At 35.1% G+C, this 72089-nt stretch overlaps 4 protein-coding genes and 1 pseudogene across 9 annotated transcripts; 3 read left to right on the plus strand and 2 right to left on the minus strand.

Annotated features, from left to right (window-relative positions):
* The first annotated feature begins 1725 nt into the window (after positions 1 to 1725).
* LOC122308423 (calmodulin-binding receptor-like cytoplasmic kinase 3) lies at positions 1726 to 7640 on the plus strand. Of its 6 annotated transcripts, none has more exons than XM_043121743.1 (9): positions 1726 to 2037; positions 2212 to 2304; positions 2434 to 3063; positions 3208 to 3441; positions 3729 to 3985; positions 5019 to 5166; positions 5254 to 5343; positions 6012 to 6310; positions 7190 to 7640. In XM_043121743.1, exons 3-9 carry the CDS (start codon positions 2808 to 2810, stop codon positions 7400 to 7402), a joined length of 1497 nt encoding a protein of 498 aa, XP_042977677.1. In that variant the 5' UTR covers positions 1726 to 2037; positions 2212 to 2304; positions 2434 to 2807; the 3' UTR covers positions 7403 to 7640. The 6 variants fall into 6 exon arrangements, with proteins under 6 accessions (XP_042977677.1, XP_042977681.1, XP_042977678.1 ...); XM_043121747.1 differs by having other exon boundaries at positions 2908 to 3063; XM_043121744.1 differs by having other exon boundaries at positions 1726 to 2004; positions 2392 to 3063.
* A 1695-nt stretch (positions 7641 to 9335) lies between these two features.
* Positions 9336 to 14474, minus strand: LOC122308422 (putative chloride channel-like protein CLC-g). The gene is made up of 7 exons (XM_043121741.1): positions 14211 to 14474; positions 13903 to 14103; positions 13540 to 13717; positions 12723 to 12985; positions 11718 to 11987; positions 10473 to 11613; positions 9336 to 9795 (listed from the first exon to the last, which is right to left on the minus strand). The coding sequence occupies exons 1-7, from the start codon at positions 14357 to 14359 to the stop codon at positions 9634 to 9636; spliced, it is 2364 nt and encodes a 787-aa protein (XP_042977675.1). The 5' UTR covers positions 14360 to 14474; the 3' UTR covers positions 9336 to 9633.
* An 18404-nt stretch (positions 14475 to 32878) lies between these two features.
* Positions 32879 to 41935, plus strand: LOC122308424 (synaptotagmin-5-like). Its single transcript, XM_043121748.1, has 12 exons — positions 32879 to 33313; positions 33415 to 33465; positions 33550 to 33670; positions 34030 to 34151; positions 35319 to 35420; positions 36248 to 36322; positions 37927 to 38006; positions 38431 to 38581; positions 38656 to 38886; positions 40440 to 40736; positions 40918 to 41031; positions 41467 to 41935. The coding sequence occupies exons 1-12, from the start codon at positions 33104 to 33106 to the stop codon at positions 41611 to 41613; spliced, it is 1701 nt and encodes a 566-aa protein (XP_042977682.1). The 5' UTR covers positions 32879 to 33103; the 3' UTR covers positions 41614 to 41935.
* A 106-nt stretch (positions 41936 to 42041) lies between these two features.
* LOC122308426 lies at positions 42042 to 45118 on the plus strand. Its single transcript, XM_043121749.1, has 4 exons — positions 42042 to 42260; positions 43876 to 43950; positions 44062 to 44202; positions 44292 to 45118. Exons 1-4 carry the CDS (start codon positions 42203 to 42205, stop codon positions 44342 to 44344), a joined length of 327 nt encoding a protein of 108 aa, XP_042977683.1. The 5' UTR covers positions 42042 to 42202; the 3' UTR covers positions 44345 to 45118.
* An 8208-nt stretch (positions 45119 to 53326) lies between these two features.
* Positions 53327 to 58255, minus strand: LOC122307078 (annotated as a pseudogene).
* Between the last annotated feature and the right edge of the window lie 13834 nt (positions 58256 to 72089).

The following is a 72089-nucleotide window of genomic DNA, read 5'->3' on the forward strand; positions in this document are numbered from 1 at the left end:
AAATTTAATTAATTTAAGAAAAATAAAACTAAAAAAAAAATTAAAATTAAAAATAAATATAATATGTAGTTTATGGAAACAATGAGTAGTAAATATCGAAATTTATTTTAAGTAAATTATGTAAATCTAAATTCAAATAAAAAATATCTCAATAATTAAGTAAGATCGAAGAAAATGTAGAATGAAAAGGACCAATTGGCGGTTGTGGAGCTGTATGCATTTTCACCGCCAGATATTCTTTTCATTGATATCTGTACCCACACGTTGTTAGGGGCCGTACCCCACCACCATCCTTTGAATACGCAGCCTTTTAAGTTTTATGCATCACAAAATGACGAAATCCTTATGCTGTAAATAAATAAATAAATGCCTTTCCCCCCACTTGGCTTAAATCAGTAATGTTAAAAGATAGATTAAAGGAAATGTCAGCTTCAACTTCTCCACTTGGTCTACAAAATTCAATCTCACGCCAGCCTTACAACTAAACATGGAAGGGTCTCATGTTTGAACAGACACATGGATTGTAATGATTTTATACGAAAGTTAAATAAAATGTCATTTTTTAATATTTTTATTATTTTAAAATTTAAAAAATTAAAATTATTTATTATATTTTATGTAAAAGTTTAAAAAATTATGATAATTAGATAATATGAAACATTTTTACTATCTAAATGGGGCTATATCTTCTTTAATACTAATTAATTTTAGATAACTCAACAGTTCGATAATAACTTATTTAATTAACTAAAAAAGTTTAAAATTAAAAATTTTATTACAAATCAAATCTTATCATACCAACAATAATTATATATTATTCGTTCGGGTTTGTAAATATAATTTTTCTTTCATTATATATAACAAGATAGTGACATAATTTTTGACATTGTCAAAGTTGGGACTTGTATAGACTTTTTTTCAATGTGAAAACCAAAACAACAATGGACATAGAGTAAACTAAACAATGGGTTTTTCAAATAACGTGGTTCATTCCCATGAAAATCATTTCAAGTATTCCAAATTTCAAGCACAACACGCCAGGACCATTCTTTCAAGCAACTGGAGGAAGTATATAATGTGTTTCCAACAAAAACTCCTCACTGTCCCATCCATTGTCACCATCCACGTGGCACCCATCAAAATATAACTAATGCTGCGTATAGTTACAAAGCATATTAGTGTCGTACAGTCGTCTTGAAAAAGAGTAAAGTTTATTATTAAAAATTTATTTATTTTTTATATAAATCTTGTATCTATTTTTTTTAAGTTATTACGTGACACACACTCACGATTATAAGTATTATTTCTTTTATAAAAAATTTTATGTATAGTCATTTTTAGGTATTTTTTTATACACTCAAATGATGTAATTGGTTATATATTTAAAAAAATTAATTCAATTAATTATATTAACAAAATATATAAAAAATATATAAAAATAATTACACGTAATATTACTCATCTTTTATATATATATATATATATATATATATATATATGTATGTATGTATACAATTCAAAGATTCCTTCGTCAGCATCCATGGACTTTTACGAGTGTTTCTTGGATTGCAGGAATTTAGCTGGCAGCTAATCCGCAAATAGTATAGAATATACGTGACCTTACCTTACAAAAAGTTTTACGCGTAGACGACCAACCGAATGACCAAAAAGCCCTTCTTCACCAATCCAATTACTTTCCTAACGGTCAACATGTGGTTACATAGTTCAACGGTGCGGTTGTGTTGTACAAAACGAGAGCGATCGAACGTAGCCGACTGCCATTTGTTTGCATCAGAGGCCATACTCTGCTTTCCTCGACGTGTTAGGCCGGTCTTACTTTACATCTATGGTGCCCGCTTTTTGATGCTTGAGAATAATCCAAACCCTGTTTTTCCCTGCTCCGTCCAACCTCGGCTGCCTCGTTCACTTCACGTTTGGTTCCCCAACTTGTAATACAGTTTCTTTTGGTGCAATTGTGGATTCATCTTTGGAAGCCGCTCACTGGTATCACCTGTTGAACCTTCTTCTTTCCAACTTGTATGTTATGGATTCTTGCGTTTTACGGGTTTATATATATATATATATATGGGGTTGTCTCGTTTCTGGCCTATTCATACAATTTCGAGAATTTTGACCTTTTCAGCTCTTGGGATTTGGTTTTGTTGTTTTGTGCCGGGTCGGTGTTGAATCTTTTTCAATTTTGTGAACTAGGTGGTGTATGCTTTTCTTGATTTCTCAGTAGACAGCAAAAGATTGAGCTTACATTTATGGAGCGTTCTGACACTAGTTGAACCTACATGTATGGTAAGCACTTTCAAGACTTGAAACTCCTTTTTATTCTCATTATTTTTTCTGGGTTTTAACTGCAATATGATAAATTTGATCTTGAAGTTTCGTATTGATTGTATGAGATTGAACCTGCCTTTGTTGAAGCTATTTGAAGCCTTGAGCTGAAGTTATCAGTGGCTGTTGAACTATCAGCTCGTATCGCAGTTTTTCTCCATTGTCAATTTGGTGAACTGGGTATCGTGATGATTGTGGAAAGATTTGAGCACTTGAACCTATGAACTAAAAAGAATTTGGGTGCAGGCTGCATTTCTGGCTCTCGTCCTATCCGGATTATCAATGTTTTGGCTTTGGTGTAATTGATATGGACTTCTGGATGACTCTTTAAGTTCTGGGGGATAAGGGTTTCTATTTATTCATCTCCCTTTCAGTCTTTGCATGGTGATGACTAACAGAAACAGATATGCTTTGATTATTATTTAGCTCTCAAACTTGGAAATTGAGTGCATTGTTCATTGAAAATGGAAATGACTGTGTTAAGTCTATTGTTGTTGGTGCAATTACCAAGAATATATTCCTCTGAGTTTCTCGAGTCAAAGGTTTGTGGCGCTGATCATGTAGGCTATTCATATTCGAATGGTGGTGAACTGTTTTACATAAATGGAAATGCAGTCAACAAAGTTTTGTTCTGTGAGGCCCTCCAAAATTATCGTGCAACTGGTTGCATATTTGAGGGATACCTCGGAAGTTATCAATGTGAATTGAAGCTTTCACCAGGTATGCACCAATATGAGTTGTTGGTTCCAATTCTGGTTTAAAAATGTAATTTGATCGATTTTAGTAAAATTCTACCGTTATAAAGCATTTCAGAATTTACAATTAAAATATACAAACCTTTGTTAAGTCTTACTATTGTTGCAGCTGATTTGGCCTTAAAGATAGGAAGAAAACTTTTGCAAAAGGAGGGAAGGGTAAGATTAGCAATCGACACTCAGAGAAGTCATCTCAAAAGTTCCGAATGGCTGTCAACCCCAAAAATTTCTGGAATGGCAGCAACTGGAGTTTTGGTTTTTTGTTGTGTTTTCCTCTGTGCCTTCTTTCATAAGAAAAAGAAAGCAGCCTCCCACGCTGTTCTTGCTAAGGACACACATTCAAGTGAGTACAGCTTTTTAATATGAATCTTGCCATCTGTGATAATAAAAATATTCTCCAACCATGAATTTATATGGCTAAGCTTCCTAATGATGCCATATTTTAAATTTGGATCCCTAGAAGCAAGAGTCAATAAAAAGTTCTCAAGCCTGTACATTTCCAATATTTACAGTGTTTTGCAATTATGCTATTCTTCTCCTGGTTGTCCTACTTTGCTAGCTTGCTCTGATGAAAAGTTCTTGACTCATTTCAAAGCTATGGTTGAGTAATAAGTAGTTTTGTTCTTGCAGTACATTCAGCTTCTTCTTCCGATGTGAATTGTGCTCCCGAAAAGATTCCTACCACAACAGTACCACCTAGTCCTTCCAGATTCTCACTGTCACCAAAACTCACAAGACTTGGATCATTACACCTCAATTTTAATCAGGTTGTCAAAGCAACCGGCAATTTCTCACCATCAGCACGAATAGGTGAAGGAAGCTTTGGAACTGTCTACAGAGCCCGACTAGAAGATGGCCAGGTGGTTGCCATAAAACGGGCAAAGAAGGTAGCATTGGTTTCTTTAAGTGCTGTTGAATATACTTTTTGTGCAACATCATTTGCACTATGTTAGGAGTTTCACCTATAAAAGAAGGATGCTAGGAATTTCAAAAGTTTATAATTAGTGGTAGAATTTACCTTCTGAGTAGTCAAGAAGAAATTGTTTGGAGCCTTTGAACTAATTAGTGTAGTAGAACATTATGATCAAGAAAAGTACAGCCGCATTTTGATCAGAACTTTATAGCTGTCTCCAAAATATGGAGGAACTTGATATGAGCATAAATTAAGGAGTAGGAATTATTTACCCAGAATTAAGTGAAGGATAAAGAAGGAAACATCATTAGTGGAATATTCTGTGCATTTAGCATCTCCTTGAAACTTGACTGATGAATGGATAGATCTTATTAAAATGAGATGCAACTTGCTCTCTCAAGCAAAATTGTGACTTGTAGGAGCTAGTCAGTTTTTGCAAATGATGTCCTTGGACCTATCAAGAAACCATCCATCTTCCCTGTTTTCATTTTATTAAAGAACAGAATAGGCACAAAACTTTGGTGCTCTTTGGTTGGCTGGAACAGAATAGGGTGGTTCCAACCAGAACATTGTGGAAGATTTAAGTATAAACTGTAGTGCCTAATGGCCAATGAAAAAGATTGATATGTTGTGCACATTGTGCCTAATCGTAATAGACATCCTAAACTTGTGCAAGCCTTAAATTTCTCCATGCTAAAAGAGTCTGCTTAGGTAGTGTAAAAACAGGATTTTCTATACAGTAGAATGCTTTTGTAACTTTATTTTTCGCCAAGGAATCTCAAGGTAAAATCCTTAGCCTGGTATCTTTCATCAAGTTTGATCAAAATTTTCTTGGGACTTGCTGTAGAGGCTTTGGTATGCTCATGTCACTTTAAGCTCAAGTTTGGGTTGAAATGCTTAAAGGAATTTCAGTCATAATACCTCATGTCATTTGCTTGCTCTATCTAATGATTCAATTAGTTATTCTGAAGTAGTTTTTTTCATGTTAACATTTAACAATTATGCAGGAACTCTTTGACAGTAATGAAGTTGAACTTCTGGCCAAAATTGATCATCGAAATCTAGTCAAGTTGCTAGGTTATATCGACCAAGGAAATGAACGCCTTATCATCACAGAACATGTACTAAACGGTACTCTTAGAGAACATTTGGATGGTAAGATTACTTCAATCATAAGTTGGAAAATATCTTAATCCAGATGACAACATTGATTTTTAACTGTTTTGTTGCTATTACTTGCAGGTCAGCATGGGAAAATCCTGGATTTCAATCAGCGACTCGAAATTGCCATTGATATTGCTCATGGCCTAACTTATCTCCATCAATATGCAGGTGTCTTGCTTTCCATTTGATTGACTTGTATCTTGGAACGTATGATGAAGGCTAAAAGTTTCAACTTGTATCCTCTTTTGTTGTCTTTTCTTTTGGTTTTTTATTTTTTGTTTTTTATTTTTTTGGTTTTGTTTTTTTTTTTTTGGGGGGGGGGGGGGGGGGGGAGATTGAATTTGGAATCTTACAACCTAGTTTGGACTTTATGAAGCATTCTGTATTTTTCCTGCTCTTTCTCCAACTTATCAACGAAGACATTGAATGTAATTGCCATAGAATATAAGACTTCACAATTAGCCCTTGTTTCGGTGTGGGGTGAAATATTCTAGGAGGGCTGTATTCCAGGTATTAGATTGATGACCCATGATTTCCACACAGCTAATGGTTTCTATTTGTACTTTAGACAACCAATGAGGTTAATCGAAGTCTCGTATTTTGGAATCTTGATTGCTTGAAACCTCATGCGACTTGAGCACGTTCCTCTCTTCCTGGCCTGCCTTTTGGATGCATGTCTCATTATAGACTAACGAACACATTTCTATTCTGAATAAGCCCCTCTTTATGATTTAGACATTTTCATGTGTTAATGTAACATTGATATCCTATAGCCTATGTTCTTTCTTTGCATTTGTAATTCTAATTCAGCCAATCTTTTTCTCATTTTCCTATAGAGAAGCAAATTATCCATCGGGATGTGAAATCGACCAACATCCTTCTTACAGAAAGCATGAGAGCCAAAGTGGCTGATTTTGGATTTGCAAGGCTTGGTCCAATGGAGTCTGATCAAACGCACATTTCTACCAAAGTGAAAGGGACAGTTGGCTACCTAGATCCTGAGTACATGAAGACCTATCAACTCACCCCCAAGAGTGATGTCTACTCATTTGGGATTTTACTCATAGAGATTCTGTCAGGCCACCGTCCTGTGGATATGAAAAGGCCTGCTGAAGAGCGGGTGACACTTAGATGGGTAAGCTTGCTTTCCAATCCATTTGCAGATTCTTGGAAAAGAATTATTTTGGGGCAGTTGTGGCTATTTATCTAGTATGATGGAACCTCATATTATACTCAGAAATGGGATAACATTCAAAACAGTGCAATAAGTACCACGATTTGATGGTTTATATTTCATGCAAATATCCTTTGCTGACTCTATTCTTAGCACAGGTATAGCATAGGCTGAAATATTCTCAGTGGAAATCAATATGTTATTGAGCAGGTTATGTGCTTTGGTGGTGACTGAACTCTGTAAAAGTTCAGCTGCACCTGTACTTGACAACTGCAAGTTCTTTCTCCTCCCATTCTTGCCCTGTTAAATCTATTCATGTTGGCTGGAGCAAGACCTAACCATTGGGATAAGTATATGGTGTATTTATATTAGGGATCTTAATTTGGTCCAACGATTATGATATGTTCAATGTTCGCTAGATTCTCTGATAAGGATGAGAACATTCCTATGGACAAAACAATTATCACAGGCTTGTTTAGGGACAACATTTGGGCCTTAAGGTTAGGGCAGAAATAATCCCAACATTGTTCAAACTTCAAAAGAATAATTTCAATCCTGGGTGAGGAAAAGTTATAACTTTTGTTTACACAGTGTTCATAGACTATAGATAGTGACTGTCTAGATGGTGCCCTAGTTCATAAAAGATAGAGGTACACATGACTGCATGATTACCCAATCTTTTGTCCATTGATTTGGACCGATTCCATACAACCATCAATGCAGATTACCAAAGTGACTTTTTGGTTACTTTTGCTCAGTTATCTTTTACATGCAGATTAAGGTTACTGCTAAAATTCAACTATTTAAGCTCTCAGATCATTTGGATTCTATTTTGTGCAGGCCATTAAGAAGTATAATGAAGGAAGCGTGGTAGAATTGGCGGATCCTTTGATGGAGGAAGTCGTCGATTCTGAGATACTTACGAAAATATTTTCTTTGGCATTCCACTGTGCAGCACGTATTCGAGCTGATCGCCCGGACATGAAATCAGTGGGAGAGCAGTTGTGGGCAATAAGGGCAGAGTACCCTAAGAGTGCAAGAAGAGGGCATTGACTGAAATCCGAGAGTTGGCATTTTTAAATCAGTTGTGTTGTCTTCAGCTTACACCATGAAGCAGATTTTTCCTATGAAATAAACCTTACTTCGGAGCTTTTCTTAATTCCTTGCTTTACTCTGCATTCATGAACACATATGAAGACTTGTATTGTTTTGCAACTTATCATTGCAAGGAGTAGCTTATTTTGACAAGCATGAAGGGGAAATGGGAAAAAAGATATTTGCTACATGATAATCGATTTGTTGTGTTGTATACTTGACAATCAACAATCATTATGCACTTGTTAAATTATCTAAATTTAATATACTTGTAAAAGAATATGTAGTTGATGAAAAGAAATTTCCTCAATAATAATAATAATCATTTCATCACTCATATTATAAGAAAGGATGTGATGGCAGAGTTTACCAGAAATACAGGTTTTGCTAGAAAACTTACCAACCTTTTATTGAACAGAAAAAAGGAAAAACTTTTAGAGAAATTAAAACAATTTTGGTATAAAACTTGCTATATTCGACTTTGGTGGTGATGCTATTGTAATTTTGTTAGTTGGGACACGTGGTGCTTTTCTATTGGCGATGTTGTGGCTTGCAACTTTTGGAAGACTGACGACATGTTAAAAATACTTCATCTGATTACAAGCCACATGGAGGGGGAGGGAGCGGTTCCATTAGTAGATCTAACATAATATGTAATGAAATGATCACAAAATTGATTAAAGTTGAAGGTAAATGGATGAAAACGTCCAAGATGAAAAATCTAATGATCAAATCATGTGGACTATTTTAGTATTTAATTCAAGCTTAGGTTATTTTTTATCCTGAATTTTATTTATTATCCTCAGTCATTTTGACTATTGTGTTACATTTTAAGTAACTTGATCTTTAATTGATTCACCTATTAGAATGCACCACATAATAGAAATGATAAGGAAAATAATTTATACAATTTTAGAGTGTATAAGCATTGACTATTTTCATTAAAAAAATTAAAGAAATCTGTAATTCACATGAATTTTTTATTTTTTTTAATTAACTCAATTTCTTTTCTTTTTTTTTTAAATATGTAAAATTTGTATAGCTTAAGACTGTATCTATCAGTGGGTGAAAAAATTAAGTCCTCGCTAGGCATTGTAAATTACTGACAATTTATGCATTCAAATACTACATCGATCTCTCTGATGGGCATGTAGAAATTGTCATTAAATGTTTGGAGTTCACGTGAAGTTAAACAGGCAAAATTAATATAAACAGCATCTGTATGAGTTGTCCATAGATATCTATCCAATGAACTGAAGCTAAAACTAAACATTTGCATTCGTTGTCTGTCTAGCATGTGCCCCAGAAAAATAAATAAATAAAAATATAATAGCAGACAGGACTCCAGTATGCCGTTACCAATAATTGAACCCAATTTGCTTAAACTATTAATCAAAGGAACTAATGGGGAGGAGGGCTGCAATAATGTCAAAAATGTAAATTAGCAATCCCAACCAACTAGGGGAGGAGGTCAACTGCCATTATAATAATGCCCTACAAATGTAATATCCTGCACCAGGCCATACATATCATTCTTTATTGAGAAATGCTTTAGTCACAAGCAGATACTAAAAAAATAAATTTATAAACTGACGTGATTTAATGTAGTATGTTAAATCTACTTTACAATAAAAGTAATTTTACAATCTAATGTACTACATCAAGATACATCAGTTTGTAGATTTACTTTTGTGAAATCTCTTCGTGACTGTAACATTTTAGTTATTTATTTAGCACTTGATCCTGTACTTCCCCTGTATGGCAATATTTTAACTCTGCAGGGATCATTTTGTAAGCAATATTAGCAGCATAATTTATCATAGAAAAAGAATACTATACCTGAACAATGCCCATTAACTCAACTGCTCAAAAGCTCTAGAAGACAACCAAGTTTCTAGCAAAATTTCCCAAAGTGAGGGCATACATAATTTATTTTACTGCAACATACAGGTACTTCAACGATGCAAGAGTTGTCACAGCTAATGCTTCATCAAATAATAACCCTGCCCATTACATCATGTGACGTATCAGATATAGATAGAAAGATAGTAAAACATGATTTGTCCTTGTCTGGTGATTCTCTTCTACTCTTGATTTCATAAAAATGTTGGAAAAGAATAAAACAAAGCCACTCCTCAAATGATTCTATCATCTGAGCAGATCCAAGAAGACTATTTACAAAAATATTGTTAAGCTTTGATACTTGCCGAGGTGCCCCAAAAGAGTTTTCTCAGAGATGGGAACCGGAATCTTAATCTTTTCCACCTGCTCCTTACTAGTAGAGGGTGCAAACTTAATATGTTTTCTGCCATGAAATCATGCCTTGTCAATATACCCACCACAGGAGATCTCTGCAATTGAAAAGCACCACATTTAGATGCAGATAGTAAGTGGGAAGAGTGTTTAATAGATAATGAAGAAGTGTTGTTCCTCAGGACCACATAAGCAATAGCAGCTACGAATTGTTCCAGTCATTACCACACGCCACATCAGCCATGGCAGGGTTTGGTAAGGCCCCCTAAATTGAATGAATAAAGCGAGATGGAGAAATAGGAAACTACTGTGACAACCAGAAAAGAACAGATTTTCTTAAAAAAAATACATAGCAAAGATATTTAAATTGGCAGAGGAAGACACGCAAACTTGAAAAATACATTAGCAAAGATGTTTAATTTGGCAGAGGAAGACACACAATCAAAGGCATAATGATTTCATGAAGACACAAACTTTCTGCACCTTTCAGGGTAAGGGAAAATAATTGTCAAACTATTGAAACGTGACATAAATCCAGTAGCATACGCTTGGTGAAAAAATAGTTCATACCTCAGGACGAAAGCATCAAGAGGAACTATGGTAGTAATACAAGGCCAAGGCGACCTAGTATGCTTACAATCATCAAATTATGCTAAAGCCATGTACTTGAAAATATTGATTCCACTATAATTTATAATCTACAGGTGTCTCAGATCACCCTATCTCCCATGCAAGGTGTGAAATTGGGCAAACAAGACTAGGCAGAATTACTTACGCCAGAGAGCTTGGGTATCACCAGCAGGTGCCTTAAACCAACTTCTCGGAAAAGCATGAGAGCCTTTGCTAGTGACATTGTCTCCACAACAGTATAAGGTGAAGCGTTTGTAAAAGGATGTAAATCTATGAACATTTCCATCTCTTCCTCAGTCAATACTATATCTTCTATTTTGTCACCATTGCCTGAACCCCTCTTGGCAAAATCCCCCGCTGAAAACTGAATAGAGGCATCAATGCCTCCTGTGTCTCCTGTCAAGGATGGAGTGAATAAAAAAGCTCTCTTCTTCAACAATGTAACAAGGTGAGCTCTTAGGATTATACCAAACAAGATGGGGGATTCAGAAAGTGGAGGCTCATCAATTACAGGGAAGCCATTGTGCCTTGTGGTCCGGAGAACATGTACTATATTACCAACCTTCTCAATACCATGAAAGAGCTGAAGTGGGCCCCTGACTACATCACCTACTGACAGCTGCCTCATATATGGCTCAGCATGAGTCTCAAGATAAGGGAAACCCTTGGCTTTCATTATAAGGTCATAGATACTGCCATTGAAACCATCGGCTACAGTCTTGGAAACAAGAAGTACCACCATTATTAATGGCAGCAACAGTAGATTATTAGTCAATTCAAGGATAATTACACACAGAGAAACTGTCATCCTCATAGACCCACCAAGCAAGGAGGCAGCACCCAGCACAGCGTAAAGGCCATGGTTAAGATTTGATTTTGAACCAACTAACATTCCAACAAAACGCCCATAAGATGCACCAGTAACAATAACAGGTACAAAGAGACCAGCAGGAGCAACAATCCCATAGCTAAGGATGCTTAAGAAAAAGCAGGTAACAAAAAATATGAGAACTGAGGAATATTGGAACTCATCATTGGTGCCTTTACTAAAAAGATTTCTGATAGCATCGTCGTTTGTGTTAAAAATGAGGCTGGCAAGATCATTAAACTGATCAGCAGGACATTGGAACTTCTTATAGTTACCAGAGCGGCCTATTGTAGGGCAGGCTTCAGATGTGTCAGCTGGACAAGGTTGGCACTTTGCAAGCCATGGTAATCCAAAAAGAAGACAGGATGTGAAAATGGAGATCAACCAGGCAAGGCAGATTTTGTAAGCAACGCTTTTCCTGAAAAAGTTGACACAGAAAAATTATTTTGGTGAATATGTTTCCTGACTGTTTTTATAACAAAAAAATTGTGCACACATCATAAAGCTAAACTGGGAGCTTACTCATTAATGAGATTGTATATTTTGAGAACCTTATCTAGAAGAAAATTATGTAAACTGCCCAATAAGCCCCCAATAACTCCAAGGGCAAGCACAGCAGGTACATCCATAAGGTCATATGAAATAGTTTCTGAGTAGACATCGTACATTATCAGCCCCCCTGTACCAAAGAGCCCACATTTGCCACTATAGCAGAGATCAATGAAAGCACGGAGTACAATTGCAACAACTGCAGTTGTAAAGAAAGATCTCCATAGAAGGGCACTTCTCCACCTGTTAAAACAGAACTGAATGCTTAGTATTTTATGGAATAAAGATGCTGCTCCTTTTCACCTGCATCAATAAATATAAGTCAAAGAAAAGATTGATATTTTGACATCATTTAGGACATTGACGATGAGTCATGGATGGCCAGCATGAGTGGAAAAAAACCTGAATAATGCACTTGCTGCCAGCTTTATCATGTTGTGAACACTGATTTATGCATGTGGACCAAAAAACAATACAGATAAAAATTGCACCAAAAGGGGCTGCCTGCTTGCTACTAAAGCCTCTAGGTCTTACTAGGGACCTTAGGGATGAAATCTGAGCTCCATCAAGATGGGAAAGGGCTAACTCTGTTGAGTAGCCCAGGTGAAGAGACCCCCCCCCCCCCCCCCCCCCCTTCCCCTTCTCTCTTCTCTCTCCCTCTCCAAAAAAAGCAAAGAGAAAAAGAAAAAATCAGATTCGCTCATGCCATGACATTTTAAGAAAGTCATGATATGATAAAATCATACCCCTGTTACATGTAATGCGGGAAAAGCTCCAGAGTATATATTTGAAATGTTCAAGTATAAACGCTTATTTCTATACATAAACAAACAAAAAAGAATTAAATTCCAAGCACTACCATAAAATTGTAAAATTCCAGGTTTTGAACTGGATCCAATCACCACATGCAAAATTGAGATATATTACATTACAACGATGGATAGAACACGAGAAGTCAGCTAAATCTGTTCAACTTACCAAGATGCCATCTCTTCAAGAGCAAACAGTACACCACCAACAGGGGCATGGAAAGCAGCAGCAATTCCAGCTGCTGATCCACATGTTACAAGATCTCGTCGGTCTCGGTCGTTCTTGAAAAAGCGTAACCAGTTCCATGTTAAACCAAATTTCTTTGACCCACCCTGACCAAGCAATGATGCAATACACGCCCCAGTATGGACCATGGGCCCTGCCTTTCCCACGAGAAGAGATGATGACACCGCAGAAATGCTTCCAACTATCTGTTCGCAGACAAAAATTAGAGACTTACCATTTTCCAAAACAAGGACTGAATGCAGTTTTGTAAGATAAATATTGAGCAAGGCAGAGTCAATGTCTTAGAAGTCACTCAGCGAGTTCAACAGAAAATTGGGAATCAAACGGCACGCCTGCAGAGATTGTAGGAGACTAAATTCAACAAACACATGCACATTACAGCATCTTTTGCCCAAGGAATGCCTTCTATATGCAAGTTTAAAGGTCTAAACTCATATTTGAGGTATTTCATCGTGGTCAACACCTCAAGCACCGGGGGATAACATAAGTTGAACATTGGGCAGATGTTTCTCGTCTCTTTTGTAGATTTCGGAAGGAAAATTTCGTGTATTTTAATCTTAAGGAGTAGCTGGTTCAAGAAAACAGGCACAAATACCTCGACATGCGGTTAGTAAAAAAGAAAACTGGAGCTTTACGTTTTTCTTTTACAGTAAAAAATAAAGCTAAGCCTCCGGTCTTTTCGGAAAGGAAAACAAACCAGCCAAAGAATTACAATCCGAGAAACAGAAAAATTCCATACCTTAACAACCAATGTCCGTAAGGAAAATATGTCGGGCGCATCCACGCCATTCAGGTATGCTTTCACTTCCGGAATACCGGAACCGGCAGCCGCCGGCGCTATAAAAGCCGTAATCATAGATGCAAACAAAGCCAGAATCAAATTAGACACCGAAAATACAAGAAATGCCATCCCATACCTGCCACGACATTTCGCAACCCCGTCAATAGTTTCCCCCAAAACTCGATAAAACAATACAACACAAAAAGAGAGAAGAGACCCAGTATCATTCTATTTTTTTTTTTTTTCTCTCGGAATACTGAACAGTTTCAACCGAATCCAACAGCACCAAAGAGGATAATTCAGAGTGAAATTAAATAAAACCTGCTCTCCAACATCATGTTGGAGGTGACGACGAACTTAATGCCTGCGATGTTCTCGACGGCGAGGTTGTTGCAGAAGCCGACGAGGCTGACAATCAAACCGATGAGGAAGCACAAGAGCCACTTCATAAGCGTGTACTGGAATATCTGCATCTTTCCCCGGCTCCTCCAGTCCTGCTTGAATAGCTCGTTCTCGAATATCCTGTCATTTTTCATTTTCCCAAAAAATAAAGAAAAAAGAAAATCAGTATTTTTTCAAGCAATTCCGATTTGCCCATTTCGAAGAAGAAGAAAGTCGTTGGAACACACTCGTAATCGAGGCTCTCGATGGGGCAGACATTGGAGCCGACGATGGCGACTTGGGAGGTGGAGTTTGGAGGGGAGAGTAAGGGAACGAAAACGGAGTCTTCCTGGTCGGCATTGAGCTCGGATGCGCTGGTGACAATGATACTGGACATGCTTCCTACACTGATTCAATTGGACACCATCTAGTCAAGAAGACAGATGGAGAAAGAGTCAAAGCCGGTTCCACCTCTCCTCACGAGTTTTGCTAAGAAGATAAGATGTTTGAAGCAGAACATTAATGTCACGTTGCATTGTCAGATCATGCCACAGAATGACAGCTGACGAATATTTTTTAGGATTTTTATGTCAATTTTAAAGATTTTTACATTTGCTAAGGGCAGAGATAAATACAAATATGTTGTAAAATAACATTGTAAAATTGTATGACCACCTTGAGCTAGCCGTCAAATACACAGTGCATAGTGCCGGCAGAGTACTGCATAGTAACTGGCATAGTAAATGGCCGACATCGCACAGTGTGCATAGTGCCAGCATAGTACTGCATAGTAACTGGCATAGTAAATGGCCGACATCGCACAGTGCGCATAGTACTGCATAGTAACTGGCATAGTAAATGGCCGACATCGCACAGTGCATAGTGCCAGCATAGTACTGCATAGTAAATATGCACAGTGCCAGCATAGTACTGCATAGTAATTTGCATAGTTCCCTTTGTACGCCTATATATATCGTTGAATTCTTTAAGAAATTCATAAGTTTCATAACTTCTCTGAGTTCTATCTCTCTCTCTCTCTCTCTCTCTCTCTCTCTCTCTCTCTCTCTCTCTCTCTCTCTCTCTCTCTCTCTCTCTCTCTCTCCTTTCGATAGTTTTATAACACGTTATCAGCACGAGAGTTCTGACGGTCTTGAAGCTAATAGTCCTCTACTTCAAGTAAGTCTTTCAATATATTTTTTTATAGTTTTCAAAATGAATATGAAATATTAAACATACTTATGTTCTTGATTTATATATATAGAAAATGTCAAATCTTACAAAATTGGAATTCGTTGCTCTTGACATTTCTGGGAAAAATTATTTATCTTGGATCCTTGATGCTGAGATCCATCTGGATGCAATGAACCTGGGAGATACAATTAAAGAAGGAAATCAAGGATCCCTGCAGGACCGTGCTAAGGCAATGATTTTCCTTCGGCACCATCTTCATGAAGAATTAAAAACTGAGTATCTAACGGTGAAAAATCCACTTATTTTGTGGAATGATTTAAGGGAGAGATATGAACACCAGAAAACTGTAATCCTCCCAAAAGCTCGTCATGATTGGATGCACCTGAGGTTGCAAGACTTCAAGAGTGTTAGTGAGTATAACTCTGCACTCTTTAAAATTAGCTCGCTATTGAAATTATGTGGTGAAAAAGTCACTGATGATGACTTGTTAGAGAAGACATATACTACTTTTCATGCCTCGAATGTGCTCCTGCAGCAGCAGTATCGAGAGCGAAAGTTCAAGAAATATTCTGAACTTATATCTTGTCTTCTATTAGCTGAGCAAAATAATGAGCTTTTATTAAGAAATCACCAGTCACGTCCTACTGGTTCTATATCATTCCCTGAAGTGAATGGTACTAGATTTACATCATTCCCAGAAGCGAATGGTGCATCTTTTCAAAGAAAAAGAGGGCGTGGACGTGGTAAGAAAAACTATAGAAGTGGAGGTCCTAGAAGTGACCACACTAAAAGGGAAAATAATAGATATACACCGTACCACCAGAAGTGGTTCAACTCAGAAAAGGGCAAAGGTCCTCAAAATAAATTTGTAAAGAAATATAAAGATGAATGCCATAGATGTGGTATGACTGGACATTGGTCTCGTACCTGTCGTACAGCTAAACACTTGGTTGACTTATACCAATCTTCCTTAAAAGAAAAAACAAAGAAATTTGAAACAAATTTTGTTGAACCATCATATGCTTTAAATTCTATAGATGGAGAAGATATTACAAGTCTTGATGTTTCTGATTTCTTTGAGGATTCTAGTGGTAGAGTTGATCATGGAAGTGTTCCTTTTTAATTAATGTATTTCCTTTATATTATTGTAAAATATTTTTATTCTGTAATGTTTTTTTTAGTAATGAAAGTTTTATATATTTTGTAGAATCATGAGTCTTATTGATGAACTTTCTATCTCCGAGATGAATAATAAAGATGTATGTCTGGCTGACAGTGCTACAACTCACACAATTCTTAAGGATAAAAAATATTTTCAGAATCTAACATTGAGTAAAGCCTATGTTCATACCATCTCCGGTTCATCGAATCTAATTGAAGGCTCCGGAAGAGCTTATATTGTGTTGCCTAATGGCACCAAATTTTGCATTGATGATGCTCTATTTTCTTCACAATCCAGAAGAAATTTATTAAGTTTTAAAGATATACGTCGTAATGGTTGTCATATTGAAACCATTAACGAAGACGATAAAGAGCATCTTCTCATTACTAAAATAATTTCGAGCCAGAAGCTCGTATTAGAAAAACTGTCTACCCTCTCATCTGGATTGTATTATACAAAAATGAGAACAATTGAATCACATGTTGTAATGCACCAGAAGTGCATTGATCCCAAAATATTTATGACTTGGCATGATCGCCTTGGACATCCGGGATCAATAATGATGAGACGAATAATTGATAATTCGTATGGGCATCCCCTAAAGAATCAGAAGATTATCTTACCCAATGAATATCTATGCTCTGCATGTTCTCAAGGTAAATTGATTATCAAACCATCTATCTCAAAGGTTGGTTTTGAATCTCCATCTTTTTTACAAAGGATTCATGGAGATATATGTGGGCCTATTCAACCATCAAGTGGACCGTTCAGATATTTTATGGTTTTAATTGATGCATCAAGTCGATGGTCACATGTTTGTTTACTTTCCACTAGAAATGCTGCATTTGCTAAACTTCTTACACAAATAATTAAGCTACGAGCACAATTCCCTGACTATCCAATTAAAAATATTCGATTGGATAATGCAGGAGAATTTACATCTCAAGCTTTTGATAATTATTGCATGTCAATAGGAATAGATGTTGAACATCCAGTTGCCCACACACATACTCAAAATGGTTTAGCTGAATCATTGATTAAAAGGCTTCAGCTAATCGCTAGACCTTTACTCATGAAATCAAATCTTCCTATTTCTGCTTGGGGACATGCTATAATTCATGCAGCATCATTAATTCGAGTTAGACCATCAGCATATCACAAATATTCACCATTACAGCTTGCATTTGGTCAGCAACCAAATATTTCTCATCTTCGTACTTTTGGATGTACTGTATATGTTCCAATTGCACCTCCACAACGTACAAAGATGGGCCCTCAACGTAGACTTGGGATATATGTTGGGTTTGATTCTCCATCTATTATCAGATACCTTGAGCCTCTTACAGGGGATATGTTTAAGGCACGTTTTGAGGATTGTCATTTTGACGAATCCATTTTTCCAACAATGGGTAATGAGAAGTCGGTGCCTGAAGCACGACAAACATTGTGTAATGAGAAGTCGGTGCCTGAAGCACGACAAGAAATTACTTGGGAAAATAAAGCTCTTTTCCAATTTGATCCTCGTACAAAAGAATGTAATCTAGAGGTTCAAAAGATTATTCATTTGCAAAGTGTTGCAAACCAATTACCGGATGCATTTACTGACACTAAAGGTGTGGTAAAATCATATATTCCTGCTGTTAATGTTCCAGCAAGGATTGCAGTCCCTGAAGGACAAGTTGCCAAAATAGCAATAGGCGAGTCTAAGATACGCCTGAAGCGTGGACGGCCTATTGGTGCTAAGGACAAAATTCCTCGAAAGAGGAAAATACAAAATGAATTTGGTACTCCTGAAGAGTCCATACCAACACAGGCCATAAGAGTAATTAATGCTCATGAAGAGAGTAAATCTCCTGAGAAAGAACCTCCTGAAGAGGTATTTCATGAAATGTCTTCCCTTGAAGAGGGACAGGTACCTGAAAATAACGAGATCTCGATACATTTCATGAATACAGGAGAAATTTTGAATAGAAATAAAACTGTTGTCGACAACATATTCTCATATAAAATGGCTCTTGACATTACCAGAAGTAATGAAGAAATTGAGCCAAGAACTGTCGAAGAATGTCGACGTAGAGATGACTGGCCAAAATGGAAATCAGCTATTGAAGCTGAATTAAACTCGCTAGCAAAGCGAGAGGTCTTTGGACCAATTATACAAACACCAAAGGGTGTAATACCCGTTGGATATAAATGGGTATTTATACTTAAACGTAATGAAAGTAATGAAATTGTGCGATATAAAGCACGACTTGTTGCACAAGGTTTCCTGCAGAAACCGGGGATTGATTATGAGGAAACATACTCTCCTGTTATGGATGCAATCACATTCAGATATTTGATTAGTTTGGCAGTTATAAAAAGATTGGATATGCAGTTGATGGATGTGGTCACCGCATATTTATATGGATCATTAGATCATGACATATATATGAAAATCCCTGAAGGATATAAAATGCCTGAAACTTCTAATCTGAGTACATCCAGAAGTATGTATTCTATTAAGCTTCAAAGATCTTTATATGGGTTAAAACAATCCGGACGCATGTGGTATAAACGCCTTAGCGAATATCTATTGAAAGAAGGATTTGAGAATAATCCAATATGCCCATGTATTTTTATTAAGAAATCAGACTCCGGATTTGTTATTATTGCGGTTTATGTTGATGATCTAAATCTTGTTGGAACTCCTGAAGAGATCAGAAGAACTGCTACATATTTAAAGAATGAATTTGAAATGAAAGATCTTGGCAAAACGAAATTTTGTCTCGGCCTGCAGCTCGAACATTTGCCAAATAGAATTCTCATTCATCAATCAAATTATACAGAGAAAGTCTTGAAACACTTTTACATGGACAAAGCTCATCCCCTGAGTACTCCAATGGTTGTTCGATCACTTGATGTGCAGAAGGATCCATTTCGTCCTTGTGAAGACAATGAAGAAATTCTTGGTTCTGAAATACCTTATCTCAGTGCAATTGGAGCCCTGATGTATCTTGCAAATTGCACTCGGCCTGATATTGCATTTTCAGTTAATTTACTTGCAAGATATAGTTCCGCACCAACTCGAAGACATTGGAATGGCATTAAACATATCCTTCGATACCTTCGAGGTACGGTTGATATGGGATTATTTTATCAATATGGTTCAAGTCCACAATTAGTTGGATATGCAGATGCAGGTTATCTTTCAGATCCACACAGAGGTAGATCTCAGACTGGATATGTATTTACTTATGGAAATTCTGCTATATCATGGAGATCTATCAAACAAACACTATCTGCTACATCTTCAAATCACTCAGAGATCATTGCAATTCATGAAACAAGTCGAGAATGCATTTGGCTAAGATCAATGATCCAACATATTCAAGAAAAGTGTGGTCTTCCAGTGATTAATGATAGTCCAACAACTTTATACGAAGATAATGCTGCTTGTATTGCTCAAATTAGAGGAGGATATATCAAAGGTGATAGAACCAAACATATTTCACCTAAATTCTTTTATACTCATGAACTTCAAGAAAAAGGTGAAATTAAAGTCAAGCAGATACGATCAAGCGATAATCTGGCAGATTTATTCACAAAAGCATTACCAACTGCAACATTTAAGAAGATTGTGCAGAACATTGGAATGCGGAGACTTGAAGACCTTTTATCATGCACTTTTCAGGGGGAGTAACGTCTTGAAGACTTATGCTGATTGTACTCTTTTTCCTTCGCTAAGGTTTTATCCCACTGGGTTTTCCTTCGCAAGGTTTTAATGAGGCAATCTTAAAGCATTTTACGGTACACATGAATATTGTACTCTTTTTCCTTCGCCATTGGTTTTTTCCCACAGGGTTTTTCCTTGGCAAGGTTTTAACGAGGCATATTCATTATATGTGGTCATCCAAAGGGGGAGTGTTGTAAAATAACATTGTAAAATTGTATGACCACCTTGAGCTAGCCGTCAAATGCACAGTGCATAGTGCCGGCAGAGTACTGCATAGTAACTGGCATAGTAAATGGCCGACATCGCACAGTGTGCATAGTGCCAGCATAGTACTGCATAGTAACTGGCATAGTAAATGGCCGACATCGCACAGTGCGCATAGTGCCAGCATAGTACTGCATAGTAACTGGCATAGTAAATGGCCGACATCGCACAGTGCATAGTGCCAGCATAGTACTGCATAGTAAATATGCACAGTGCCAGCATAGTACTGCATAGTAATTTGCATAGTTCCCTTTGTACGCCTATATATATCGTTGAATTCTTTAAGAAATTCATAAGTTTCATAACTTCTCTGAGTTCTATCTCTCTCTCTCTCTCTCTCTCTCTCTCTCTCTCTCTCTCTCTCTCTCTCTCTCTCTCTCTCCTTTCGATAGTTTTATAACAAAATATATTTATTGTCTTTCTATAAATATTTTTTTATAATTATATTTACATGCTTTACTTAAAAATTATATATACAGGCCCTTTATTAAAATAGAAAAAATATTATTTAAAAAAAAATATTTTTATAATTTTAAAAAATTTTAAAAATAAAATTATCTATACCTGTATTGCAATTTTCAAATAGAGATTGTACGTAACATTGCTCTTATAAGAAATTGAAAAATATTATAGATCTTATATATAAAGAAATGTTGAGTTGAAAAATATTATGAATCTCACTTGTAGAGAGATTTTGAGTTGAGATGAGTTTAATAATTTAAAAGTTGGACGTTTAAATATTAGATTCAGTTTAAAATTAGACTGGATTGAATAGATATCAGTTGAATTTATTTAAATTATAACATAAATTATGTTGAATAAAATTTTAAAAATGCAAAATAATGTGATGTTTTGAATTTCTAGTTTTAAATAAATTATGGTCCTCTTATTTTATATATGTCACTTTTTATTCCAATGTCTTCTTATATTAATAGTTTAAATAAAAAGATTAGAAATCATTTTAGAATTTGGATTAACCCAATTAATATTTTAGAAAACAATTATAAATTATTATATTTGTCACAATTAATTTATTCCCATTTTCCTTACTATATTAATAAATCAACCACTTGCATTAATAATAATAATAAATTAGCTTTTTTACTCTTTTGAGTGTGTAGAATAATTAAATAACAAAAATAAGACAAAACGGGGAAGCCTTATGAGGGAGAGGGAGATTGGATCTAGATTTCTTGTACAGTTCGTCGAATCCAAGTCAAAGTTGATGAAGAAATATAGCTCGAATAATTTCTAATTTCCATATAGATCTTAAACTAAAAATTATTAGATAATTTTAATATATAAAAATAAATTTATAAATTGATGATTTAATATGATATATAAAATTATAAAGTTTTTTTAATTAAAAAATTAATTTAAGTTATCAATATTAATTTTTAAATTTATTTATATAAAAAAAATTTATAATTGTACCAATTATTTGACTTTAAGTGACAAACAATTTAAAATAAATGTTCTTTGAGAAACAAGTAGACTCGTTTAGATTGAGAAGTGATTTTAATTATTTTATATTATTTTTATAATTTTTTAAATTTTTATATAAAATATATTAAATAATTTCATTTTTTTAATTTTAAAATAATAATAATATTAAAATATAATATTTTATTTTTTATCTTAATTTATTTCATTTTCTCTCACTGTTCAAACGTTACGTAATGTACTCGAGATGGATAAGAACGGAAGGACGTCCCCGATACTCCAAATTGAGTGTGACTGGCGGTTGACTAATGTATGGCGCTGAGTTGCCGTTGACACTTATGTAGGTAAGGCGTACACCTGTACACTCGCATTACTCATAGTCATAGTTAGGGTTGCACTTCGCATTAACGTGTCGTGTTAAATTATTAACCTTTAAATATTTTCATAATTTATTTAAATAATAAGTCAGGTCATGTAATTTATTTTAATTTATTTAATACTAATTAAAAATAAATTAATACAATATAATTTATTTTAACTCATTTCAATTAAATAGGTTAAACTAATATGTATAATACATTTGACCTAATTAAGATTGATTTCATATAAAAGTAAATATCTATATTTATTAGTAAACACAATATCTAATAAATAAATAAAACTACCTACCAACATGAAATATAAAACTACCTACTAACATGAAATATCTATATTTTTCAAGTTTTAATAATAAAAACATAAACATATTGAGATATACTAATATTACAACTCAACAATAATAAAATTTTAATTTTAAAATAAAATTTAAATGAGTTATTTCAGGTTGATTTCGGGTTAAACGGATTAATCCGTTATTTATTTACATGTTTGTTAATCATAATGGATCAACTCGTTTTAACTCGGAACTTATTTATATCAAATCTAGTAATTTATATCAAATTTAAACCTGCTAATTTCGTGTCATACTCATATTTGGTTCACAAATCGTATCACATATTATCCCTAATCATCAAGATCCCCTGAACCAATTTTTTAAGGAGAAGACATGTATTCTACATTATTTAATGAGTAATGTTACGTGTACATAGAATTTTATACACAACATTATAAGTATTGAGCAAATACTCATTTTTTCAATTTTTCCTTTTGTAGCATATCAATAGTTGATACGTCAGCATTTATTATTATGAGTAAAAATTATAAGAATTATTTAATTACTATTTTTTCTGAAAATACTGAAAAAAAAAATTAAAATACATCACTTATAGTAATTGAAAAATGGTCGATCTTAGATTCTTCAATCTGATTATGGATTGAATTCGTAAAACAAATGATTTTGTGTTTTTAATGCTTTTTGTCTTTTAGAAATTATTGGAAATGTATTGTAATAATATTTTGTTTAAAATTCTAACTCAACAAAGAAGAGATAAATTTAATCATTTAATTTATATTCCAACAAATATCATGAAATCAATATCCAATCATATTAAGACTTCTAGATTGGAACTATTAATGTTGTGTTTCGCAACCCGAATAATACCACAATGACCCAACATCAAAGCTTGCAACAAAGAAGAAGGAAAGGCTCTGATGAGATCCAGAGTGCCTCCAATGTTAGAGTAGATGAATTCTTTTTGGAAAATAGGATAATGAAGAAGAAGAAAAGATCAAAGAGTTCCCCCTTTAGTGGGATTGGTGTATTTATACATGTTTTGGACTTGGTCACCTAGGGAGATCGTGGGATATCAGGTCGTATTCAGGTTAAATCTACCACTAGCATCCCTGTAAGGTGGCAATGTGTCAAGTCGATGTTGTTTCGTCTTATGGCACCTCAAGTAATATGTTGTAGTGTGTACAACTTCTCTAACATGCATTAAATGTGACGTGATATCTGACTGTGGCGTGCCCTTCTCCATATTTCATTTAATGCGGTGTGTCTCTGGTCAGGTGTGCCCGTTCCTAAACATATTTAGCTGCCTAGACTATGGGATAGGCGCCTGTCTCATCTTTTTTCGTAGGACTCTATTGGTCACTCGGGTTTAAGTTGTCTCATGTGGTTTTTGTTTGTGGCTGTAATAAAGCAGGGACGCTCTTAGTGGGCATGCCCCTGCCTCTTACCATTTAGGGATGCTGGCATTACTTTAGGCGTTATGCCTGGAGTCAAGGGCCGTAACATTTATGGCCAGCCAACGGTTACCATATGAAGGGGCGCGGACGACTGATAAATGCCTCCTTCCATTCCTTGACAGATGCAACTCTCTTTTGGAAAAATCTCTCTCTGTCTGTGAGTGAAAATACTTAGGCTGTGGGCATTTTGAATGTGTCTCTAGATTCATCTACGTAGCACATTCACGCACTGAGTGGAGAAATCTATTTGAACACTGGATTCACTCGTGGAACAACTACACAGACTATTCTTGAGGTATTTCTTCCGCTGTGTACGTTTATATAATTACTTACATTGGTATCAGAGCATTACGTTAGTTGTTCCCAGTGAAATATGTCTCTGTTTCTTGTTCATGTAATGCATATATATTTTTTTTCTTACATTCTATGAATATGATCATGTTTATATATATTGAGTTTAGTCTCTGTTTATTAAAACATGTATGAGACTGTTAGAAATGCCATGATCTATTATCATAAGTTTTTATATATGATCTCTGTTTACATGAACATCACGCTATATTGCTAGATGTGTTTTAACAGTTTTCTTTTTATGCATTGAGAATATGTATTATATTGTTTTTTTTAATACAATATATATATATATATATATATATGTTGAGCACTGTGTGATACTGCGCATGGCAGTGTATTTGCCATGCGCAGAGGCACGAAGCGCGCCATGGTGGTGGCTGGGCAACCACATGGTTGCTGCTAGCACCACACGGGTGGTCCTCGCACTACATGGTGCCGAGGACACCTCCATGGGTGGCAAGCACCCACTGGTGCACCGAGCACCATTTTTTGGTGCTGAGCGCACACGGTGCTGCAGCCCACACCGTGGTGCCTATCGCACCATGGTGTTGTGGGCTCGCACCACGTGGAGATGCTGGCACCGAGTGGTGCTGCCCAACCGAGATGGGCAGCATACACCATGGCTACCGCATGCCAAGGAGTGGTGCTGCACAATGGGAGCAGCCCACTCCGGCTGCTGCAGCCCGTGGTGTTCAGAGCACTCCGGTGAGTGCTCTGCCACCGAGCCCACCGGCGGAGGCTGCCTAAAATGGTGGCTTTAAGCCACTGTTTTTTTTTCTGATACTGTTCACATGAACAGTACCAATTCCGGAGGTTGAAGAAGGTTTAAAAAAAAAAAAAAAAACTTACGGGCTGAGGATTTAAAACTAATGGGCTGTTCAAAGCTTGAACTTGGCCCAATTGTTTTATTTTTTTTTATCTCCAGCCCAATTGTTTTCTGGCCCAACCCGTGAGGTTTTTTCACTAAAATGGCAAAAATTGTTTTTCTTGTGTTTAGAACCCATGACCAAGTGGGAGTCAAGATGAAAACGCACCATTGGGCTGCTGCTTCTCCTGGTGATAGGTGGGGGTTCTATTTTTTTATGATCTAATTGTGCTGGAAAAAAAAAAAAAAAAAAAAAAAAAACCTTTCAGTTTTTTTTTTTTTGGCATGATTATTTCTTTAAATACATGATTAGTTATTATATTATCACTAAATTAGTAAGTTTTTTTTGTGATAATTAGTGGATGTATGGTTGAAATTTTTTTTTGAAATTTCCCATGCAATTTAAAATTGCGTGAAAATTGAGTTAATAAGTTAATAATTGGCATTGTGGCGCAAGAGATGATTAGGAAGCTTAGCGAATTTTCGATCTTGTGACATGTCTAGATTATTTTCTCTTTAACTTAGATAAACGCGGCATTTTTTTTAGGTGTGTGTATATATCTAATTTGTGCATTTTTGTAGTGAAATGGTATCGAAAAGTATTGTTGCTGATTTGAACAAAGGAGAAAAACTGGATGGGGAAAATTACGACATTTGGCATCGTAAGATCCAGTATGTCCTGAATAAGCAAGAGGTCTTGGAGACCTTAACTCACTCCCTAACTGAGCCTAAAAAAGGGAACTCTGAACAACACTGAAAGGATCATGAGGTTTTTGAGAATTGGCTCAAAAAGGATCGGTGCGTGCGCTTTACTATGTTAAGCAGCATGCACAATGACCTTATCGGTAAGTTCGAGGAGTATAACACTGCTCAAAGTATGTGGGAAGCACTGAAAGTGAAGTTCGGGGGAACTTCTGCCACGAGATTGCGCGGACTGACTATAAAGTTTGACTCTTATAAGATGCGCTTTGAACACACGATAAAGCAGCATTTTAGAACGATGTCATCAATGATCCGTGAACTCAAAGTGGCTGGAAACAATCTGATGGATGAGCAGCATGTCCAAGCGGTTATACGCTCACTACCCATTTCATGGGAAGCCATGTGCCAAAATTTGACGCACAATGAGAACATCAAAACTTTTGATGATGTGTCGCGTCATTTGGAGCTTGAGGCAGAGCGCCTAGAGGCTATTAAGCCTAAACATTCATCCTATGTGGCTGAATCTGGCTCGCGTAAGGCAATTAGGCCTAAACGCAAGAATAATAAGCTTGGGGTATCCACTGGACGTGTGCAAAAAGAGTCAGGAACTTTCAAATGCACCAAGAGAGGGAAGCGTGGAAAGAACAAGTCCAATATGGATTGTCTTAACTGTGGAAAGAAAGGCCACTTCGCTCGTGACTGTACTGAGCCGAAGAAGGTACAATCTGACTATTCTCTTTCTGTTTATGTAACAAGTCATGTGATGGTTGCTCACTCATATCCTATGTGGACTGTTGATTCAGGAGCGACCGACCACATAGCAAGAGACAGAGTCAGATTTGTCGAGTATCGTCGAATTCCAGTTGGGAGTCGTGATATCAAGGTGGGGAATGGAGCTAGTGTCGAGGTGCTTGGAGTTGGTACCTACAAGCTAGTATTGCGAGGCGGTCGCATTCTATTACTCCATCATGTGTTATACGCTCCCGGAATACGACGAAATTTACTTTCCGTAGTTACTTTAATCAGACTTGGTTTCCACATTTTATTTGAAAACAATGGTGTTTCCCTATTTTTGGATAATGTTTTTTATGGTTCTGCTTTTCTTTCAGACGGTTTTATGATAATGGATTTGGATTATTCAAATGTGAATGAATCTACTATTTTTATCACTGAATCTGATAATTTAGATTCGAATACATGGCATGCTAGACTTGGCCATGTTGGGCAAGAGAGGATGACACGGTTGGCTAGAGAAGGTCTAATAGGCAATCTCGCTAAAGTCACGTTGCCCACTTGTGAACATTGTTTGATGGGAAAATCAAAAAGAAAACCGTTTGGAAAAGCAGCAAGAGCATCTTCTCTGTTGCAATTAATCCACTCAAATATTTGTGGCCCAATAAGTGTGAGGGCGAGACACGGGGCTTTATATTTCATCACATTCATAGATGATTATTCACGATATGGTCATGTTTATTTGATCTCCCATAAGTCTGAAGCATTGGATTGCTTTAGACGATACATGAGTTTGGTTGAGAATCAATTAGACAGGAGTATAAAAGCTCTAAGAACAGACCGTGGACGTGAATATTTATCTGAGCAATTTAAAAGGCTCTGTGATGAAAAGGGAATTAAAAGGCAGTTGACAATGCCATATACGCCACAACAAAATGGCGTGGCAGAAAGAAGAAATCGGACACTGCTTGAGATGGTTAGATCGATGATGGCGCAAGCAAACCTACCAATATCATATTGGGGGGATGCATTTTTGACTGCAGCCTATATCCTTAACCGAATGCCCTCCAAATCGGTGCCGTCCACCCCGTATGAACTTTGGACCGATGAGAAACCCAACTTGAATAACTTGCGGCCATGGAGTTCAACGGGTTTCGTTCATGATTCTTTCCATAAATATGGAAAGTTTGGTCCTAGAGGAAAGAAGTGTATCTTTATAAGGTACCCTGATCACTCTAAGGGATATGTATTAATCGGTGAACAACCTGATGGGACGGTATCTGAAATTGAGTCACGAGATGTGAATTTCATCGAGGATGAATTTCCAATTAGAGGCGAGGTTGATAGGAGTTTGGAACTCCAAGAACTTGTGGATCAAGAGGAAATCACTCCAAATGTCGTAGTTGAGAATGATGAAATTTCTCAAGCTCTTAGAAACAGTGTGAGTGATTTAGCTCTGAGCAATGAAACACCACTTGTTGATTATTCACAACAGTTTCAACCACGTAGAAGCTCACGCGGAAATATTCCCCGTCGTCGATTTGAGATTGAAGGGGAGATTTTCATGGTGGGACTGCAAGATGATGATGAGCCTAGAACCATCCAAGAGGCTTTCTCATCTTCTACTAAAGATGAGTGGATAAAAGTACTAAACGATGAGATGGAGTCTATGAGGACTAATCAGGTTTGGGATCTGGTAGACCTACCGCCAGGACGAAAGGCCATTGGGAACAAATGGGTTCTAAAGGTCAAACGTAAAGCGGATGGGTCAATAGAAAGGCATAAAGCTCGCCTAGTAGCGAAAGGATATACCCAACAAGAGGGTATAGACTATGAGGAAACCTTTTCTCCAGTAGTAAGGTTTGCCTCAATTCGCTTGATTCTAGCCATTGTAGCACAATTGGACTTAGAACTCTATCAAATGGACGTTAAGACAGCTTTTCTCAATGGAGAACTAGATGAAGAGATCTATATGGATCAACCCACGGGCTTTGTGGTCAAAGGTCAAGAGCGCAAAGTGTGCAAGCTCAAACGATCTATATATGGCCTAAAGCAATCATCTAGACAGTGGTACCTCCGATTCCATCAAGCCATTCTTTTGAATGAGTTTACGATGATCGCAGAAGACCACTGTGTTTATATAAAACGGTCCAAAATGAGTTTTGTGTTATTATCATTATATGTTGATGATATATTAATGACTGGAAATGATAAGGGGATAATTGTCGCCACTAAAGAGTGGTTGTCCCTCAATTTTGAGATGAAGGACATGGGTGAGGCTGAATATATTTTGGGGGTTAAGATCTATAGAGATCGTTCAAAGAAGCTTCTGTGTTTGTCTCAATAGACTTACATAAAGAAGGTCCTTGAACGCTTCCAAATGAGTAATTGTAAACCTATTGACAATCCCATTGCTAAAGGCGAGACCTTATGTCAAGAAATGTGTCCTAAAACTCCAAAAGAGAAAGAGAAAATGACTCGTGTTCCCTATGCTAGCGCTATTGGTAGTCTGATGTACGCAATGATGTGTACTCGACCGGATATATGCTATGCAGTTGGCTTGGTTAGTAGATTTCAATCTAATCCTGGACTGGCTCATTGGAAAGCAGTCAAGAGGATTTTCAGATATCTCAAGGGAACTGCAGACTATACATTGTGCTATCAGGGTTCAAATTTGCAGCTAAATGGTTACAGTGATGCTGATTGGGGCAGTGACCTAGATGAGCGCAAATCGACAACTGGATATGTTTTCTTGCTGAATAATGGCGCCATCACATGGAGTAGCAAGAAACAACCCTGTATAGCTTTATCCACTATGGAGGCAGATTACATAGCATGTTCAGCAGCAGTTCAGGAGGCTGTTTGGTTGAGGAGGTTCCTTCAGCACTTAGATATCGGCGCGGATTATTCTGATCCAGTGATTATTTTTTGCGACAGCATGGCTGCTCTCGCGTATGCTAAGGACCCAAAATATCATGAAAGAACCAAACACATTGGTATCCGATATCACTACATAAGAGATATGGTGGCACAAAAGGAAGTGGTCCTGAAACATTTATCTACGAATCGCATGGTTTCTGATCCCTTGACAAAGCCCATAGCGAAAGTCACTTTTATGACTCATGTTAAGAGTTTAGGACTGCGTAGATTGTGATTCAGTTGACACAGTTATGTAAACTTTCTTTGGAGAAATTAATGCAGTGTGTTTCTTTTCTTTTGATCATATTGCATGAATTGTACACACACACAATGTATGTTAACAGACTTAGATCGACTCACTCACACGAGTGATCACCTTTGGCGCTGTAAAGAGATAGTGAGCAAAGATGAGACATTATGTCACTTGTTACTTGTCCTGAGAGAGATAAGTATGACATAAGAGATATGTTGCCTTAGTAAGAACTAAGATGAGGTTCATTGAATTTAAAAGAACCGTGCATGAACACTCCACAATGTATGTAGCCTGTAGTAAGCCAGATGTGAGATTCTCTTTGGCACCTTGGGGGTGAGCAAATTGAGAAAATCAGGTTAGACATGTGTCTAGACTAAGATCTGTACGGTGTTTGATATGGACATACGCTCTTTGATAAAGAGAGATTCACCGTAGCATGCATTTCATACTACATGTGCTCTTGCGACCAAATATGGAAGTGAATGAATAGTTCCCTGTTTCTTCACTGTGTGAGTCCTATACTTCATATTTTAAAATGATGCCCTTTTTTATGACTTTTGACAATGTCATAAGATGGAGGTTCTGATGTTTGCTACTCTAGCATACTCTCTATGATCATGACTGATACGGTCTAAAGAGGTATTGTTGGGAAAGCAGTTAGACTAACATTGAGTGACATGAGGGCGAAGGGAAGACTATTCGACAACGCATTTAGATTGTGTTTGCTGACGTCAAACTTTGGCGCTACAATTTGGTAGTGACAATTTTTGTGAACACATCATGAAAACTAAGAAACAATTAAAGCATAGTTCTGGGTTTATTTTTAAACTCAAAAAGGGATCGAATATGCTTGATTAGATGCGATCGAATGAGTCTAGGGCATACGAGACACTTTAAGGATGATGCTATGCTGGTCTTCTCGAGGAGAGATTTGGTATAGTGCTCCCAATTTTATTTTTTTCAGGTGTACTCGGTGGTCGCACGGCCTATTTATTTTGTATGAATGATATAGAGAACATGTTGAGACATATATGCCTGGGGATGCCCACTATGTGCGAGTGGGAGATGTAATAAAGCAGGGGCGCTCTTAGTGGGCATGCCCCTGCCTCTTACCATTTAGGGATGCTGGCATTACTCCAGGCGTTATGCCTGGAGTCAAGGGCCGTAACATTGGCTGGCCATTTATGAAGGGGCGCGGACGACTGATAAATGCCTCCTTCCATTCCTTGGCAGATGCAACCCTCTCTTGGAAAAATCTCTCTCTGTCTGTGAGTGAAAATACTTAGGCTGTGGGCATTTTGAATGTGTCTTTAGATTCATCTACGTAGCACATTCACGCACTGAGTGGAGAAATCTATTTGAACACTGGATTCACTCGTGGAATAACTACACAGACTATTCTTGAGGTATTTCTTCCGCTGTGTACGTTTATATAATTACTTACAGTGGCAGATTCTTCAACTAGGTTGGGCTTGACACTGGGAGTGGGATCTCTCCAAATGGGTTGGCTAATTTACATGAACATATTCACGAATTTACAAACCAAATCCTACATCTCAATGCCCATTGACTTCCATACAATCATTTAACCCTATATTTCTCCATTGTTCCTTTTGCCCACACCATCTTGCGAGAAAAGTCCTTGGCCTCTTGACATTAACATTGGTGCATTCTTCGAGATGGAATTACTCCATTGATTCCGGCTCTTTCATTGCAATTGTCTGGTGATTCCACATGGACTTGGACAGCTCTTAAAAGGGCATGGGGCACTAATTTTTTGTCGTTGGAAGAATCAGCCAAAAATGAGAGTCCTTTTCACTTGTCCACTCTGCCAAATTTTGAAAAAGCAACGAAGGCATATCTCTTCCTTCCCAACTTTACTACCATTTTTTTCATGTCGTAAAACTTTTATGGTAGGCATCGGTTTTTTGGGTACTGATTGATTGTCTCTCATCAAAACATCAATTATGCTTGTCAATGTCTCTATTGAAGAGAAAGAAATGCTTGGGATCCCTTAAGGGGTCTCAGGATTTCTCGTGACAATTAGTTTTTTAGTATTTTTAAATTTTTTATTTAATAATTAAATAAATATTTTTTTATTAGTATTATAATTTTCTTTTATTTTTAAAAATATTTTAGGATGTTTTTAGACGATGCACGTGAAATGATCTTTTTTTTCTTTTCTTTTAAATATGTTTTAGACATTTTTAACCATTAAAAAATAAAAAAAATGTATAAATTCAATTACTCATTTTCTTAATCATTAAAAAAATGAATAAAATTAAAAGAAATTAAAAAATATGAATAAATACATATAATAAACAAATTTAGGAGTGATATTAATATTCTTCAATCCCCAATATTTACCGATAAAATTGACTAGAAAGAGGATACACATGGTGGGGGATTTGATGGTGATGGACATCTAACACGAAACATTCGTGAATGAAGGAAGCGTGGAACTTGTGCTCCTAAATCTCAGTCCTCGTACAGACAAATTTGTCTTGTGAAAGCCTTTATGATAGATTTAGACAGCGAGATGATTTTAAATAATTTATGAATAATAATAAAAATAAAAATATTAAAATATTAAAAAATAATTAATATTAATAAAAATTAATAAAAAATAATAAAATATTTAATAGTAACAGAGTGATCTCATCTCATATATATTCAATATCAATTAAGATTCTTTTTAAATTAATCTAAGATTAAAAAGGTATATATAATATTAAATGTTTACTTTCAGATTTGTATGTCATACAACTCCAATGGTTAGCATAATTTTTTATTATTATCATTATATGATAATAAAATTATTTATTATATTTTACTTAATTTTTAATCATTTAATATTATATTAAAAAATATTAAAAAATAATGATAAAAGAAATATAGAGATGCAGACACACAATATACTAACTGTTATATAATTATTTACCAATTCTATTGTATATAGTTATTTTTATATATATTTTTATAAATTTTATTAATATAATTGATTAAAATAATTATTTTTTTAAAATAACTGTTATATAACTCATCCAATTTTTTATAGAGTTAAAAAATCCATGCAAAATCAAAATGAGCCAACGTGTGAAGATTTGATTGGTCAGGCCGTCCACCTCCAACGTCCAACATTTTTCGTTGCGCCCAAATGAGAAGGTCCCGATGCCTTGTAATGCTTTGTCGGCAGCCTCCTTCTCAAGTACTTCGCGACTTCCCGAGATTTGAAAATGGGAAAGGATAAATCAAGAAGAAAAAGCTTTGCGCGTTTAGTCCGCCCAAACCTTTGATTACAACGAGAATCCTAATACCCATTCAACTCTAATCTCACTTTGCTTCTTCTGCGTTAATCACAGAGCTCTCTCTTGCTTCTCCGATCCCCCACATCAGAAGATACGAAGAGACAAAATGGGGTTTTTTATGGGGCTTATACTGGGAATTGCAGTCGGACTGACGCTGATAGTTGGGTTCGTCCGCTGCGAGAACGTCCGGTCCAAGCGTCGGTCCGCACTCGCCACCACCATCGCCACTTTTGCCAGGATGACTGTCGAAGATTCCAGAAAGATCCTTGCTCCTGAGTACTACCCTTCCTGGGTCGTCTTCTCTCAGCGCCAGAAGTTGAGCTCTTTCTCCCTCCTCGTCTCTCTATGTTTTCCCGTCTCTTACATAATCATATAGATACTGATATTTCTGTTTTTTTCTTTCTTTTATGGATACAGTTGACTTGGCTAAATCTTCATCTTACAAAGATCTGGCCCTATGTTAACGAGGTTTTATTTTATCTTAGTTACAAAGAAAAGATTACGGATTTATTTTTTAATGATAATGATTTAGGATGAACTTGTCGTGTGCAGGCAGCGTCTGAGCTAATCAAGGCTTCTGTTGAGCCGGTTCTGGAACAATATAGACCGATTATATTGTCTTCGCTCAAATTTTCCAAGTTCACTCTCGGTACTGTGGCACCACAATTTACAGGTTAATTACCTTCATTCATCATCCTATCCATTTTTTGTCTTTTTTCTTACTTATGCTTTTGCTACGTGTTATAATGCATACACAATTCTTTGCCGTTTGTACTTACTAGTTTGATCGCTCTTGGTTAATGCAACTTGTTAACATTGTTTTTTATTTTATAGAGTTCTGCCACAGTGCTCATTGTTAGAACCTTATGATTCTTCCTTACTGAGTAATCACCAAGTGTTTTATGCTTTATTCGCCCTTTGTGTGGTCCAAATGAATGAAGGTCTATTATATGGACAAGAATATAGTCTTGTGCTCTACATCGATGTTAAATACTTATCTTGAATTTCTTACCAATAGATGTTATTCTTTAGGAGTTTCTATCATTGAAAACGGAGAAGATGGTATTACCATGGAGTTGGAAATGAACTGGGATGGGAATCCAAATATGGTACTAGATATCAAGACAAGATTTGGTGTAGGACTTCCAGTGCAGGTAATGTAAAAGTTACCACCTTCTTGCATCTGCTTACTAGTGACGGATGGATTGCCTTTGAGTCTCGTAGAGCGTTTCTTGTGTTGTTGATGACTGTTATTCTTGATGTTTTTTTCTATTAAGTCTAAAGCACCACATCCTCTTCTGGGGATTGATCTCCATGTCAATGGTGTCAAGGCTTTTCTTTTCCAATTCACCTGAACAACCATTAAACCTATATTTAAGCCACTCGTCTGATAATATTTCCAAACTTGATGACGGTTGGAGGACTCAGGAAGGAAGTATTTGACAACAATTGACAAGAAGAGGGAAATGGGAGCAATGCTCAACCAAGTGTCTATTATCAAAAGTGAATAATATTTTGAACGTTACTGGTTCTAGCATCAGTTCCTCTACAATTATCTATCATAGAGGTCCCATATACTAAATAAGCTAAATACATTCTCACAGCTTACTAAGAGACAATTCAATGTATGATAAATAGACCATTTGATCAAAAATAAATAGACCATTTGATCTGTAGTTCTCTGAAAATATAATGATCTGCTTGCCTCAGTTTGTTGTAATCATTTTCTTACCTTTATTACTTCTTTGTTCATTTTATGTATTCTACATTTGAACATAGCTACTACCAGAAATCTTACTTGTTTATAGTGCAATAAACCATACTATTCAGATGGAAATTGTTTTATTATCTACTGTATCCTGTCAATCTATTTTTCTATAATGTTTTTCCTAGTTGTTTTGCATTTAAATCCGAAACTTCAATTTAGCCACCCATTCAAGCGAACTGCCCCTTACATGTATTCGGGTGTTTTGGTGGGTTGGGTTTTTGGGGTTTTTTTTTTTTGGGGGGGGGGGGGGGGGGGGGGAGTTGTTGAGGAAGTACAAAAAAATCGCACCTCTATTTCATTAGAAATGTCAGCTTTTTTCTGGGACATTATCAGAAAACTCTATTGCTAACCAAATGGGTAATCATAAAAATGATATATATATTTTCTTAAAAATGATATATATATGTTTCCCTTTTTCATGAATCTGCAATGAGGTTAAATGGAATGCTTGTCACTAGGGCTGGCTGCAATTGGTTTACTTGTTATGTACCCTCATGTGTATCTTATTGAGCTACCATACTGAGTACTTTGATTTTTTTTTTTCTCTTTTTAGGTAAAAAATATTGGATTCACAGGGGTTTTCAGGTTGATGTTTAAGCCACTGGTTGAGGAGTTTCCGTGCTTTGGAGCTGTTTGTTGTTCTCTAAGAGAAAAGGTGTTGTATGTCCTTCTAAAGCCGTCATTATAAGATATATATATATATTTTTGTAAGTAAGAAAATAAATCATTATAAGATACTGGAAGTATGGAGTTGATATGCTTGCATTATGCATGTCAAAGAGTGTTTGACAAAAGTGCAGATGTGATGAATGCAAGCTGATGTGTGCCTTAGCACATAAATATGCGAATCTGTTATAATGGAAGCAAGCTAGTGTACTGTCAATGGGTAACATATTCATCCGACTGCAATTAGACTTTAATATATTTTATTCAGTTACCTAGTAGCAGAAAAATAGTTTGAGCTTCAGGATTGATGCCTATGCTTGATCGAATTAGTTTAAGGTTGCGTTTGGATGTTGAGTTGAGTTCAGTTCTTTATAAATATTAGTGAGTTGAGATTGTAGAGTGAGTTTTGTGGAGTCCACCTAAAATGAGTTTAAATGTGTTTGGATGTTAAGATGAGTTTATTAGATATATTAATGGGAAGTTGAAAAAGGTTGTGGGTCCCGTGTATAAAGAAGTGTTGAGTTGAAAAAAGTTGGGAGCCTCATGTGTAAAGAGGTTTTGAATTGAGATGAGTTTAGTGATTTGAGAGTTGTGTGTTTGGATGCTAGACTCAACTTAAAATTAGATTAAATTGAGTTGATCTTAGTTCATTCCATCAACCAAACGGGGCCTAAAAGACCTTATCATTTGGGTTTTTCAAATCTCTCTCTCTCTCTCTCTCTCTCTCCCCCCCCCCCCCCCCCGGGGGCGCTTTCTCCCCAAAAAAATCCACAAACAATACATTTGATTATGTAACATTGAAATTTTCTCTTGCAGAAAAATTTGGATTTTACACTTAAAGTTATTGGCGGTGACATATCAACAATTCCTGGGCTTTACGATGCTATAGAGGTAGGAGAAAATTCTATTACGTGTAACTATTATTGCACTTTTGCAAGATTTTTTTACACCATCAGGTGCTAATATCTTAGCTGAGTGCTATGAGTTTTCTGTTCTTGTATAAGCAGTTATAAACATACTATAAGAGAATATACAAAAAAATCTTAATTGAGTTTTAAGCTTGTCAACTTTAAGTTTGAACGGGTCTAATCAGAAACCAAAAGTTGCTAGTAATTTTTTCCCAAACTACTTGAAACACTGTCACATTATTACTTAAAATATGACGTGTTTATATGAAAATGCTGTTTAAGATGTTCCGATAACATCTGGTCCTGCACATGAATATGGCTTTGGTAAGTATGGTCCCAATTTTGTAATTCACAGAAATTAGATAAAACATGTTTTGTGCTGTACTTTGCAATTTCATAAGCTTAATGTCCTTTGCAATTCATTAGGTTGATTAAAAAAAAAAATAGTAAGATTCCCCGGTGTGCTCTCACAATATGGAATTGGAGCATAGTGTATACTTATGAGCAAAAGCATCAGCTCATGCTCACTATGTTTTGAACTTGTTCTTAAGATGATGAACTAATTCATAAATTTAACTCCTTGAGTGAAGCTAATTTGTATTATTTAACATTTTATGAAGTTGACTAACTTTAGTTTTGGTTATATCCGGAGTCATTGTTAGTGCATGTTTGGGATTGCGGTGGGAAATATAGCTAATAACTTAAGAACTTATAACTTATAACTTAAGTAATAAGTTTTACTATTAAAAAGTTATTTATTGTTTGGTAACTATACGTTTGCCATTGATCAATAGAATTTGTTTTTTAAAAAAAAAAAAAAACTATATGTTTAAAGCACTTTCAGACATGTTACGTTTGTCTGGAAATAAATTAAAAAAGTACTTTCTGAGGTAGAAATGACAATTATTTTAATTTTTTTAAAGATTATGATCATATCCTTGAAAGTTTGAAAGTTGTAATTATCTTGAAGTTGTATGGATATTTTCGTCCATTGATGGTCTTTTTAAAATTTGATTACGTTCAGCATTATTCGGAAAAGCAAAGCATCAAATGATGCTTTTCCTCAAATGTACTTTTTAGCTTATTTGAGATTAAAAGTGCTTTAATATGTAATATCCAAACGACCTAATTTTTTCATTAAAGAGTTTTTAAGAATATTTTAAGACTCTTAACACAATTCCAAACAGGTCCTTAGAGCATGACCTTTACTTGGTGTCAAGGTTTTAACCTATAATTATGGGTTAATGTTAAATATGCATATTTGAATTAATCCTTCTATGTTTATATGAAGTGGAGAAAAAAGGATTTGAACTTTGTTTGCACCATGGGAGAAATAAGTTGATTAGTTTTAGTTGGGAAATTTGAGAATAATGTGATAGTATGCTAAATTAAGGGATTTAAATATGTTCTGGTGCCATTTAAAAATGCTTGTGTATGCCATAGTTTGCATTTTTTCTTTTGCAATAATAAGGTCATGCACTCACTATAGTTTTTCACACCATGAGTAGGTGTATCTTATCTTATATACTGTTTGGATTTGCATTGTAACAAATCTCATCATTAAGAGGAATATGTTTCTGTATACAGGGTACAATACGGGATGCTATAGAAGATACTCTTATGTGGCCTGCTCGAAAAGTTATACCTATTTTGCCTGGGGATTATAGGTAGGCCTACATATGGACAAGGATATGAGTTGAACTTTTAGCAATTGCTTTTATTCTTGTACTAGCCGGGCTTCATATTGCATACAATTTGTGCAATGAATACGCATGCTGATGCATGTAGTTTGCTTAGTCTTCATGTACGCACAGGTAATGCTGGAGGTGATCTTTGCTCATCGATGATCACTGTTCCCATTGATCACTGTGTTGACATACATGCAATTAAGTGACCAAATTAAGATGTTGAGAGGGAGAGAGGAGAGGTGTTCTTTGCTCATTGGTTATTGTCATTATTAATTAGCTGCCTTGTTGCACATACATTAGGTAGCTAAATTAAGCTGGAGAGGGAAAGATGTGTGGTGGTCTCTGCACATTGATTCATTGTGTGATTTCATTTGGTTTAACAGTTGGTTTTTTGGTTGTTTAGTGACCTGGAGTTGAGGCCCGTTGGGATATTAGAGGTGAAGCTTGTGCAAGCAAAGGAGTTAACAAATAAAGATATCATTGGCAAGTCAGATCCCTATGCTGAATTATATGTACGGCCTTTACGTGACAGGATAAAAACTAGCAAAATAATTGTAAGTTCTTCTACTTTTCCTTTATTTCTGTTTTTGCACTTGGGTTTGAAAGAAATCCTATGTTGTTGCTTCAGAACAATGATCTAAACCCAATCTGGAACGAACACTATGAATTTATTGTTGAAGATGCATCCACTCAACATTTGGTGGTGAAAGTTTACGATGATGAGGGGGTTCAAACATCTGAGCTCATTGGGTGTGCTCAAATACGACTAAGTGAACTTCAGCCTGGTAAAGTGAAGGATGTGTGGCTTAAGCTTGTTAAAGATTTGGAGGTCCATAGAGACAATAAATACAGGGGGCAGGTGAGAAGATAAATCCTTTCTTTTGATCATTATGTTTGTTCTTATTGTCTGAATAAAGCTACCTTTATTTTTCGGTTGGAAATTATTTTTCATGCCTAACTTTGAGAGGTTGCAGTTTCTGTCCCCCACCTGTGCTATTAAATAACCTACAATGTTTTATGTTGTTCTTCTTAAAAGAAGGTTACTTCCCTTATCATAAAAGAAAAAAAGAAAGTTACTTCCTGCATCCACACTGTAAGTGGTTTCTGGGATGGATGATAATCTTGCCAACCTGTCGTCTAGTCCTAGCAATAATTTCTTGAAAAAGCCACAGCTTGTCAAATGTTGGAAACACATCCAAATGGAAACCTGCTTGGTTGCCTCGAGGGTGATAAATTCTAAAATGATTGTGTTTGGGTTGACCCCTGAAGGCTTTAATATATTCACTAATGGAATTGGCTCAACCTGGGATGGCAGAGGTACCCAAAATGCTACGAGTCCGCTGGTTGGTTTGAGATGGCTGAGGATGAGATTTATAACATTGCATCTTGTCCCATTCATGTTAATTTCTTCTTTGTTTTTTCTTTCCTTCTCTAAGATACATTTCCCCTTTCGCCTCCCAAAAAAAAAAAAAAAAAAAAAAAAAAGAGAAAAAAAAAGAAAAAAAGAAAAAGAAAGAACACCCACCCACCTTTATCTGGTTGAGAATAGTCCACTGATATGAATTCCTTGTATCTCTAAATTAGCAAGCCTAGGCGCTCCTCTTGTATATGTCCCGTATACTTGGGCTTTTGCCTTCCTTTGATCAATAAAAATTTGTTTACCGATAAAAAAAAAAAATTAATTTATACTTCTTCTTTGCCGTAGAGGCTTCAATATTCTCTTAAGTTCTATTTTATTTTATATATTTTTTTATTGAGGCCTAAGATATTAGACTCTTATTGTTTTCCTTCTAACTATTGGGTGATTTCTCGTGTACCAGATATATGCCTGGTGTCCCTTTGGACTTTTAAGAAAATCAGCTCGCTTTTACTTATATAAAGAAGAAAGTTCGGTTGGCTTTACTTGCATAACAAAAATCGACCGACTTTATAAAGTGTCAAAGAAGTATTTTGTATATTTTCTGGAAATAATTTGTCTAAATAAAAAAGCCAATCATGGTTTGACCAACAGTGCCATCCCTGTGAGGTTTCAAAGATGGAAGCTTCTCATCTCTAGAAGATTCTTTGTAGCCACACTCTCACTTCTCTGTCTAAAATCCTAGAAACCAACCTTCATGATCTATAAATTTGACTACTTTGTGTGCATAGCAGGCTCCATCTTTAACTCAATTGGGTCCCTTTGTTGTAGGAGAATTATCAATTGAGAAATGATATTTGCAGTCCTACGATGTGCAAGCCCTACTCACTAATTTTGAAAAAAGTGGGTAAATCTGGAACCCATATGAAAAATCATTTTTTAATAGTGGATCCCACTTTTTTCAAAGGGAGTGGGCGGGGCTTGCACACCCTAGAACTATATCTAGTATTACTCTGTTTATATTAACCATATTAACTTTCTTCTTTGTGCTTTAGGTGCATTTGGAACTTTTATACGTTCCTATTGGGATGTCGAATGGATATTCCAACCCTTTTGCCCCAGATATTTCAATGACCTCATTAGAGAGGTTTCTCAAAAGTGGGGTGAATGGAACAGAAACTATTGAAAATGAGAGAGGAGTCATAAATAAGAAAAAGGAGGTTATTGTTAGAGGTGTTCTTTCTGTTACTGTGATATCTGCTGAGGAGTTGCCGGCGGTGGATCTATTGGGGAAGGCCGATCCTTATGTTGTAATCACTTTGAAGAAATCAGAAATGAGAAACAAAACTCGGGTAACACCTTGGTTGCCCATTTTATCTTCCTTCACTTGTTTCCTTTATGTTTTTCCCTTGGGCATTTGTTTAGTATCTTTAGTTAAATCCTGGCCCCTTGGGTGTCCCATTCTGGCCTGGTCTTAGACTCTCTCTAGTTACACAGGCTTTAGATTCATTTACAAGTTCCTTTGTTTCTCAGGTTGTGAATGACAGCTTGAATCCAGTTTGGAATCAAACTTTTGACTTTGTTGTTGAGGATGGATTACACGATATGTTAATTCTTGAAGTCTGGGACCACGACACATTTGGAAAGGTATAGATTTTCTACAATTATCATTATTTTTACGTTTTTGTATAATTTTTCCATCAAGATGCTCTGAATCCATAGTTCTAACTGGTTGTTGGCTCATCATTTAAAAAAAAAAAAAAGGCGTTTTTGGCTCTGGCTTTTGTTTGGTGTCAACTGTGGAAATCCTACCTTAAAAGGTGGGTGGGTGGATTTTGAATGGACCTTCATTCTGATGTGAGTATGCCATGGTGATATATTTGGATGGAAATGACGTCCTGAAGTGGCTTCGATGGATAATTACTTGTCTAGAATCGCATAATTCAATCTTTGTCAAAGGTGGCTATATCCAAACTGAATCGATGGACCTAGTTACACTGATACGTAGCTATTTAGGGTCACAATATTAGCTAACACAAGTATAGATATGCTTTTGCTTATGGCGGCTTTTATAATGTGCAGGATTATATGGGGAGATGCATCTTGACACTAACTAGGGCTATATTGGAAGGGGAATTCAAAGAGTGCTTCCAGCTAGATGAAGCAAAATCAGGAAAACTGAACTTGCATCTCAAGTGGCTGCCACAGCCAGTTTATCGTGATTCTTGAGTGCTTCTTTTCATCAGCTGATGGCAAGACATTAAATCAAAGAGAATGTACCACTTGCTCGATGTATACCGAGAACATTGCTAACACCGACACTGACACCGACACTGATATGAATTAAACGAGTAATAAAACTTGCACCATATATGTAATTGTTGAATGTACAAAATCTCGTAGCATAAGCCATATGTAAACTACTTATCAAAAAGGCTAGTTGTATATTAGTGAGGTTTTGAAGAAAACACAAGAAGTAGACTCATGGAAATAAAATGACTAATCACTGCATGAGATTTTTACATTCTTAGCAGTGTTTTGGTTTGCATAATTCTGTTTCGCCTGATTTATCGCATAATCTCTCATTTGCAAATTGGTTCTATGAAGTTCCTACATTAAATTTTCGTGTTGTCAAAAGTTGCATCTCAGCTGGATCTTGTGGACAGGTCCCAACTAGCTGATTGCTGTAAATGCTTGAGTTGATTGGTTATGCGAAATGCTGTGCCTTCTGCACCTTTTGGAGTTAATTACAACATCTTGTGAGTGATTGCATTTTACCCTACTACGATCCATCTGGTTGATCCTTAAGTGTGAGGTGATGAAGTTAAATGATCCTACAGAATTCCATCAGTTGGTGCTACATGCAGGCTTTTCAGGTGCACAGGGCAAACTGAGTATTATATTATCGTTTTAAGGTTAAATATACAATTTTTCTCTTAACCATAATTCAATTTGCAATCATCCTCACACTATCAAGCAGTTGTAATATATCGAATTTTCTTAGAACGATAAAAGTTACAGAATGATTTCTTTAAATAAAATACTTTCTAAAACTAATTTTCAAAAATAGTTGTTTAAGAAAAAAGACATTTATTTTAACGTTTTTACAATTAATTCTTTACTTTTAATGTTTTTCTTTTTTAAAAATTTCTATATGGTTTTTTCTTTTTCTTTAACATTTTATTATTATATAATTTTGATAATTTTTAATTTTCATTGCTGCCAATTTGTCATAAGAGTGTCGTGTTCCCATGACAGCTCTAAACAGGCTCGATGGCACAAGCTGAAGAATGCATATATCATATATGAATTGCACACTTTCTAGTTTCAGTTCAGCTGGATAGTGGATACCTGCAATAAGGGTCATTGTGTAAAGAATAAACTGAGTGAGTTCAGGTTCGGTCTCTGGTCATTTCCTTGGAAAACCATATACGCCATAAGAGGAGCAAGCAGCAAGTCCAGTTGTTAGATGAATACCCTGCAGTTGATCGATCCATACTTGGTATCAACACCAACAGGATCATTAGTAGCTAATACATCAAAAGCACGCACCAGTCACATACCCACTTGCAGGACCCCGCTATGAACCTCCTCTTAAGATCTAGACTCATTCGGGGAAGGTTCAGCCCACAATTCACTAAGTGGGTGGGTGTTGAGAATACCTCAACACTTCTCAACATATTCTACTACTATTTATTACTTTATTATGAGAAATAATTTGTGCAGTCGGCAAATACAGTCGGCGTGCAGTCGCTTTGGAAAAAATAAATTAATATGGGACCTATATGAAAAAAAAAATTATTTTTATAACTTTTTTTTATTCATTCTGTACAACTATGAAAAAAAAAATATTTTTATAATTTTTTTTATTTATTCCGTATAGCCGACTGCGTCTAGCAAAGCCCCTTTATTATTATTTTTTATCTACTTTTTACTACTATTTAATATTCTATTATTACTTTTCACCTACTTTTTCACTATTAACAACATACCTTAATACTTCTCAACATCCAAACCCAATAGTATCAGCATCACAAAAGACAAAATTAACATATCATTGATTATCAATTAACTGAGTAGTTGCTATCTAGGTTTCTTAATTTTGAGTTTAACGGCTGGTGAAAGTTGGACAAGATATCGCAGGCTAGTTTCACTGAGACTAGTAAAAGTGAATACCCCCCATACCTTTTTGAGATATGCATGAATGCAGGACTAATTTGTCATACATCTAAAGCAGACTAGGCTGGATGTAATTAATCCTCATCATCTTGTCTATCAATATGCATGGCTTGTAATTAATCAATAAATAGTCGGCATGTCCTCATAGCCAATGACACTTATGTTCAATGACTGAAGCTGGCTTTTCTTACTACATTTTGATGTTAGAATTCAGTGTGTGAACTCGTCATAAATTGTGGGCTCAGTTCTGAATAGCTGAAGTTTTCTTTCTTTCTTTCTTTCTTCCTTTCTTTCTTTCTTCCTTTTAAGTAGGACTGATGGTTTCAGCTGGAAAAAACAGCAAGGAAGGGTTTTGCACACCATCACTGATTGTGGAATATGAAACGAGTCAGTTGCCACTTTTTCCCCATCATCATTACGGTTCCAACGGTAGAATGCATGTGTCGTATTTTTAGTCTTCAGTGTAGAATGTCCATAACCGGCTTCTGAAAATTTCAGAATGCAGAACAATCTGGTTGTGGATCTCTAAGACTGCAGCACCTGCAAGTAAACATGACTGCACTACTGGGAACACGTTTTTTCGTGACTCATCATTATCCTTAAGGAAACAAACAAGGGAAATGAATTTTATTCAATCATGTAGGTAAACTTGCCTTTCAGCAAGGCCTTCCTTATTAATTTCCTCCATTTCTAACTGTTATGTAAAGCTGCTGCTTTGTGTGGTACAGGGTTGCTGTCACCACTTGATATATTGTGGCGTATATTTGAGATTCGATACTGAAAACAAGAAAAATAGTCTGAAATTTGGTATTTCAATGTTTCCTGGGCACCCATCTTTGCCAATAAAATAAGAATCAAATACATTCTTCCAATGATGATGAGGCATGCGGCCTCCACCTTCTTCCCACCTACCCAACCAACAATTTGATGAAGAAGGTTCATTTTTTTCGCGTTAGATAGAAAAGCATCAAATTATTGGTTCATCCATATCCTAAATTATCATTGAACAATAAATAAATAAAAGCAAAAACAAAAGCAAATATGATAATTGGGACAAAGGCAGTACCGAATTAGTTCAGTAAAAAGGTATCCCAAACCATATACCTTCCTACATCTAATGTTAAACAAAGTGACAGGTATCAGTGGTTTTACAAGTCCTTATATCCTCACACCTAAAGTCTTAGTTTGTTCAAGTATCGTAGTCTCAATGAATCCAGATAGCAAGAAAATAAATGATAGGCATATCTGCAGAGAAATGAACAGACCCCAAAAAACCTCAATCCGAATCAAATTAACCACATTACAGCTATATATTGAGCACATCATGATAATTATATGGATGTTAAGAATCATAGAGATATTTCATGAGTAAATGAATAGCAAAGACTATATATATCAACTTTGAAAAGGATGAACCAACTCTCGAATACAACTCACATATTGGAACGTGCATGATCACAATGAGCCAAGGGGTCTTCTCCCTGTTAACCCTGTTAGATTCTTCTTCGAGCCACATCCATTGTCGTGTGTACTTAAATGCAATAAAATAATAATAAAAAACCATCCACTTTGATGTAACATTAACAACTAACAAGCCTTGGTGAAGCAATTCAAATAGATAACCAAAAAGCTTTGAGTGATAACTATTCTTCAACAATTTTCTACACCATGCTGCAGAACCAAGTTGGGGGGCTTTCATCCCTCCTTTGTGAACAGATTTGCATCATGGTTACAAAGCAAATTTTTAAGACACAAATAAATTCAATATCACAAACTATTATTGCATTAGTTGTCTTCAGTTTCCAAGCTTTCGCATTTCAATATATATATATATATATATAATGTTAAGAATATAAATAATTAAATCTACATTTTCCTATCAGTTTTAACCTTTTGGAACAAGTGTTTAATTACACAAATATCTCGTATCAATTCTAGTATTCATATATGCGTCATACTGAAACACAATATGTATGATTGCTCGATGACTGGTATGCAAAGCTAGCTCACATAACAAATGGATAGTAATACTTACCATCGGGTTGTAAAACACTGGATTACACGACAACCAGATGACTCATAGTTTCATGTTTTCTATGATGGCTAATCACGACAGCGTTATAAAATTTACCAGTGAAATGTGTTTATTTTTTAACCCCCAGAAAAAGTGCACTACGTATTCTATCAGCTTTAGATTGCCAAGAAAGTTGTATTGTCACGGATTCGTGAGGTGGATAAAATGTTATGAATCTCAGAACATGCCAAGAGAACTCATTTAAAGATTTGGATTTCCTAAAGTTTCTCTTTAGAGTTTAGAGTGCAAGAGAAAACAGATGAAGTAAACCCTACAGCATTATTGAGTATATAATGTTTAATAAATTTACTCAGACAATTATAAATATTGTAGGACACACTTCATACATATATCTATTTCATTCTAGCCTTAAATCAAAGTTCGGGTCAGAACTCTAAAGAAATGAGCTCCTGATAATTTAAGTTACGTTTGGATGTTGAAATGAGTTGTAAATAATAATATTTAATAGATCTTATTAAGATGAATTTAACTTTTTTAGGTTAAGATAAATTTAACTTTTTAGGTTGAGACGAGTTTAAATATTTTTTTATGAGAAGTTAAAAAAAGAATAAGTGTTATCAATAATTGATTTGAAATGAGTCGAATTTGTTTCAACGCAACCAAACACAACCTTAGAGATCACGAGTAATGCTATTTTTTTATTCTAAATTCTACTAACCCTCACATGAGCAGTATGCATGTCGGTGTACTGTGGAAACATTACTTTCACCAAAGTGAAGCTCAGGAAACTGGAAACCACGTAGATCCAGAAATTATTAACTCGTGCTCATAAATATATGCATGGGTGATGGGCTCGACTCGATGGACTGACCCCACACCGACCAAGGTTGTCGTCCACCCTTACCGAATTATAAGCTGAGCTAGGAAACGTCTTTGACTGCCACAACTATTTCGGGTGCATGGGTGGTGAAAGGGAAAGGAAAAGCCTCACCCTCACTTTTTTAAAGTGACAATTAAAGACATATTCCATTGAATGTATATTTAGATCCGAATATGCCCCCACCTTTTGGATAATCAATCACGCAATCCCTTAATATTCATTGGTTAAGATTGGCAAGTCAACTTTTTATTCGTTGAACCTTGGAGTTTAAATTGACCAAGACTTGGGCTCGTGTTTCTCCATCATATTTTCCAAGTTTGAAACCTCTGCATGCTTTGTGTCATGTATATTTTGCATGGATGTCGTACGCTATAATATTGCTACATATCATACATAATTCGTCATGTACAATGTGAACCCAATCCTCCTTAATAGTTGGTCTTCATGTAATGAAATTAGAGACTCAACTCTTGAACACAGCTCATGCATTCATGTGAGCAATCTATCACTCGAATGCATCTCCATGATTTTCATGATTAGTCCTGTCCAGCCATCAAGTTTCTCACCCTTCCTGGTGGCTTCCCGACCAAACCAACATCAAACACGCATACACACAAAATAAAAACACGTGCTTTCCAACTACAACAACATCATAATTTTCAAAAATTTCTGATAAATTAGCACTTTTAAAAATAACCCACTTCAGAAAACTCAGGTATATACCGGTTTTGGTAACTAAAGTCTTAAACAAACAGAAAAAAACAAACAAAAGTTTTACATTTCAAGTGTCTCTTCTTCCAAATTCCTAAGAGTTGTTGGAACTCGGCATTAAGCACTTGTACGGAAGCTACGACTGGTCGTTGGGTTCATTGCGGAGTTTTTAAAAAACTCTCTCGAGGAACCACGAACAACATAGACGCAGACGGTCTCAGCTCTTTCTCGAAGAGTTCTCTTCCACCATGGAAGACCCATTATCGAAGGACGATAGCCCAAGAGTCCTTAAAGTTCTAGAAGCTCTGAAACAAGCCTCGCACCAGTTGCAAGCTCACCCGAACCCCAACTCCGACGAGCTCAACTCTTCCTCCCCCATTAAAGCTCTGCTCGAGCTCCAGACCGAGTCCGACACCATCCTCTCCAAGGACCCGAAACTCTCCGCCCTCTCCCAACACCTCTTCGACCTCAAAGCACTCGTCGAGACCCTCCAGGAAACCCGCGGCCGCTACGGCCTCAAATCTTTCCTGGCCCGCCGGGTCTCCACCCACTCCATCTCCCGGGTCGCCGGGTCCATCGAGTCCGAAATTCAGGCCTGGATCGACCGCGAGAGCATCGACACCTTGACACGAGTCCTGCGCGAGCAGCCTTTCAACAACGAGGACGAGCTGATCAAGCTCCTGACTCAGTTAGAGGACCGTGTCTCCCAAGGTTTTAACCGCGAGTTGCAGGATCTAGTCCTCAAATCCAAGCTGTTCTCGTTGCTCGAACCAATTCTGTGCAACCCCAATTGTTCGAAGCGGGTACGCGAGAGTTGCGCTTCTGCCATTGGCGCTCTGATCAGGTTCAACAAGGACGTTTTCGTGGGCCAAGCACTTATGGGTCCGACAATTGGCTCCCTGGTAACAATGGCTTCCCCGGCATCGATCAGAGTTCTATGTTCTTTGATAAGGTCTATAAAGTCTCCGCTCGTGGACGAGATCGAATCCAATGGGGAAATACCCAAAATCATAAGCTTTTTGACTTTTCAAGACCTGGAAATGCGCGTCTTGGCCATGGACTGCGTGGTTGAGATTGGGTTTTTCGGGCGGAAAGAAGCCATTGAAGCAATGCTCAGAGAAGGGTTGATAAAAAAGCTGGTGGAGCTGCAGAGGACAGAGTTGGGTGGGGATTTGATAGATATGGGGAGGTACGGTAATAATGATGGGGAAGAGAATGAAGGTGTTAGGGTTGACGTGGTGGAGGGGAAGAGAGAAAGTACGCAGAGGAGATTCTTGGAGAGACATCCATTTGCGAGCTGTGTGGCAAGGTTTGCAGTGCAGTTGGAGGTAGGGGAGGGGCTGAGGCAGAGAGAGAGAAGGGCTTTCAAGCAGGAGATATTGGTCAGAGTGAGGGAGGCTTGCGTCTCTGATGCTGAAGCTGCCACCATTGTTGCTGAGGTTCTGTGGGGGTCTTCACCTTGAATTTCTTAAAGAAAGTTCTGATTTTGGATATTGGGAACATTGGGGATTTACAGCAAAGAAATTCATTTGTGTTAGTAATCTGTAGCTGATTTTCTTTTCTTTTCTTTTCATTTTATTGTTGTAGATATATGTATATTTGTGGTGTAAAGCAATTCTGGATCAAGTGAAATTACAGATATAAGTTGATTTATTGATGGTTCAGAGATGGCAAGGACGTGCATATTGCTAGCTTGCCTCATTCTGTGGTTGGTTTGTGCAGACTGCAGTGTGTGTTTTATGGAACTGGCCGCCGAGGATTGTATGGGGGAATCGGATCTAGGCATATGCTGTTGGGTTAAAGAATCATTGTGATACTGCGAGATCGTCATATGCGTTAAAAGTAAAAAATTGAAGAGTAATATTAGATATAAAAATTTTGTGAGGTTATTTTTGCCTATACTTTTATATATTTAATAGATGTGATTAATTGTATATTAAAAAAGATTAGTGTAGATAATTATATTAGTAAAGTATGTAAAAAATACGTAAAAGTGACTATATATAATATTATTATTATTATTTTTTTCTAAGCAAACATATTATAGATATGTTTAACAGTTACATAATACAAGAGTCAACAAAGTGAGGCTCTAACATTCAACCCAAACCAGCAAATATAACACAAGAAATAAAAATAAAAAAAGTGATATACGGGGTCAAGTCACCCACCCATTTTCACAAGGGAAAGCCACTTAAAGCGATTTTGATACTATGACTGAAAATTGTAGTGAAGTGATTTGTACTGCATTTTGCTAGTCTGGACTGGCTACAAAAGGCTTCCACTATCTCTTTCTCACGATCCTTGATTAGGAGAAACGAAAATATAGACAGATAACAAATAAGAGAGTTGTCGAATTACTGGAGGACGATGAGTAGGGACTGTGGAGGTGCGTGAGGGATATGTACCACGTTAGGAGTATGGAGGTCAATCGGATCTGAAGAATCTAAGGTCCCTGGCCCTAGAAATGCTATGTGTGGTGACAGTAGGAACTTCTCAGTGCAATGGCATGTGGATCTCATATGCTATTTCATCGGCGTGTGTGGCTCACGTATCACTTTACTCAATAATATTCTTCAACCGTCTTAAGGATTTTCAGTTTGGGAATCTTGTGGTGGGGCGTGTGGCAGTCGCTAGGTTCTGCAAGACAGCATATAGGCATTTCTCCTTGCTATGGACAAAAAATAAAAGATATGATTGAAAAAAGGGACTGCATAGTTTCTAGACTAGCCAAATGGAAGGAGGGAGGAGCCGAAGATCCATCCTCCATCTGGGTAGAAAAGATGAGATTTTTTTTGGGTGGGTTTTAGCTAGAAGCGAAACGTTGGAGAGAGAATACTAGCTAGTTTCCTTCAAATATGTTCTTATTTGATAGCTTGGTGATCAGAGAAAAGAATATGATTGATTAGTAAAAAATTAATTTTTTCATATAGATATTACATTTACACACTCTTTAAAAAAAGAACGCACAACACCTAGAAATTATATGACTGTAAATTGAACGATGGAGAAAGAAGTAAGGTGCCGAAACAGGTGGGGGTCTACTACGAAATTGTCTGCAATTTGAGCAGAAAATTCAAGAAATCTCCAAGTTCTACAACATTGATTATTGTTCATATAGATCTTTCGAGTAATATTATCTCACTCACTATGGTTCTGCTCGGTCATTGAGATTTTCTAGAGGAGAATTTTGAATTTTAAGATTAAATATTAAAATATTATATTTTAATATTATTATTGTATTGGAATTTAAAACAAGTTAAATTGTTTATTATATTTTGTATAGGAATTTAAAAAAGTTATAATGATGAGATGAAAATTTTATATTTGAGATGAAAATAAATAGTATCTAAAATCCAGATAAAAAAATCTTAGCTCTTGACCATATATCATTAGAGTGCAGAGAAGAGGATTAACGAGGAATTACCACCTGTAATGTGATTTATAAATCTGATAAAATCTCCTATCACATGCAAAACCAATCTTCAGTAAGACCAAAAAGAAACTATATAATTTTTGAGAACAGAGTATTGTTTGCGACATTTTTCTACCATGCTATTTAGTAGCCAAACTGGTTTTACTCGTCCCTAAAATAAAAATGAAAATCAGGAGAGAAATCAAGAGAAGATAAAACAGTGAAAACATGCTAGTATGTAACCTTACCAACCAACCAAAGTCCAATTTCAAGACTAAACAACGGATGGAAGTCATTTATAGTGGTCAGCGTCATGATGCCACTATGGCATGCCGCCCTACATATTATGACTACAAAAGAAGATAATGGGGCATTCTAGGAGGCTGAGAATCCAGGTGGTTCTACAAAAGTGGGTAATCTTTGGCAAGCTAGACAAGACAAGAATGAGACGTTATCATGGTGAACTTGCTTGGGAGATACAAATACTCTCAAATTCTCAAAAGACATGTGAATCCTACAAGCATCATTAACTTGTGGTTTGATTTCATCATCTAGATAGGCCATGATAAGCTTCCAGCAACATGCGAATCTCCTTCCCAACCAGCACCAAAGCCATAATTATCTTTGTCCAGAAAGCTGGATAATTTCACAGCGCATAAATCCTAGTAATTATCAGCTCAATCACTAATTCTTGTAAGTATGCTTGGATCATCTACGTTTCCGAAACCTCTTTCGATGCACCAAGTAAATATTAATAAGATCAGTATAGCTCCTATTCCAATCCTATGCTAATTAACAATGCTGCAGTCAAACAAGACCAATAAAGAAATGTCCGAACAATTTAAAAATGATCTGTATATGTTGCCAATTAACAAAACATAATGGTTTTCAAAAACAATTGAAAAATTTTCATCGTGTAAAGTATTATTCATTGGTACCTCCTATCTGGACTTGTTCTACAAGTCACCAAAAACAAGAAAAAATAAGACTCATTTTTTATGTACAGTGATATCACCTTCTTTTAGCTGACTGCAAAAACCTCTGTCTGGCTCAGAGGCCCCAAGCTATCAGCTTGACTAGATACTTGCAGTGACGCGAACTTGAGATCCTTGGTTTAATGATAGGCAAATATTGCTTTCTAGATTTCCTTGCCAAACTTCCAAAGTGGATATCTAATAGCACCTTTATTGGCTTAACTAAATTTATCTTTAAATTTGACCAATATCAACACTTCTTTATATTTGTCAAATCCGTTTAAATTTAATCTTCATTTTGGATTAGTCATTCATTCTTTATATAATAATAAAATATTATTAAATTAATTTTTTTTAAAAAACTTTATTTTTATCATATTTTCTAATTCTACTAATTTAATATTATTAATAATTATATTATAATTAAATTAATATTAAAAAACATATTTTCAAAGTTCATTTAATCATTTGAAATGAAAGTGTAAAATATTTTAATATTTTAATTGATGAAATGAAAGTGTATGAGCGAGAAAGTAATATTTTAATTTTTGGTGAATGAAAGTGATTTCTATATTTAGCCAATCACTATAACAAAAGTTTAAAATATTTTAGATTTGCCTAATTTAATGTAAGTCTTTTTTATACAAATAATTCAAATTACCAACATCCTCATTTGGCCAAGCTCTTAAAGCATCCTTATTGGCTTAGCTAAATTCATCCTTAAATTTAGTCAATATCAACACTTCTTTACATTTGTCTATTCCATTTAAATTTAATCCTCATATTGGATTAGCCATTCATTTTCTATATAATAATAAAATATTATTAAATTAATAATTTTTTATTTAATTTATTTTATCACATTTTGTAATTCTACCAATTAAATATTAATAATAATTATATTATAATTTAATTAATATTAAAAAAATTATTATTAAATGTTAATAATAATTATATTATATTAAATTAATATTACAAAAAATTATTATTAAATGTTAATAGTAATTATATTCTAATTAAATTAATATTAAAAAAATATTATCAAATGTTAATAGTAATTATATTCTAATTAAATTAATATTAAAAAGTATTATTAAATGTTATTAATAATTATATTCTAATTAAATTAATATTAAAAAGTATTATTAAATGTTAATAATAATAATTATATTATATTAAATTAATACTACAAAAAATTATTATTAAATGTCAATAGTAATTATATTCTAATTAAATTAATATTAAAAAAAGTATTCTTAAATGTTAATAATAATTATATTATATTCTATTAATATTAAAAAATATTATTAAATGTTAATAATAATTATATTCTAAATGTTAAATGTTAATTATATTCTAATTAATTTAATTTATTTGTTAAGAATAAGAAATTAATATTTTAATTTTTGATAAATTGATAGTAATCTTTCATTTTTAATTAATTATTGTAGTAAAAGTTTAAATTATTTTAAATTTACCCAATTTAATGTAAAAGATTTTTATACAAAATTTGATCAAATACCTCATTTGACTAAGCGAGGATTCTCTTATACAACGAAACATTTGGCGAATGCTCTTTGAAAAAGTCAAATCTTTGTCCTGTCATCTTTAATGGTAAAAGGTCCATGTCTAAGTTCTAGACGTAGATTGCTTTGCCGCTATAGTACCCTTTCCAGACAAAAAAAAATCAAGCATTGAAACCCCAATGATGACTTATCCACTCTCCAATGCTTCCCTCCTACTTTCAGCTATCTATGTAACATAGCCTTGAAAATTGTAAAAGCCGCAACTAGAGCAATTTGCAAATGCTCAGAGCTACTTGTTTTTATGCAAACCGTCCCATTTTGCGACTATTTAGATTAGCATTAACCGACACTCTCAAGCTTCTACTAGGTCGGAATTCGCAATGTAGACCAGCACCCAAAATGATTTCTTTATTGAAGGAGAGGACTGAAATTGTCATACTGAGATTATCATTTCTCGCTGGATATTCACTCCCTCTTAAAGTAGCTTCAAAACTATCATCATTTGCCATTTGTCCAGGACATCCCATTCGCCCAGCATTAACCACAAACTTCAATCTCTTCCTGACTGCAATGGTATCTTCCAGCTTGGCGCTGGTATAATATTGCCAAGAGTCATCAAAGAAAGTCTGCAGTCAGCAATGTTATTCTTCAGGCTCCTCAGCTTTGCGTTGCTATGAACTGTATACATCATATACCAGAAGATTGTACATCAAGGCCTACACAATACGTTGGCCCACCAAGATCTGCTTAAGTTGCAGTAGACTCCATTTGGATACTGAAATCCTCCTTGTCCTTGCTCATCTGTCCTGTGACAGAGGCAAAGACTTTCCTATTTATTTCCACAACAGTTTCAAGATTTATTCCGTCGAAGCCCACTTCATGATCCATTCCTTGGGGATCAAGAATGGCCTTACAAGCCACTGGTCACTTGTGACCACAACACGACACCTATGGACTGGGCAATCAGAGTCAAAACTTTGGGGAACTGCCATATCAGGTAACGTAACTGCCTCTGAGGAACCTGCTAACTATCAGAATCATTATGATTCACCAAATTTTCCTCTTTGGAAAGCCTATTCTCCCTCTGCCTCCAGTACTCTTCCTTCAACTGTTTCTTCAGATAAAGGATTTCCTGGTAATCCAGCTCATCAAGATAGTCTGTTTTCTGTGAGTTTGTTAATCTATCAAACTGAGATTTTTTCAAGATTTGGATTGGAGGTAATTGATCATACTCATCTTCCTCACCCGTGTCTAAAAGAAAACTCTCATCAATTTGATCTTCCAATCCATTTGGAACTGACATAGAGTGACGCCGTAGAAGAGATGAGAGGAGATGTGGCAGAGGAGGCAGTCGGGTGAAACTTCAAGAGTGAGTTGACATCTCCTAGAACTTTAGTACATATGCACAATAACAAGAACTGAGATTTCCAAACCTGTCCATTAGGGAGCACATTTTCCCCCATAAAATTGTCTTACAGTGAGGATGGTTCTTAGCCAAAAGTATAGGGTTTTCGAGTCTTGAGTTAGACACTGCCTGGTGTATGTGATGCTGCACCAAATCTGTACATTGAGTCACATATGACTCATAGTTGACAGGATAACCACTAGGTCCTTCAGGAAGAGCCGAGGAAGCATGAGTCATCACTAGGATTGTGTTGAATCAAATTACAGTGCCAAAAACTTGAGTCATAAGTTTAAAAAGAGGGAAATCACTATAGCCCATGTTGATGACATCAAGGCGTTCAAAATACAAAACAATATCTAGGGGTGACTTTTTAATGTATCTTTTCACAGATATTATAATCTTCTTATTTCTTCTCACATTACTGGAAGAGTAAGGTAAGAAGTCAGGGTTATCGATTACAAAGATTCTAATCCCATTAACAATTCCCTTGACCTCTTGGATGCAATCAGTGGCTGGTTGAAATGCATCCGTTATGGTTTTTGTTTGATCAAATATAGAATTTATTGTTGAACTCTTGCAAACCCCAGTTTTTCCAAGGACAAGTATTCTAAATAAGAAATCCAATTAAGGCAATCCATCTGCCTCCTGTGTCATGGCTATCGCTTTGACTCTATTGGTTCCAGGGTTAACTCTATTCAAGTCTAATTCTCCTGTTTGTATCAAGGCTGCTAGATGGATTCTATATAGAACCTTTGAAACTAGAAGATTGTCCTACAACTGCCCAAGCTGTCAGAGAAGGTGCAAGAATGTAACTTATAGATCCTCAATCTTTGCCAATGGGTCCAGCTTTTTCTTATCAGACATATGAGGGGAACCATAAGAGTCTTCAACAGAAACCTGCTTTTGGGAAGGATTATGCTAATATTCCTGGTTACCATCTGAAGTGTGTGAGGCACCAGGAAGTAGTGGAAGTGCTACCAAATTGGCTGTATGACTTGAATATAACAAGTGATAAGACAATAAGATATTTCTCAGATAAAATGTAACAATATAAGACAAATTCAAATCTATTATTGGAAATTGGTTTGCAGCATTGGAAGCATGTTTCCTACAATTTTCAACCAGATTGTTAACATTAAACTACAATAGAGATCTAAGGCTCGGATATAAAATAATGATATTAGGATTACAGAGAATTCGACTGGACCTAATGCAGATAAAATCTTTATTGCAACTCAATGAGAACACCTATTTATGAGTGTAGAGATCCAGTATATAGTGATCTCTACCATATACACTGGCAGGACCATGGTAAAATATTTAAAGCAAACTAAATCAAAATGGCCAAAAACACTAGGGGCTTGTTTGGAAAAAGTTACCATCCCAAAATTCTCATCTCATCTCATTCTCAAACATCACTTAAGTACAAATACTTTTAAACTAATCATGAAAACTTTTCCAAACTTTCAAAAAAAAAAAAATTCAACTTTTTCAAATTTTCGAATAAAAATAATATTAAAAATTTATATTTTAACAATATTTTAACTTTATAATATTTTTTATTCAACTTTTTCTCACTCTTTTTCCAAAACTCCATAAAACATTAACTCAAACTATCTCAATATTATTCACAAACTATCTTATTACTATTTATAAAATTCTCAACTCTTCTTTCTCCTCAAACTTGTTCTTCGCTTATTGCTATAGTAAAATAAAAAAAATTTCTTGTTCACAAAATCGCAACCAAGAAATTTTCCTTTCCCAATTTAGCATTTCGCATTTTCCTTCCAATCCTCCCATAATGTTGACAAGTCCCTTGAGTAAATTTAGTGTAAACAAACTTTAACAACCTCCACTCCAGAGTGATGATCCTATCAAAATGAATCTTTACAACTATTGTCCAGAAGAGTAAGGGTCTCCTTAGCTAATTGAACCATTATCAGATCTAAAAAGTTAAATTTACTCCCCCCATCCTTGCCATCATAAATGAAGCTTGTAATGACAATCCTAAATTTAAATCAAAGAAATTATTGCTACTGTAAAAAAGTGAGAAGTGGGGAGAATAATTTAATATTGTTTGTTTAGTCTCCGTTATGAAGTAGAGTGGCCTCTTTCTAGTAGGCATTTTCATTTCTGTTGAACCTAAGGTTTCAACTTTTGTGTAATTATATATCTACACATGAATTTTAATGATAATAAATAAATTCAAAGAATAAAAGAGTCTCAAATTCAAGTTGTCTATACAATGGAGTCAAGCACATCAAGGAAACAAGCATGGACAAGAAAGAAATAAGTTCACATTAAAGTCATAGAGTAATGTTGTAAATCTCTTAAAAATTTGAAATTAGGATTAACACTCAAAATTAATATTTTATCGTAAAACATTAAAATACATTTTCTACATGTGCATGAATATTTTGAAAATTAAATTTGAAAATTTTGAAAGATAATTGATTGTCATCTTTCACATGTGTATTACATGATTAAAGGTTTGAATTTTGAAAATATTAAAAATGATTGATTGTCATCTTTCACATGTGCATGTTTTATTTGAATATTTTCAAAAGTGATTGATTTTTTTTTTGACTTATGCAAAAGGTAGATGTTTTTGTTTAAAAAATTTGAAAAGTAAAGTCTGCTCCTTTTGTCATATGCAAAAAGTAAAAAATTAGGTTTGAATTTTTTAAAAAGTAAAGTGTGCTCTTTTTGTCATATGCCAAAAATAAAAAATTAGGTTTGACATTTTTGAAAAATGAATGATGTTGTCTTTGACAATTGAAAAAGAAAAACCTTTTATTTGATTTTTTTGAAAAAGTGAATGATGTTGTCTTTGACATGTGAATCTTTTTAAACTTGAATATGAAGTCTTACATGTCTATAAATAAATCATTTGAGCGCTTCATATTTACAACATCAAGAGCATACAACATTCATTCAAAACTTTCATTCTCTCTTCTCTAAGCATTGAGTCTTAATCTTTGTTCATTTTGAAAGAAATATAGTTTGCATTATATTATTCTTATTTCACTCATTAAGGAATATTTTCTTATAATTTACCCACTATCAGTTCTTGTATCAGTAAAATGGTGTGTATAACCCTTGTGCGTATAGAAAGTGTTCTACACAGGAAATAGTTGAATCACCACGCGGTAATTGCAAGTATAGAAGGTGTTCTACACAGATTCTTTGTAGCGATGTTGTTTAAAGGTATAATAGGTTTCTATATCCACCTAAAAGAGGTTGAATAGTAAATTTATGGATCTTTAAGAGGTAGCTTGAGGTAAGGACGTAGGCAGTGAGACTGAACCTCGTTAACAGACTTAGTTTGCTTCTCTCTTACCCTTACTCTTTATATTTATTGCTGCTTTATATTTTGTTTATATTTTATATTATATATTTGATTTATAATTGTTATTTTTTTAAATACAATTCAATTTATCTCCTCTTATATTAGTCATCTGGGTAACAATTTCCTTATATATATATAAAAAAAAAAAAAAGAAGTAGAGTGGCAATAATAGTTTGTGTACATGAATCTATAATGACTTGCACCCATAACCAAAAAAAAAAAAAAAAGATTCTTGAACATACACAGAAAGGGAAAGAAACCGAAAAGTACCTTGGTCATCAGACTCTTCCTCCAGACGTCCCTCGCTAAAAAAATTATCTCTGCCTGACAATGGTCTAGATGAGACCAATGACATGGAAACTAATTGAGAAAAAACCCAATCCCTAATTGTCTTCATCCCTCCTGTAGAGATCAAAAAATAATCATCAGAGATTAAAAAATAATTATCATAATCTGAATCGCCAATTTTTTTTTTTGGGCCAATCATAATCTGAATCGCCATTAAAATGGTACAAAATAAAAATCAAGTGTAACCACGGCACTTAATCATTCAAACCTTAATGGAGCATAGTGAATAGAACAAGGACCAAGCTATAAAGCATTCAATAACTAATGAAAATAAACAGTTCAAGAAACTAAATGGGGGAATATTTCGTGGCAGGTGCACTATAAATCTTAAATAAACTAAAAGTCTGGCTCATCCAATCAAAGAGCAAGTATATTTTTTATCCATTTTACTTTCATTGTGAAAAAATAAAATTGTGAATATCTACTGAAACCTTCTCAGACAGACAAATAGACAGAAGCATAAATTTTAACATCTACAAGAAACTAACTATAAGACTCCTAAGGTATGATGCTAAGACTTCGATTAGATTTGATACAAAAGAATCAGTTACATAAGCAAAATCCAGTCAGATATAGCAGCATAAAACAAGGGTACCTACAAACCAATATATATATATAAAAAAAAGGAAAAAAATGAATAGTATTCCACATCAAAATAAGTAGTAATCCCATTTTACGAAGGAAAGCGTAGCAACAAATGTCCCCATTTAATACAAGTTACCAAAAAAAGTATCATCAAAATTGTTATAGACAACATTAAGGTTTTAGATAATTGTTTACCTACTGTGAAAATTCAGTCAACCCAGTCCAAGCTAAGAACCTCGAATTATATAGTATTAGCTTTAGCGACCAAAAATGATATTTGGAGCACCTAAGATGGAATCCTGAAATAGTACGAGCAGCCAAAGCGCAGCAGGATCGATCAATCACGACCTACCGAAAAATTGACGGCACTAAAATCCTAATGGAAGGTCTGGACCCCTGAAGGTCACCCAAATGGATTCACAACGAAATGAGAAATTGAATGATAAAAAAAGGAATACAATTCTTGATCGGAATTTAAATTGTGGTGCGGGTGCAGTGAGAAGGAATAGCAGTAGAGGTTGGGGGTAAAGAAGAAGAAGAAGAACAAGCAATGCGACAAGACTACGATAAAGAAGCTTGATTTTGTGTGCTTGTTCCTTTGTTTTTTCTTAGAAGGAGTCTCATTCTATACAATGTGTCTTAGGCTGCATTTAGATGTTAAGTTGAGTTGAGTTGAAATAAAAGTTGAAAGTTGAATAAAATATTATTAGAATATTATTTTTTAAAATTATTAATATTTTGACATTTGAAAAGTTGAATTGTTTATTATATTTTGTATTAGAATTTAAAAAGGTTGTAATGATTAAATGAAATAAGTTGAGATGAGTTGAGAAATCAAACAGGCCCTATTTGGATATGACTTTTGAACAATAACCCAACTAGGTTAAAAAATTTCTATAAACCAAATTTTTGCAAAATAGAAAATAATGCTAATTTTGTGACATAAATCTGATGTGTAGTCATTTTTACGTATTTTTAGCACACTTTAATGATGTAATTGACTAAAATAATTAAAAACGTGATGCACTCAATCATATCAGTGAAGTGCATAAAGAGTACGCAAAAACAACTGTATGTAAAATATGATGAAAAACAGAAGTATGAGCAATTGGGTATTAATAGAATACTCAATTCTTCAGTATTGTGAGCAATTAGCTTGTGATTTTGGGCTAAAATATGATGTGCATTCTCATGTTTTTTTTAAACAACTTTATATTAATTGAGACTAGTACAGTTTAGATTCAACAATCTGTTGAATACAATGAGGATATTCCTAAACCAAAACATTAACAGACAATAATTGAAGAGGAGATTTTGCTAAGGAATGGTCAAAGGACCTCAATATATGCTTTCCATCTTCAATTATTTGGCCAAATCTGTTAAAGTTCTCACCAAGGATCATTTAAGGCATTCATTACATCCAAACAATTTCTCTCAATTAGAATACCATGGAATTCCAATTCAAAGATGTTAAGTGTAGAAGTGAAGTTACAGGAAGAATCGTGATCGCAAAAGGAAAGGAAGGAAAAGAAGGAACGGTAAGTTTGGTTTTAATGAAATGGGCGTTTAAGGGTAATAATAGGTGGGGTGCTAAATTAGTAATAAGGGAGTTTTGTAAATGGAAAATTCTATGCACCACACTACCATTTCACTCTCATCCTACTATCTAAGATGTAGCAAAATTGATCACTATTGGATAATTCTTTATTAGGTGATTCTTTATCATCTAATGATGATAAATATCTCACATTTTACATAATGAGATGAAAATAGAATTGGAGTATGGAATATAGCATTACTCTATATAAATAGATAGATGATGCTTTTCATTCCTGATATAAATAAGTCATACGGTGCATTTTTACTTTCATGTTATTAGTAAGTCTTACAGTGTGTTTTGGGTGTATAAATAGTTGGAAGAAAAAATCCAACGGTATTTGAAGTGTATTGTTGTTGTAGTTTCTGGAGGAAGGATTTCCCTCGAAATAAATCCATTATCACATTCTTGATTTAGTTTTTGAGTTGTTTTTGAAGTTCTTGTCGTTCTTGATTTTTTGCTATCTGTAACCCAAAATTTCCCTAACAGTTGGTATCAAATAAGGGAAATCCTTATGGCGGAAGGCACTCAGGCTATTACACTGAAGGCTTAGCAGGAGAACAATTAGAGGCAACAAGAATTCATGCAAAGGCAGTTTGATGTTCAGCAGTAGTTGATACATGTCATCACAGAAAGGTTAGACTAAATGACTGATATGATTGGAACTTTGATTGAAAATAGTCATATGATTTCAACTAGGGAAGATGTGCAAGATCCTAAAGTGAATGTTTAAGAAGATAGACGAGTGTTACCCAGAGGTGTTAGACTGAATTTTTTCCATTTCGATGGGACTAATCCATCTTGTTGGGTTTTCAAAGCCAACCAATATTTCAAATACCATCAAACTCCTCCTATCCAAAGGCTTTTGATGGCCTCTTATTATATAGAGGGAGAAGTTGATATGGTATCAGGATGTTGCTAAGGGGGGATAGTTTATGGGGGGAATAATTTGTTCAGGCTTTAATCACTCGATTTGGGCCAATAACATATGATGATCCCATGGGAACCCTTGACTAGGCGTAAACAAACTTTTAGAGTAACTTTCTTTAGTGTAGATAGATGAAAAAAGAAGAAAAGGTTTATGTTATCATTATGAAGAGAAGTGGAATCCTGCATGTGTGCAAGAGTCCTAAAGTGTAGCTTTTGTTGGTTGAATATTGTGAAGACAATGAATCTAAGAAGATTACAGAAAATTTCTTAGATGGTGTTGTAGTTTCTGGAGGAAGAATTTTTCTCAAATTAAATCTATTATCACGTTCTTGATTCAGTTCTTGAGTTGTTCTTGAAGTTCTTGATTTCTTGCTATCTATAACCTTATCATTGTGAAGAGAAGTGGAATCCTGCACATGTGTGCAAGAGTCCTAAAGTGTAGCTTTTGCAGGTTGAATCTTGTGAAGACTGAATCTAAGAAGATTATAGACAATTTCTTAGATGGTGTTATAGTTTTTGGAGGAAGAATTTTCCTCGAATTAAATCCATTATCACGTTCTTGATTCAGTTCTTGAGTTGTTCTTGAAGTTCTTGATTTCTTGCTATCTATAACCCATGATTTCCCTAACAAGAGAAAAATATCGTAGCTTCCAAAGCACCCATAACTTATGTAGTAACTTGTTCTAAACAACAATTCAATGGTTTTTCCATGGGCCTATTTACCTTACCAATCTCTCTAATAATGACACAAATACCGATCTTATTGTTCTCCTTATCAAGTGCCACATCTCAGTTCAGTTTAAAAATACTAGTCCCATTTGCATTAAATGTGCCGTATCAAGGGTCTTTGTGCCTTATTCTTTTGAACCTCTTAAAATAATTCATAACTTTGCTTAGGAGAGTTGACGATTTAGTTTGGATGAGAGAAAACCCCTTCGTGCACCAAATGATTATTCGCCACCATATATTCCTCATGATCATTGCAATAAGAACGAATTCTTCTGAAGATAAACATATCAGTAAAGTTGCATACTACTTGGAAGAGGTCAATGCATTTAGTAGATTTTTCTTCTCAACAAGATTCATTCATTTAAAGGGAAACCAGCTACATAGTCATAAGTGATTATTTAAGAGTTACACATTGACTAGAGGGTCTTTATCATTATAAAAATCGAATAGACAAGGGGGAATAGAGATGAGGGGAATACTTCCATAGATATGCATGGAAGTTGCCCATTGCGCAATAGAATGCGCACATCGATTTAAGTTTCAATATATTTTCCTAGTTTGCCAACTTTCGAATGAATATAGTATGCTCCCGATGTCATATATTAGAAGTTGAATGGTCCGATCTAAACTTTTTTCAAGATTGATCACAGCTTGCAATACAACTAGAAAGTCTCTTGCAATAATGATTTTCTTGACTTGATTGACCTTTGCTTATGTGATTCCTATATACATTGCAGTGGCTTCACCTTGATTCAAATTCTGATTTTCAATGAACCTTGTGATGACAAAAATTGGGGAGCCATCCTTTGATCTGCAGATTGCAACTGTTGTGCTATCTGCATTTTTTACAGCAATATCTAAAAATAGAATGTAATGCTCTCTAGGTGTAGCACTCCAATTATGGCTTTCATTCAATTGTTTATTGCCCAATGGATTTCAGTGTTCCTTATAAGTATTTAAAGTACTAGAAACAAAACTATCAATGTTTGGGGTAAAAGACTCATGGACAATCTTGTTCCTTAAAAACCAAATGTTATTAATATTAATTATTATTAATAATTATATTATAATTAAATTAATATTGAAAAACATATTTTCAAAGTTCATTTAATTATTTGAAATGAAAGTGTAGAATATTTTAATATTTTAATTGGTGAAATGAAAGTGTATGAGCGAGAAAGTAATATTTTAATTTTTGGTGAATGAAAGTGATTTCTATATTTAGCCAATCACTATAGCAAAAGTTTAAAATATTTTAGATTTGCCTAATTTAATGTAAGTCTTTTTTATACAAATAATTCAAATTTTAGCCAACATCCTCATTTGGCCAAGCTCTTAAATAGGGGTGGCAATTTGTGACACGACCCGTTAACCCAACACGAACACGACACGATAAAAGCGGGTTTGGGTTTGGTCTTATCGGGTTCGGGTCAAAACGGGTCAACCCGTCAAAACGGGTCACTAACGGGTCAACCCGTTTTGACCCGTTATGACCCGTTAAAAAAAATGAATTTACATTTCTGCCCTTAAGTTCTGCTATCTGAAAAAGGAAAAAAAAAAAAAAACAGAAACCCTAAGTCGAATCCGTGAATCACTCGGATTCACATTTCAAAAATTTCCTGCACAGCAGCTACACTTTCACTTTCAGTGTTTCACTCCTGCGCCGCACTGCCCGGACACACACAGCTGCTAGGCTCTCACTCTCAGCTCTCAGCCTCTCACGGCACGGACCGCACGGTCTCTACTGTCTACTGTCTACTCTCACCCCTCGGCAGCTCGGCTCTCGGCTCTCATCCTCTCACGGCCTCACGATCTCACGGTCTCAAGGTCCACACGGCTCACACGCTCAGATTCACTCGGAATCTCCCTCAAGGTAAACGGTTTTATGATTTTCCTCTTCCCTCTTCCCTCTTCGGCTCTGTTTTAGATCTCACGGTTTATTATTGTAGTTCGGCCATGTGTAATAGTTAGTTAGGGATTGTGGGGAGGGAGATCCATTCTGGAACCTTGTGAAGAATTGATCTGTGTACAGTGTATGGATGTTGGAAACCCTCGACGTTTTCCTGGAGTTTGCACGAGTCTATGACAGTTTTTATCAAACACCTACCGTGCGTTTTTTAATTCTTCCGCAAGCACTCTATTACATTCTGTAGCAATCCATTACATTGAATTACAAGGTCTCTATTACATTCTGTAGCACTCTATTACATTCTGTAGCAATTCCATTACATTCTGAAACATATACGATTACGGCCATAAACACGCTCATCCATATATATATATATTTTTTTGATAAGTATGCTCATCCATATATAATCAGTTAGTTAGTTAGTTCTATAAACAAATAAATAAATAAATATTCCCATGAGAGTGTTGCGATATAGCTAGATCTATATGCTTCTTCAAATGGTTTATTTGAAATGATTTATTTGAAGTGATTTATTTCAAATAAACAACCGTGGTTCTCTCCTGCAGCTTAGTTTTAAAGTGATTTATTTCTCTCTCATTGTTGAGCTTTATGAGTTGACACCCATCACTAAGCTTTGTCTTTCAACTTTTGTAAGAGTACCCTCATTACTACGGCTTGGCCTTTGGCCCTTTTGTTCTATTGCTAATCAGAGATTCAGAGTACACTAGTACTGAAAAATAAAAACTTAATAAAACCTAAAGGGATACTTAAGTCTTAAACTTCAATGTCAATCTTTGGGAGGAGATGCTCATGGGTGAACTGCTTATACATACTGCTCTGTGGTGCAAACACAACTTCATGCTAAAGGCCATTTTCCTCTCTTTTGCCTTTGCCCTTTTCTTTTTTGGGCAAGTGAAACATATAGAGGACTTCTCAAAACAATGCGATCAAGAATAGATTTGGATAGTGATTTCAGATGAAATGATAAAAAATGATATAATATAAAAGTAAAAATTGAATAAAATATTATCATAATATTATTTTTATTTTGAGATTTAAAAAAGTTAAATTATTTATTATATTTTATTTAAAATTTAAAAAAATTATAATAATTCAATAAGATGAGATTATATGAATTGTGCATAATTATACACCTAAAATTTCTCCAATTCACAATTACATTATCAACTAATTACCCGCGTAAAAAAAAAAAAATAACAAAACTGCCTACTCGACGGCCCTGCCCACGAAAGAATTCACAGGCCATCAATTAATATTGTAACTATTCGTTGGCCCAAATCAATGATGAGTAATAATAGATACATAATGGGCCTTTGGAATTGGATGTATGTATTTGTAAGACTATTAGTAACTTATCTCAATAACTCAAATAATAACTCAAAAACTCAAATAATGTATTTGTAAGACTATTAGTAACTTATCTAATAATAAATTATATATAACAGCTGCTCTTTTTGATATTGATTTTATTGTTGTATTTTTTAAAATGTCAGATGAGTGAGACAGCAGGGGAAATGACGATTTGATTGACTTGGAAGGGATGGACTCGGAAAGTTTCGCAAATGAAGATGCTAAAACAAAACGAAGGAAAAGGTCAAATGTGTGGAGTTTCTTTGAGATGGTTCTCGATTCTGATAAAGTTGGTGATTGTAAGGCACGAGCTAAGTGCAAGATGTGTGGAGCTACTTACTTGGCAGCGAGCAAATATGGAACTGGAAATTTGAAGCGTCACATTGATACATGCCCTAGAAGAAATACAAGAGATATTGGTCAGTTGATGTTGGGGCAAAATAGTGGAGGAATTTCGGTAAGCACTTCTAAATTTGATCCTGTGCAATATAGACAACTTTTGGTAGAAGCTATTGTGAAGCATGATTTTCCTTTCCGATTTGTTGAATATTCGGGAGTGAGAACTTTTATGCAATATGTGCGTCCAGATATTCCAATTATTTCTAGAAATACTGCTAAGGCTGATTTGATTAAGATGTATCATCGGGAAAAAAAAAAGGATTAAATACATGTTGAGTGATGCTCCTGGTAGAATTTGTCTGACATCTGACCTGTGGACCTCTTTGAGCACTGATGGTTATATGTGCGTTACAGCACATTTTCTGGATAAGAAATGGGATTTAAAGAAAAGGGTTTTAAATTTTTCTTTTATGCCACCACCACATAATGGCATATCTTTGTCTGAGAAAATTTATAATTTGCTATGTGAGTGGGGAATTCAAGACAAGATTTTTGCATTAACTTTAGACAATGCTTCTTCAAATGATGTGTCAGTAGATTTGTTAAGAACTCAGCTGAATATTAAGAGAGCCCTTGTTTGTGATGGTGAATTTTTTCATCTTCGTTGTTGTTGTCATATTCTCAATTTGGTTGTACAAGATGGGTTGAAAGCAATTGATTGTGCTATTCAAAAAGTTCATGACAGTATTAAGTATGTCAAGGGATCACAATCAAGGAAACAAAAATTTTTAGATTCAATAAAACAGATGTCTTTGGATGATAAGAAGGGGTTGAGACAGGATGTCCCTACTAGATGGAATTCAACTTTTCTGATGCTTGAGAGTGCTATTTTTTATCGTCGTGCCTTTTGTCATTTGGAATTAACTGATTCCAATTTTAAACACTGTCTATCAACATCTGAGTGGGAAAAAGTGGAGAAGATTAACACTTTCTTGGGAGCTTTTTATGATTCCACTTGTGAGTTTTCTGGAACCAAATACCCTACAGCCAATTTGTACTTTCCAGCAGTGTTTATGATTTATTTGACATTAAAAAAACACTCTGAAAGTGAAGATGACTACATGAGGAATATGGCTTGTCAAATGCTTGCGAAGTTTGAGAAATATTGGTCTGAATTCAATGTGCTATTGGCGATAGCAGTTATATTGGATCCTCGATACAAGCTTCATTTTGTTGACTTTTCTTATACGAAGCTTTATGGAAATGGTTCCTTGGAGTTTTTAAATGTTCGTACCAAAATGGCATCTCTTTTTATGGAATATAGTTCTTCTACTGCTCCCACAAGTTCTACCACGACTTTTGAAAGAAGTTCTAGTAGAACGGAAAGTGAATCTTCTTCTTGTAGATGGAATAGAGTCAATACACAAGTATTTCAGGTAAATTCAAATAATATTTTTTTGTTTAATGATTTATATTATATTGTTTTATTATTTTATATAACATATTCTCAATAGGACTTTTTTATTTTTATTTGGTATAGGAATTTGATTCATTTGGAGGTAATGATTTCGCTGCCCATATGCAAAAAAGTCAGTTGGAGCTGTATTTGGATGAACCTAGGACAGATAGAAATGCGAAAATTGATATTCTTTCCTTTTGGAAAGGAAATGAATTTCGTTATCCTGATCTTGCTTGTATGGCTCGTAATATTTTGAGTGTTCCAGTTTCCACAGTTGCATCTGAATCTACTTTTAGTGTTGGTGGGCGTATTATTGATCAGTACAGGAGTGCATTGAAACCAGATATTGTTGAAGCATTAGTCTGCACAAGAGATTGGTTATACGGCGAGGAAGCCGAAGTCGAGGGTAACATTATTATTATTAATTTATTAAATTCTATCTTAATTCTTTTACTAATGTCATTTTTTTGTTTCATAGGAACACAAGAAATGAACGAGTTAACTGCAGATATAATGGAGTTGGAGAAAAATACCACTGAGGACACCACATTTCCTTCAGTCCCTTCTGTGGGTTCATAATTTATTTAGATTGGTGTGTGTATCATCTTATTTGGAATTGTAATATTAACATTTGCAATGTGTGTTTGACATATTTGGTACCCTTGGATGTAATGTAACAAGAATAGTTGGACTTGTGTAGGACCGTAGGTGTTCTAATTATGCACTACAACACTATTAGTTTGTTATTTTGTTAGGACTTTAATTTTGATATATTTATTATTTGGATTGTAATTTGTAGTTGTAGTTAGTTTTATATTTTTTTAGAGACATTGTGATTTTAATATTTATATAAAATTAATCAGGTTAAACGGATTAATGGGTCGTGTTCGTGTCTATATGGGTTAAACGGGTCATAACGTGTCGTGTCGTATCGTGTTAACCTTTTCTTAAAATTCATTAACGGGTCATAGCGGGTCGTGTCGTGTCGTGTAATTTTTTTTAAAATTCATTAACGGGTCATAACGGGTCGTGTCGTGTCAACCCGTTATTTTAATGGGTCGTGTTAGGGTTTAGAATTTTGACACGAAACCCTTAACGGGTCGTGTTCGGGTTGACCCATTAGCTGTAATACACATGTCTCGACACGACACGAACACGACCCGTTAACACGATTTGACACCCCTACTCTTAAATCATCCTTATTAGCTTAGCTAAATTCATCCTTAAATTTGGTCAATATCAACAATTCTTTGCATTTGCCTATTCCATCTAAATTCAATCCTCACATTGGATTAGCCATTCAATTTCTATATAATAATAAAATATTATTAAATTAATAATTTTTTTATTTAATTTATTTTATCACATTTTGTAATTCTACCAATTAAATGTTAATAATAATTATATTATAATTTAATTAATATTAAAAAAAGTATTATTAAATGTTAATAATAATTATATTATATTAAATTAATATTACAAAAAATTATTATTAAATGTTAATAGTAATTATATTCTAATTAAATTAATATTAAAAAAGTATTATTAAATGTTAATAGTAATTATATTCTAATTAAATTAATATTAAATGTTATTAACAATTATATTCTAATTAAATTAATATTAAAAAGTATTATTAAATGTTAATAATAATTATATTATATTAAATTAATACTACAAAAAATTATTATTAAATGTCATTAGTAATTATATTCTAATTAAATTAATATTAAAAAAAGTATTGTTAAATGTTAATAATAATTATATTATATTCTATTAATATTAAAAAAATATTATTAAATGTTAATAATAATTATATTCTAAATGTTAAATGTTAATTATATTCTAATTAATTTAATTTATTTGTTAGGAATGAGAAATTAATATTTTAATATTTGATAAATGAATAGTAGTCTTCCATCTTTAGCCAATCACTGTAGTAAAAGTTTAAATTATTTTAAATTTATCCAATCTAATGTGAAAGGTTTGGAGTCAAATTATGTAAAATTTAGCCAAATATCTCATTTGACTAAGCCAATGAAGATTCTCTTAAACTACGAAACATTTGGCGAATGCTCTTTGAAAAAGTCAAATCTTTGTCCTGTCGTCTTTAATGGTAAAAGCTCCGTTTCTTAGTTCTAGACGTAGATTGCTTTGTCACTATAGTACCCTTTCCAGACAAAAAAAAATCAAGCATTGAAACCCCAATGATGACTTATCCGCTCTCCAATGCTTCCCTCCTACTTTCAGCTATCTATGTAAGAGCATCCCCATCAGCATCTGCATACCGAGATTTTCTTTAAAATTTGGGGATAAATTTTAGGGTTTTGATGAAAATGGCTCTCCATCCCAATCCCTAAAATGCGGTTTGGGTTTCCGGTTTGTACAGTAATACCCCATATTTATACATCTACTGTTTGTCCCCAAATTGTTTTTCTCTTTCTTGGTCTTGCGTTTCTCTTCTCTGGACAGTTGGGTGGCCGTGCGAAATCACCTCCTCGACTCCTTCCTTGCAATCAAACGAATCTTGCACCGAATGTGGGTAATCTCTAAACTTTCGCTTTCCTCCATGGCTGGATTCTCACCTATTGGCCTATCTCTTTCTATGTTTCGGCAGCTTCCATGGCTGGACTTTGTGAGAATCGGGATCCTCCATGGTTGGCCACCGAGCTTCTCTATCTCAAAAACAAAATCCCTCATCTCGGTTTCATCATGGTTGCAGTGATTTACCGTGATCTATTATTGCTTAAAGCTCTAGATTTTTGTATATATGATCTGAAAACCCTAGCTATTCTTGCTCAAAATAGGCGCTGAAAATGGTTGGAGAAATTGGGTTGCTGAGAATTTGTTGTTTTGATTACCATTTCTCTGAGATTTGATAACTCCACTAACATCTGTTGAAGGGCCGAAATTGATATTGTTTGGATCTGAAACTTTGTGGCTATGTATGTTCTTCTATGCATTTTTTTTTTTTTTATGTATTTAGTAATCTTTTCTTGCTCAAATTACTAGATTTGATGAGCAATTTAACTGGGTCTAAAAATCATAGTTATTGTTGCTCTGTTTGGGTTATTTGGATGGTTGTTGATATCCTTGTTGTTCTGAACATCGCTGGACATATTTTTTCTACTTTAGGAGTGTTGTTTCGATTACCATGCCACTATTTTATTGTGCTGATTTCATTTGTGGCTTTTTATGTGGAACATATTTGGTTATGTAGTTGTATAAATTGAAAATTTGAGTTTGGCAAGCTGAGAAATCTTCCAAAATTTGAGTTAAATTCTACTAATTTTTGTGGTTCTCTGCATCCTAAATTGATAGGTGTGATATTTGTTATGCCAATAACATGTGCAATATTACCATTAATCTTCCTTGGTATCTCATTTAGGTGTGAAGATGTAGAGATTGATTTTTGGACTTATACTATCTAATGGGTTGGGGCCCAAATTTTCTGGTAGTTATTTTTGCACTTATACCTTTCCAATTTCTTTTGAAAATGTGTACTCAGTCCATATGTGGCTTTTTGTGGCTGGTGAATATTCATTTACCCTTCATTTTGAACAAATTTGATAGTTGAATACAGTGATGAACTGAGAAGATCGGGGAAGTTATTATTTGTTTTCAGATTATTTTATTTGAGCTTCCTTGTTAATATTATTGGTCTATGCAGATTCTGTTTTCAGATTAATAGCCATTTCCGTTAATTAATTTTTGTTCCATTCTTGTATATCATTTGCAGTGTTTCATATATATCGAGCTAGGGAAGCATTCCAATAGGCTATGATGATGGTGTTATAGGGGGGTTAATTCACTAGTGTTAATTAGGGACCCATCGTTATGGCGGGGTAATCCTCATCCGGATGACCATATTGCAGTTTGTGATACTTTTCACAAAATGCAGTATCACAAACTGCAATCGGGGTTCGAGTGGAGTTTTGCAGCCATTCGATGTTCGGGGCCTTACTTACGCATGCTGTCAATATTTATACCATTCTGAGCCGTTTTACTAATTAATATATTTTATATTATAATAAATACTTGATTTGGATGGGGATGCTCTTATTTTTTTTTATTTGTGATTTGCATGCTGTTTTGGTTGGTGTTTTGTATTATGTTGTGAATATAATTAATGTGTAAAGTAAACCCCCTCGGCTATGATGATGACAATCGCATGTGGGGATACGGGATGTGATTGGCCATCTCCTCAATGGCTAGGTAACCCGGACGGCCAACAAGTACTGGCAATCGGTGTTGCAGCCATGAGTGGGTGGCCAAAAATCTTTGATGTCACCATTCGGTTCCTGAGCCCCGAACAAAAGATGTAAACTTAATTATTTTATTTGGGCTCTAACATATAAGTGTTTTATTAGAGATAGATTCACAAGACCCTGGTCATATATACTTCACCAACCTCCTAAGTGAAGATCCTCAACTCGAGCCCACTTATGGTAGGCAATGTGGAACATCTCCATTGATCCTTGATGACTCTCCACCTCTACCCCCTAACGAGCCTATCGGCATTAGGAAATTAGTGAGGGGTGCGAATTTCACCCCCGAGGAAGACAAGTTACTTGTTTCTGCATGGCTAAATTGTAGCCTTGATACCGTTCAGGGAACAGATCAAAAACACTCACAGCTTTGGGAAAAATTTTTTGAGTACTTTCAACAATTTAAAAAAACCACAAATGAGCGGACAATAAAATCTTTAATTCACCGGTGGTCGGTGATCCAAAAGGCCACAAACAAATTTTGTGCGAAACTAGCCCAAGTTGAAGGGTTAAATCAAAGTGGCATGACCGAACAAGATAAGGTAGAATTTTCAAATCAAATTACTTCAGTAATTTGAGTTTAATTTCTCGATTGGTACATTGGTTTAATATTTTAATTTTTTTCTCATGCAAGTTTGAGAAGGCGAAGCTTATGTACCAATCACTCGAGAAATGCTCATTCCAATTCGAGTATTA

Source organism: Carya illinoinensis, chromosome 4 (assembly GCF_018687715.1).
Source record: "Carya illinoinensis cultivar Pawnee chromosome 4, C.illinoinensisPawnee_v1, whole genome shotgun sequence".
In the NCBI taxonomy this organism is placed as follows: domain Eukaryota; kingdom Viridiplantae; phylum Streptophyta; class Magnoliopsida; order Fagales; family Juglandaceae; genus Carya; species Carya illinoinensis.

Excerpts from the sequence above, each read along its gene's own strand:
- LOC122308423 (XM_043121743.1), top strand. The coding sequence starts at position 2,808 with ATGGAAATGACTGTGTTAAGTCTATTGTTGTTGGTGCAATTACCAAGA. Across the intron at positions 3,442-3,728 it reads TGCTAAGGACACACATTCAA|TACATTCAGCTTCTTCTTCC; the intron begins GTGAGTACAGCT and ends TTGTTCTTGCAG. Across the intron at positions 5,167-5,253 it reads TCTTAGAGAACATTTGGATG|GTCAGCATGGGAAAATCCTG; the intron begins GTAAGATTACTT and ends TATTACTTGCAG.
- LOC122308426 (XM_043121749.1), top strand. The coding sequence starts at position 42,203 with ATGAAGTTAAATGATCCTACAGAATTCCATCAGTTGGTGCTACATGCA. Across the intron at positions 43,951-44,061 it reads GATTGTGGAATATGAAACGA|AATGCAGAACAATCTGGTTG; the intron begins GTCAGTTGCCAC and ends TGAAAATTTCAG. Across the intron at positions 44,203-44,291 it reads AATGAATTTTATTCAATCAT|GGTTGCTGTCACCACTTGAT; the intron begins GTAGGTAAACTT and ends TGTGTGGTACAG.
- LOC122308424 (XM_043121748.1), top strand. The coding sequence starts at position 33,104 with ATGGGGTTTTTTATGGGGCTTATACTGGGAATTGCAGTCGGACTGACG. Across the intron at positions 33,314-33,414 it reads TCTTCTCTCAGCGCCAGAAG|TTGACTTGGCTAAATCTTCA; the intron begins TTGAGCTCTTTC and ends TTATGGATACAG. Across the intron at positions 38,582-38,655 it reads TAAAAACTAGCAAAATAATT|AACAATGATCTAAACCCAAT; the intron begins GTAAGTTCTTCT and ends TTGTTGCTTCAG.
- LOC122308422 (XM_043121741.1), bottom strand. The coding sequence starts at position 14,359 with ATGTCCAGTATCATTGTCACCAGCGCATCCGAGCTCAATGCCGACCAG. Across the intron at positions 14,104-14,210 it reads ATCGAGAGCCTCGATTACGA|GATATTCGAGAACGAGCTAT; the intron begins GTGTGTTCCAAC and ends GAAAAATGACAG. Across the intron at positions 11,988-12,722 it reads CTTGAAGAGATGGCATCTTG|GTGGAGAAGTGCCCTTCTAT; the intron begins GTAAGTTGAACA and ends CTGTTTTAACAG.